Source organism: Talpa europaea (assembly GCF_964194135.1).
Source record: "Talpa europaea genome assembly, chromosome: 1".
In the NCBI taxonomy this organism is placed as follows: Eukaryota; Metazoa; Chordata; class Mammalia; order Eulipotyphla; family Talpidae; genus Talpa; species Talpa europaea.
The window spans coordinates 13,894,690-13,965,925 of NC_140073.1; the positions used below are offsets into that span (position 1 = coordinate 13,894,690).

At 50.3% G+C, this 71,236-nt stretch overlaps 2 protein-coding genes across 2 annotated transcripts in view; one reads left to right on the forward strand and one right to left on the reverse strand.

The window, feature by feature from the left end:
* Nucleotides 1-9,367: 9,367 nt before the first annotated feature.
* Nucleotides 9,368-45,391, forward strand: SYT13 (synaptotagmin 13; the record flags this gene model as incomplete). The annotated part of the gene is made up of 6 exons (XM_084242826.1): nt 9,368-9,550; nt 32,750-32,975; nt 35,848-35,982; nt 37,432-37,733; nt 43,296-43,425; nt 45,087-45,391. The coding sequence occupies 6 exons, from the start codon at nt 9,368-9,370 to the stop codon at nt 45,389-45,391; spliced, it is 1,281 nt and encodes a 426-aa protein (XP_084098952.1).
* A 15,419-nt stretch (nt 45,392-60,810) lies between these two features.
* Nucleotides 60,811-71,236, reverse strand: part of PRDM11 (PR/SET domain 11) — a gene marked incomplete at both ends in the record, with an annotated part of 44,148 nt that continues 33,722 nt past the window's right edge. The window contains 3 exons of the mRNA XM_084253755.1: nt 60,811-62,975; nt 64,045-64,671; nt 68,433-68,620. Coding sequence (XP_084109881.1) covers nt 60,811-62,975; nt 64,045-64,671; nt 68,433-68,620 — 2,980 coding nt within the window. The remainder of the gene's footprint in view (nt 62,976-64,044; nt 64,672-68,432; nt 68,621-71,236) is intronic.

The window sequence follows — 71,236 nt, forward strand, 5'->3', positions numbered from 1 at the left end:
AAAAGGAGGCAGATAAAGTAGGTTAGCTGGTTGGTTATTTAGAACTCTTTCAGTTGCAGGTAAAAGAAAATTATTTTAAACTGGATAAGACAAGGAAAGAAAATATAATGTTTCATATGACCAAGGCTGGGGTCTCTTCAGGACTATCTAGATCTAGGAATTGGCGTTTCTCTTCATCTCTGGGTCCTGCTTTCCTTTTATGGTATCCTCTGCACATAAGATATACATTATTCTTACAGCCATACATCCTGGTAGGAAGGATTTCTTTTTTCCCTTTGGTTCCCATAAAAGTCCCAGAGTTTAATCTTATTGGACCAAGTGTCTCTCTTGGGCCACTAACTGTGCCCAGGGGGTGAGATAAGCTGACTGCCCAGGCCTGTGATTGACCATTCATGAAGTCACTGGGGTCTGCAGTGACATTTTGGAATCTTCCAGTGAAAAGACTAGCTGCTTTGTCCATGATGATGAAACCAGGATCACCAGCAAATAAATTATGCATGTGGCTCCCCATTGACTTTTAATTACTTCATTCTAAAAAATGAGTAAGCTCCCAGAGAGAAAAGAGAAAAAAATTACAACATGGAAGAGAAAGTTTAAGATAAATATATGGTAAAACTGACACTAAAAGAAATGGAGCTAGTTCTACTAATAGCAGTTTTCAAAATTTCTGTAGAATGTTTTGAGATTTTGTGACTAAGAAAACTAAGAATTGAATGAAGGAAAAATAACAGGGAGTTCTTGAAAAGGAAAAAAATGCCAAAATTTAAAATTCAATCAAAAAGTTAAAATATCAAGTCTGCTAGCAGATGGAACAAAAAGGCAGAGAGATGGGAAACATGAGAAAAATAAGAGACATGAAAGATAGATCCAGGAGACACAACTTCTGACTAATAGGAGTTCTGGAGAGATAATTGGACAGTAATAATATTTATTACTAATTTAATAATGATTATTGTTATAAATGAAGAGAACAGAAGCATTCTCTAAGGCTCAAGGTACAAGTATTTGGGTCAAAAGGGCCCACAATGCCCAACACAATGCATGGAAAGAGACCCCATACCCTGTGCCTAAACTTCCCAACACAAAATGTAAATAGCAAAATCTTGGGAGCTTCCAAAGGAAAAAAAAAATGCCGTCAAAGTAATGAAATGCAGAATGGCATCAGAAACACTAGGCACTGGAAAAATTATGGAGGAAAATGTTAGAAATTTTGAGAGAAAGTGATTTTCAAGATAGAATTTTACGTCCAAGTGGTCAATAAGCTTAATAGTCTGAAGGTCAAGAGGGGAGGGAAAGATATTTTCAGACCACCTTTTCTGAGGAAGTTGCTTGAGGATGTGCTCCAGCAAATACAGTCCTTTCTTGGACTAAACAAAGAAAGTGAAAAAATGTGATGCAAAATTTAGGAGAGTGATTAAGGGAAGTCCTAGAATTCCAGCTACAAAAGTGGACCTGGAGAGCACTTAAGGTCCAGTGGGAAAGAAGGAGGTGGAGGATTCCAGGAAGGAGATACCTGGAAAAATAGAGAATTGGGAGAGTTTAAAACATTGAGCAAATTTGCATCACATAAAAGGATGTTTCAATCAATGCCCAGTAAAAGTAAGGCAACAAACCATCGGAGAACTTAAGATTAAGGAACATAAAACTCCTAAGAGGTGTCATGTAGAGATGAAGAGAATAAACTCAGAATCAAACCACCTGGCAATTTGTAATTTTTCTTCATGGTGTTTTATCCATGGTATTACACCTTCTCCTAATTCGAATCACTGCCAAGTCTGTTGATTAATATAAAGTTTTATAATGATATTGATGACAATAAACATCTTGCCATCTATTTAGCACTTAGCAATCTTCGAAGTGCTTTTCATGGGGCCTCCCCAGTAGTGCAGCAGTTGAGCGCTGGGTTGCGAAGCTGCCCGCGGCCTCTGCGGCGCCGGTTCGATCCCCGGCTGCTCCCCAGCCACCTGAGGAGGGTCCCACATGGCGCACAGACCTCTCCTGCCGCCCGCTGCTCCCCTCAGCAGTGTACTTCTGCCTGCTCTGCTCCCTGCTCTGGCTCTGGTAAATTCTCTCACCCTCCCGCACTTCTGACTGTACCCAGTGCTTGTATAAATAAATAAATGAATAAATAAATAAATAAATAAATAAATAAATAAATAAATAAAAATCTTTAAAAAAAAAAGAATTACAAAGTGGTTTTCACTGATTATTCTATTGTTTTCACAGTAATTCCCCAAGCCTGCACTGGGCTCTTTGCTTTGTGACTGTAGGCTGTATTGCCTTTGCTTGCAGACATCCTCAGAGTCACCAATTTGGTTTTGCCTCTGAAATGACTTAACCTGATAATAAATTTCCTTTAAAAAGATCTCCCAATTCCTCTTGCTCTTCCTGGAAATCCATCTTAATTTGACTGACAGGAAAGGGGAACCTCCCTTGCTCCTTGAGCCCTTCAATAACTGGCCAAAAAATAGACTCTAGAAGTTTGGGGGTAGGAGAGAGGTTGAACTTGGAGTTAGAAGTCGGGGAGCTCAGTTCAGCTTGCCACAATGTTGGGGTGACCTGGGCAAAGTCCTTTGCTCCTTCAGACCTTGGTACCCCTGACTATAAATTGAGCAACCAGTCTCTGTTTACAAGTAGAAATTCCACATAAAACTATGGGGGAGGAAATTTTTTTAAATAACAATTAAAAAATGCTTCTCCAGGACTTTATAACCTCTGGTTTTCCTTTCAGCCCTAACATTTCAAAATCATGGTAATAATTTCCAACAGTCCAGTGCTAAACACATGCCAATTACTTCACACCCATCATATAATTCTGTCCATTCACAGATGTCAAAACTCCCAAGATAAAGGCAAGACAAAGTGTTTGCTGCAGGTTCCCCACCTGGTTCCCTGTGGGACCCAGATCTACTCCCGGGAAGACTGGTGCCACCACCCTCCAGCTTGGCCACCACATAGTACTGCTGCCTGGCCATGGGCCCAGGTGTGACACAGACCAGGGAATCCAGCAGCTCCAGCTCACGCTCCTCCCAGTCCTTCAGTTCTGGAGCAGTTTATTTTTTTTTAAAGATTTATTTATTTATGCACACAAGACCTGGGGTATAGGCCAGAGATCTGGGGGGTGAGAGGATTCACTAGAGACAGAGTGGGGAACAGAATAGAAGATTGACCAAAGTACACTGCTGAGGGGGAGCCAGGAGAGGTCTGCCACACCATGTGGGTTGCCCACTGGCGGGCCGGGGATCAAACTCTGTGCTGCAAAGGCTTCAGATTGCTTCACAGTGCAGTGCTTAACCCCTTGCACCACCAGGGAGGCCCCTCTGGAGCAGTTTAAACAGTGCCAGGGATTTCCAGTGCTTACCTTTTGGGTGGCAGTAGGGATGACAGTGGTGGAGAGAACTTGCAAAGGGGCTTTGCATGAGCAGCAAAGCTTCAAGCATGGGTGGAGGTCTACAGGCAGGGCTGTGGGACTGGACCAGAAACCTTCCTGTCCACTCATCCTATTCCCTGAGGTACTATTCTGAGCCAGACATACCTCAGGGGACAACACAGGACCATCTCCCTGCCTTCGTGGGGCCTGGATTCCAAAAGGGAAACATACAACATCAATAAGACAAAAGTACAGGTAAGGAAGAATATATGAACTATCACAGGTGCTAAAATTAAGGCAGGAAAGGAGCACTGGGAGTTGGTCATAAAGAGGCAGAGGCGGCCTCATAGTCAAAGGAGAGCCCTGAAGTGAAGACCTGGGGAAATCTATTTCCCCAATGTCCACTAGGTGGCAGCATCCTCCACTGGTTCCCTCCCCAGCCAGCCAGAAGTCGGTGCCCAAGAAGCTTGCTTCAGTCTGAGGCTGTGGGAAGCCTCGGGTACTCAGCCCACCTAAAATGCTGGTTAAAATGGGGAATCCCTGAAAGGATGCATAAAGAATCCTTGGGTTGTGGATGTTGTTCTGTTTCTTGATCGGAGTGTCAGAGACACCGGTGTGTTCACTACATGAAAATCCACTGAGCTCTACCTGTGAGTGCCCTTTCCACCTGTATGTTACACTTTAATAATACATTTTAAATGACACGCACACCTTAGCATTTTATTTTAATCTAACTCCTAGTTTTCCTACCTCTAGCTAATTGAGATCTGTATCATCTTTATGAAGTTTATTAAATACATGCATGTAGAAAAAAATGTTCTGAGCCACGTCTGACATGTAGAAGGCTCTTCATAAACACACCCACGATGCAGCATCTGATCTCTGGCATCACTTCTCTGCAGTGGAGGGAGAGTTTGGGAATCCTTGCTTAGCAATCTGATGGCAGAATCCTAGAATTTTATGTTTTTATTTCATAAAATTTCAAAAAATTTATATTTTACAGATAACCCACTCATACCTGTTTCAATAAAATTTCTAAAGGCAACTGATCTTTATGGCTCTTTCTACAATACTCACTTTAGTTTTCATAAAACTAACCTCCTTCATACCTCTCTTTCATTCCTTGCCATATTAATTAAAGTATATAATTCAGTAATGAGATCACTGCGACAAGCACAACTCACCTAAGTGAAAACACAGCTCAACAGGCAGGGGTGGAAAGGTGAAGGCAGCTAGACAGGGGCCTGCTGGCTGTGAGGCTTCACCAGGCTGTGGACATCAGGCCACAGGTCTCCAGACCAAGGTGGCGCTGTGGCCCATCAGTGGAGGTTGGATCAGAGATCTACTATTCAACTCTTCTCCAATTTTGGGGTCCCCAAGATTGAGTCTTACATGATTATTAATGGGCTGGTGTACCTGTCGGACATTGCCCCAAGTGCTAGGTAAGATTGCAGATCCTGAGCTAGCTGCCTCTGATACAGGCTTCCTAGAGAGTTCAAGTATCATTGACCTTTGGGCCTACTGGTCAGTTAGCTCGATGTATGACATATTTCAAAACTTAGTGGCTCAAAATAACTCATAATTTGAATTTAGTTCATCAGTCCGTGGGTTGGCACTTGGCTGGGCTCAGCTGGGTGGTTCTTGTAGATTCGCATAAACTTGGTCATGTGTCTGTGAGTAGCTGCCAGTCAGCTGTGTCGCTCTGCTTCTGGGAATTGGGTAGCTGTTGGCTGGGAGATGGAGGTCACCGGACTGCTTCACATGTGGCTGGGCAGGATTCGGGGACAGAGAATGGGAGCAGCCAAGGTCTTTTCAGGCCTAAGCTCTGAGTTGATACAGTGTCATTTCCATCACAGTCTATTAGCCAACTCAAGTCACAATGCTGGTCCAGGTTAAGGAGTGAAGCAATAAACCTCCCATCTCTTTGAAAAATCATATTGCAAAGAGATAAGGACACAGGAAGAGAAATAAATACATCCAATTTTGCAAACAATATACCTCACTCATTTTACAAATAAAGAAACTAAAGCACAAACAGGTTAAGCTGCCTAATCTTTCCAGCATCTCCCAGCTAGTAAGTAATAGGGCTGGAACAACAACTACCTGTGGGGCTTGTGTACCTACTCTTTCCGCCAGGCTAAGCTGCTTTATTAAGAAATTAAAGACTAGGGCCTTCCTGGTGGTACAAAGGGTTAAGACGCAACCTATGAAGCTATTCGCAGCCACTGCAACACCAGTTTGATCCTTGGCCAGGGAGCTACCCACATGGCACAGCAGACCTCTCCTGACTCACCTGCTGCTCCCCTCAGCAGTGTATTTCAGTCAATCTGCCTGTTCTGCTCCCCACTCTGTCTCTGGTGAACCCTCTCACCCCCTACACCTCTGGCCTGTACCCTACCTAGTTCTTGTATGCATAAGTAAATAAATCTTAAAAAAAAAAAATCTGCAGCTAATGGGATCATTTCAGTTGTGAATTAGCAATAGTTAAGCATCTTCTATTTATGCAGCACTATGCTCGAGGTCACCCTCACATCTCTGTGAAATAGAGACAATTGTCCCGATTTTATAGATGAGGGCTCAGAAAAATCATGGTTTCTTTCTAATGGATCCTCTGACAAACCACACTCTCTCTGGGCTTCGGTTGGTTAAGTGAAAGGATTCCACTAAGTGATCTCTAAAATCCTTCCAATGTTAAAATTCAGTTGTTCCCTTTGTTTATATTCCTCCCTCCTGTTCTGTACTATTTGCAGGCACCATAAGTATTTGCTAAATCAGAGGGCCTTCTATATTTGAAATCCTTTTCTCTGGGGTGGGGTGGGGGGAAGCATTTTAATATCTTAGAAATCCAGAGTGGATACTCAGAATATTTAAACATTGAACAAGTCAATCACAATAACAATCACAATAACAATGGTGACATTTCATCAGGAGGCTGGGGAACCTGCAGAGCTCCACTCCTCAGCCTTCTAGAAGCCACCCCAAACCTCCTGCTTTGTGTGCCCTTGGCAGTCTGGTGGCTGCAGAAATTCCCATTTATTTACAGGCTTATCTCTAGACTGTCTCAGCCGATCCACTTGGTTGGCTCTGTCACTGCTGTTCTCAAAAGAGATGATCTTGTTTTTCACAGGAGCCTATGGATGCTTTTTCTTAGAGAGTTGTCATTAAAGGTTACTGCCTAGGCCACCCTGGTGGCGCAAGGGGTTAAGCGCTGTACTATGAAGCAATCCACAGCCTCTGCAGCACAAGTTCTATCCCTGGCTGGCCAGAGAGAAACCCACAGGGCAAAACAGACCTCTCCTGTCTCGCCCTCTGCTCCCCTCACCAGTGTATTTCGTCAATCTGCCTGTTCTATTCCCCACTCTGTCTCTGGTGAATCCTCTCACCCCCCGGATCTCTGGCCTATACCCCAGATCTTATATGCATAAATAAATAAATCTTTTTTTAAAAAACAAGGTTACTGCCTAGATACCACTCAGAAACCAAAGTTGCAAAGGTGGATGTAACAAAGGTGACCCAGAGTCCTTTTTGACTTAACTGGGCTCCAGGTCTCCTGAAGTCTGTCCTAGCTCTGCTATGGGTCCCTGTGTATGAGGGGGTGAACAACAGACTGCTCTTCTTGGGCTGGGGTTCCTCTTCCTGATCAGAATGAAGGTCACCACAGCTGCTGTCATCCCAGTAACCATGGTAACAGTAGACCACATGACAGGTGTCTGAGCCCCATCAGACAATGTCTGATACTAATTGTCCCTCCCCTCACCCCCCCAAACCCCTGCACCCTAATCTTGTTATATGGCATTGAGGGTCTCCCAGGGGAGCAGCTCAGGCATGGGAGATCCAGACTCATCACATTAATTAAACCTCTTATTTCCCCAGAACATTTTGCGTTGCCAGACCCAGGAGCCAAGAAAAATCTCCCAGGGAAGTTTTTATGAGAGAGAATGCTAAGACTGAGATGCTTTGGCTTGGCGTTAGGCAGCAAATGGGGCTCAGTAGGGAAATGTGCCTGGCATTACAGCAGGCACAAAATAAATACCTGTAGAAGAGTCAATTTAGTCAAATGGAGCTTATATAGCAAACAGGATTCCTTCCAAGACACTGGAAGTTCTGCACAAGAGAGTCATGTCGGTCATTGACCCCTTTCAGCAATTATAGTGTCTCATGTATGCACCCCTGGGAGGAGGGTTCTAGAGATATTAGCTTGTAAATGAGTCCTAAGTTCCTGGGAATTACTGGGGCTCAGTGGTTGGGAAGAGGCAGAGCTGGGTAGAGGGGAGTCTGAAGGGATGGTGACCATATCACAAAGGGTTTTGGGTCTAACTTGGTGACCATATCACAAAGGGTTTTGGGTCTAATTCCGGGCTTTATCCCCGGAGAAATCAGGTAGGTTTTATGCATTTGAATAACAGCATCCGCTGTGCTTTCAGAAACATCCTGTTAGAGGCACTGTAGGGAAAGGATTAGAATAGACACGATATTTTAAATAGACACAAGGTTCTCAAAATTCTGAAATAGGCCTTAAGAGAACTGGTAGCTTCTGCTTCCTTCCTTTTAAAACACAGTTGCCTTGCTCTAAGAAGCCCCAGCCACATGGAGGAGAACCACCCAGCAGCTGCCAGCGCCAATTGTTTACAATGTGACATCTTGGATATTCTAACCCAGCTAGTGGCAGTCCTGGGAGAGATCATGTTGAAAACCAGCCAGCTGAGCCCAGTCCCCCCACAAAATCATGAGAAGCAACAGAATAATTATTTTAAACCACTAATCATTGGGAGTTGAGTATGCAGGGGTAGATCTTGAGATAGTGGGGGAACAAGTGGAGGTGACATCTGCAGCTCAGCAGAAAGGTCTACCTGGATGGTTGTGACTTCTGGAATCATCAGCTTCAAGGAAACTTAGAAGTCAAGTCGGGGATGAAATCATCCACAGCCCTCTCACACATGCCCGGCACAACACATGTTTTTGACTCAAATGAAATTCTCCCCACAATGAAAACCACTGAAAATCGCTGTTTTCTGATCTAAGACAATCCTTCACAAGCCGGGAAGTTTAATTTTCCCGAGCTCTGAGCGTACAGCGATTATTCTCCCCTCTGAGTTCAAGTGTGGCTGCCGCCTTGAATAACTTTTTATCCTTCCATGTTCCAAGTCCTTCCTTGGAGTGTGACTTGTGGATTTGGAATCTGCAAAGTCGAGACTGGGTTCCAATAACTGGGGTTTCCCAGCTGCCCCTCACACGTCTATGCCCTCTGAGCCTCGGCTTGCTCATCTGTAAGTGGAGATGAGAACACAGATCAAATCGGTCATAAAGGTGAGCTTTGTTCAGTCAAGGCCAAAGGAGCTCGCACCTAAACAGACCAACTGCAACTGTCTTCACCAGGACATTGTACAGTCTCTACCCCCAAACCCCATGAATTCTCTATACCCCCTACCACCGCCCCAGTGAAGGCCTGGCGAGGCCAGGAGATGGACACCTCCAGCTTTGTGTGCCTGAGCTGCTCCCACAGGAGCCAATGCTGTGACCCCTCCTGGGGCAGAGAGGGTGAGCAAAGCGTTAATTAACAGTCTGGCAAAATCACCCTCTACCCAGAGGGAGCCCCGGGCCTGGGTTCCAGCCCGGCCTGCCCACGGCCACCGTGCGCCCTGGCCAGCTCCTGCCCTTCGTGGGCCAAAAGCCCGCATACTTAGAGCGGGGCAAGTGGCCCGAGACACCCCGAAGGTTCCTCCCACCCGAAAGGCCCGGCTCCCGCTGGGGTGGGGGGTCGGGTCACATGTTCGTGGGGAGGGGTGCCGCTTGACGTGGTGCCGAGGACGCACCGGCAGACTCGGGGCCCGCCTCCCGCCCTGACGTCGTCGGCGCGGCCGCCTCCCTCCCCGCCCCTCCGGCGCGCGAGAGCTGCGGGCGCGCCCCGCACCCCGGGAGCGGACTGGCGGCCGCCGTTGGGCCGGGCGGGAGAAGGCGCGCGGCGGCGGGACCAGCCCCGCGCGGGGAGCGGGCACCATGGTGCTGTCGGTGCCGGTGATCGCGCTGGGCGCCACGCTAGGGACGGCCACCAGCATCCTAGCGCTGTGCGGGGTCACCTGCCTGTGCCGGCACATGCACCCCAAGAAAGGGCTGCTGCAGCGGGATCGGGACCCGGATCCAGAGAAGGCGAGACCCGGCGTGCTCCGGCCAGCCCAACAGGTGCGCGGGGGCGCGCCTCGGCCTCGGGTGCGGAGGGGGGTCTCTCGGGCTGCAGTGGTGGGGAATGGGGTGGGGGGGCGGCCCCTTTTGCAAGAGTCTGGCGGGGAGGGGGACAGAACAAGCAGCGAGCACCGACTCGGGGGTCCCACAGGCCCAGGCTGGGGGAGCGCGGGTGGAGGACAATTGGAGCCAGGCTCGGGAGGGCCGAGAGCAATGGAGACCGCCGCGCTGAGGGAAGAAATGGGCAGGGGTACTTGGCTAGAAGGCGGGCTGGGAGGGGAGTTGGGGCGCTGGGAGGGCAGTGGGAGGGGGCTGGGAGGAGTGAGAGGGAGGCTGCGAGCAGAATCTGCCCTCGGGGGAAATGTGGGAGGGGGCGGTGCTGGTCTGGGGGAGGGGATTGGGAGGGTCGGGGAGATGGTAGGAGGAATCCAACAGAATGAGAAGCTTGCAGAATTGTGGGGCAAAGAGGCATGGGGGCTGTGAGAGGGAAGAGAAGGGGGGGCAATTGCGGGCTGGTGTAGGGAAGGGGGGAAATCCGCCACCAAAAACCAGAAAGGGGGTGGCTGCATTCCTGGCGGGAGCTGGGGGCCTCGTGGGAGGGGGCGGGGGCGGGGCCCTGGAGCAGGGTGGACCAGGGACCTGGACTGGCTGGTGAATATGGACAGGCTTGAGGGACCCTGGCCCCCACCCAGCAGCCCTCAGCTCCAGCCAGCCAGAGGGCCTTGCTATGGCCTCCGGGAAGATGTCTCTGAAGGTGCTTCTGGAGACAGGAGGGCTTTTCTCCCGTGTGCTTTCTGGGCCCAGGAGCCCCTTTGAGCAGGGAATGGGTGGTGATCCCCATTGTTCAGTGGAGCAGAAGACGTCAGGGCTTGAGGTTTGGACAGACTGCCCTACATAGACAGGACTCCAGGAGGCCTTCCCTATGGGGAGGTGCAGATGTCCCTGGAGGAAGAGGGAGGCTTGAGTGATTCAAGGAGCAGACCCTGGAGAAGGGGGAAGACTCCATGGCGCCTCAAAGCCCTGGAGATTTCTTAGAGAGTTCCCAGTTCCAGGAGGGGAATTACAATATGGTGGCTCCACCTTCTTCCAATCAATTATTCAAAGCTCTGAGACCCAGTTGATGGGGACTGTGTTAGTCACTGTCTGGGGAGGGTGGAGAGGAAACGGCTGCTGTCCTTGAGACACTCACAACCAAGACAAGTGACATTGACATGGTCAGAAAGAGGAGTCCTCTGGGCAGTGGCATGTGGGAGGCGGAACTATCTGGAAATGGAAACGTCTGGCAATGGGAATGCCCCAGTGGAACGGGGGTGGGGGAAGGGGCTTGGAGGTACCTCCTCCAGAGGCTGTGACCTGCTGCCACTCTCTGTCTCTCCAGACCTGCCCACTGAAGGAAGAGCCAGTCTATCTTTCATGCTGTTGACCCTCCCTTCTAGCTGTCCCTTCCCCACCCCAGAGAACCACTGGGGAAGGAGTTGGTGTAAAGGATCTCTGGGCTCCCTTCCAACTCTTTATCTTATTGACAACCAGTAGCCCACACACTGGCCCAAATCTGTTAAAGACAAACTGGATCCTGTGTCTCTTGGGCTGAAAATCCTTCACCACTTCTCATTAAACTTGGCACAAGTCATAGCAAACCATTAAGTGGCACCATTCTAAGTGCTTTACTTAATGTGTTTAGCAACTCCATGAAGGCCATCCATGATGACCCCCAACTTGAAGAGGAGGAAGCTAAGACTCAGAGAAGGTGAGTGACCTGCCCAAGGTCACACAGCAAGAAAAGTCTTAGAACCCGATTCTAGCCAAGCTGGCCTGGTTCTGGAGTCCTTGCTATTAGCCACCACACAGCACTCCCTCCCTTCTTGGTTGACAGGCGTGTCCACCACTCCGTCCAAGTTCATGCCAGCTTCCCTCTTCATGAGCAGTCTCAGCCTCTGGAGTTATGATTCTTTTTAAATACACCAACCCCTCGCATTTTTCTGATGTTCACACAGATGGTTCCTGCTCATCCTCTAGATTTCTTTCTTTTTAAAATCTGCCCTTCTCAGGGAGGGTTTTATCTGCTGCCACGTGTAACAAAGCACCCTCTCCCTATTACTCTTCCTTCCAGATCCTTTCATAGCATTTGTTACAATTGGATGGGATCGTTCCTTATTTGCCTACTTTTATAATATTTGCTCCCAGTGCCAGGAACCAAGTAGGTGCCCAGCAAGCATTTTTGACAATAGACACACCCCAATGTCCCCCCCATTAGTGCTTATTGTCTGAGTTATTTCTTCAGGGGCCCTGTTCTTGCCACCCTGTGCTAGCTCAGGAGGGGTGCAATAAGCATTTGTCGATCCATGAGACCCCACCATTCCCCCTTTCCCACACCTGCTTCCCTTGGTGACAAGAATTTGCGCAGCGGGGGCAGAGTCTATGAGCTTGAAGGTGTTGACTGGGGATCCTACAGTGTTGACTTGGCTGCCATTGTGTTCTGGCTGATTCAGTCCCTGACCCAGATAAAGTAAATAGAGAAAAGGCAACACCTGGCATTTCAAAAGGCGGTTGTGGTGGTGCAGGGGGTGGACTGGGTCGGGGGAAGTGGGATGGGGGTGGTGGTGCAGGTGACAATAGGTCACCTGCCTGTGTTGACAAGGAGGGAAGACGCTCTGAAGATGCTCCTTGAAGCGTGAGGGCATGGGGGCCGGGGAAACTGGGTTCTACATTCCTGTGGCCCCTGACAATCAGGCACCTACAGGACACAGAGGGAGAACACAGAGGGAGTGCCACCCTTGTCTCCTGAAGTCACTAGATGTAGTTGCAGGGAAAATTCCTTGCATTTGCAGACCAGGCCCGGGACTCTGATCTCTGGCCCCAAATGGTTGGGCAAAGTTGAAGTTTGTAGTGATTTTGAAAAATGTTTTGAAGTTTCCCCAGGGGTTCATAACTTGAGGTCCACAGGGACTCCCCATCTTCAGGGCATCCCTAGATAGAATCTAAGGAGCTCATGATCTGGAGAGCAAAAACTTATGTCTTTATTTCTGCTAACCTCTAACTAAAACTTAGTACTTCCTGTAAGTAGGCATCTGAACGCTAAGCCGTAGAAGGATCAGCCAGATCTGTGAGGTTGTCCCCAGGGAATGGCCCAGTCTCCTAGCACATACAGCTGTTGCAGACATCTATGCTCATCTCTAATTCTAAATGATGGTGCTTATTAAATCCCCTGCTCGAGCCTCTTAATTAATGAGTGAATAAAGAAACACACACAGGGCTGTTTCACAAACTGATTTTATTAGCGATTCCTTTGTATCCCTGTGTCTCTTATCACTGCTTTTTCAGACATTCTGAGAGAGTGGCCATGGACTTCTCCATAAGGAGATTTGTGGGACCCAAAAGGTCAAGAACATCCACTAAGTGGGAGACAGAAAAGGGTGAGGGCCCTCAGGCTGGAGGGAGCAGGGAGCCTGCCCTCCCCTCTGTTCAGCACCCTGGAACCTGGAACCACTCAGCAGGGGATTGGACTTGAGCTTCAACATTGCACTTTTCTCCCCACTGGCACCTTAAACGCATCATCTCGAAAGCATCTCAAAGGTCCCCAGGGGAACTCTGGTGCTGTCCCTTGGAAGTTAGCATGTGGTCCAGGCTTCGGCCAATTTGCTTGACCTCTTCTTATCCACATCCCTTGCCTCACTGCTCCTTAAACCAAACTATAAAACCCCTATCCTGCTTCCAGCAGAGGCGAGGAGACCAAAGCAGCCTGCAGTGGCACAGTGTCTTGGTCCGTTCAGGCTGCTGGACCGAGACACCGCAGACCAGGTGGCTTATAGACAAAAGCAATTTATTTTCCATAGTTCTGGAGGCCGCGAAGTTCACGATCAAGTCTCCAGCTCTTTCAGTGTCGGGTGAAGGGCCACTTCCTAGGCATTTCTGATGCCATCTCATGTGGTGGAAGGGGCAAGGGAGCTTTCCAGGGGCCTCTTTAATAAGGGCACTAATCCCATCCCTGAGTGTATGACTTATCACCACCCAAAGGACCCCCTGCTAATACCAGCACTTGGGGGGTTAGATTTCAACACCTGAAGACAGGAGTGGGGGGTGGGAGTAAGGGGCTTAGGGGGGAGGGAAGCAAACATTCAGGTTGTAGCAAACACTAGAAGATTGATTCTAGGCTTTTATGAATTAGCATCAATGAGAACTGAATGTGTATCAAACAATACAGTTGCACCCCATGTCATGCTTAGGGCAGTGGTGGGCCTGCAGGTGTGGTGGCAGCCCCTGGAGGTAGCCTGTGCGTGTAAGTTCTTACACCATCCAGATTTGGGGGGGTCCCACATGGTCCCACATGGTCCCACATGGCACAACCACCTAATCACGTTTCTCAGAACGTGGCCCCGTCACTACGCATGCATGGTGATGTATGTGGTGTGGAGACTTTCCCGCCAGGGTGGGGAGTGAGTCTTTCATTCTTCTGTAACCTTGACAGTATCTAGCGGGATACTGGGCGTGTGATGACTCTTCCACATGTATATTTGGAATTACATCATCACAGTGTGACTTAACTAGAGCAAGGGAGGAAAGACAGCGCCGGGGGTGGATGTTAAGGCTCCATTCCCACAAAATTTGAAATCAAGCCCAGTTTTTTTATGGTGTCGTGGGGCAAGTGATGACGGGTGGGCGGGGAGAGCTGCTGGGATTTGGTTGACGCTCTGCCTCTGGATGAGGTGCTGGCTACCATGGTGTGTTCATTTGGTGAAAGAATACTCTTTCCACTCCACATTTATGCTTTGTGTATGTTTCTGTGTGTAGTGATACTTCGGTCTAGCTTTTGTGAAAATCTTGTCATATTGTGACAAAATGTGGGTGCACATTAATTTAGTGTCAAGTGAGTATTTTTAGAACTGGGAGGACTTTGGGGCTACAGTCGAGAGATGTGGCCTTGTTGTACTTCCACATGTCCTACCTCCCTGGCCCTGTGTGCTTCCTGCTGTCCTATGGCCACCTCCTCCTTGGGACAGGGGACCTCGAGACCATCACTGTGACCCCTCAGAACGCCCCTCACCTGTTCTCCTCCTTAGACCTCTCAAGCAGTACCCTGTCAGATCACTACCTGACTTCATGCCAGGAAGAGCCAGGGTGGATCGGAGCCCAGATGCTGCATCTCGTTAGCTGATAAGCTCATTCATTGAAAGTTAACGAGCCTGTGTTAGGCACTGGGAGACAGCGATGAGCAGACAGGTAACAGACAAGGAGCCAGCAGGTGCTGGAAGAGGTGACAGTGCTACCAGAGCGGGGTATTGGGGGGTCATGGAAGCCCTTAGGAAATTTGTCCCTTGAGCTGACCACTCTACTGAGGGCACCCCTGCACTCCACAGATCACTGGGGGCCCCATACATTGCTAACTCCACTCCTGGAACTGATCTGATTCTAGACTGCCATCAGAGAGGCCCTCCACAGAGTCTTTTTTTTTTAAGGTTTAAACTTTCATTAGCTGGAAAATTTGCTATTTTTTTTTTTACATCATTGTTCATTTTATTTATGTATTTATTTTTAAATATTTTGTTTTATATAATTCTTACATCATTTTTCATATTTGTACAATGTATGCATTTTCATTTTGGTTATATTCCCCATATAGTTGCAACCCCCCCTAATTTTGACTCTAGTTCTTCCTCTCCCTGCCCTTCCTAATCCCCCCCCAAGTGTGTCTCTGGCTTATAGTTGCTTGTTGATTTTGATTATTACTTTGCATTGATTAGTGTTTTCCCTGGTCCCTTATTTAGGTTTTCTAGATTCCTGTTATGAGTGAGACCATCCGGTATTTTTCTTTTTCTTTCTGGCTTATTTCGCTGAGCATGATCCCTTCCAGCTCCATCCCTGTTGCTGCAAATTGCATGTGTTTATCTTTTTTGAATGCTGAGTAATATTCCATGGTGTATATGTACCACATCTTCTTGATCCAGTCATCTATTTTTGGGCATTTGGGCTGTTTCCAAAGCTTAGCTGTTGTAAACAGTGCTGCTATAAACATAGGCGTGCAGGTGCCCTTTGAAATTACTGTTTCTGTGTCATTTGGGTAAATACCTAGGAGTGGAATTGCTGGATCATATCCTCCACAGAGTCTTGACCCTTTAAAGGACTCCTTTCTCCTGGCTGGCAAACTCTCCTATTTATTTAAGTAAACAAACATAAAAAGTAGGCCCATTTCCAATAAATAATAGACCAATAAATAATAACAATAGTTACACTGTCATTTATTGAATTATTTATGTGTGCCACTCACTATTCTAAGCACTTTAACCATATTAATTTTATCTTCATGATAACCCTATAAAATATGCATAATTATTATTTCCACTTTACTGATGGGAAGAGTGAAACCCTGGATGCTTTAAGTAATATATTTAGTAGCAGAACTGAGAAGCAAATTTAAGAAGTCTCATTCTTGCATCGCTTTGCTTTAGATGACTGAACTGAAAAGTAGCAGAAAAAAACTAGATAAAATCATATGAGCCACTATGTTCCCCCAGCTATGGCCTAAGAGGTCTGCAAATATACATCTTTGCAGGTCAGCTTCTGAAACCTTCCCCAAAGCTTTATATTGCTCCTGCCCCATACATCCATCACGCTTCAGACACTGGGTGCCTCCAGAGAAATTTCACACAGTAAACATGTTTGGGCTGGTTGCTTAGCAACACAGAAGACAGTATGAATTTTTCATCAGCAAATTAGCATAGATTATTTCAGGGAGATGAGCACACACCCGCTGGAAACAGAGGGCCCTTTGAGACGCTCACAGTGTGGATCCTGAGTCTGGAAACATCAGTCCCTTCCCAGTGGCAGGTCCTGGACCGTCCCGTCTCCCCCTCTTCCTGATTTCTCCCTGGGCAGCATGTGGACCGTCCAGGGGCATGGCTGTCCTCTGCATGGGTCGATGGTTCACTCATACCTTTTGTTAGGTACATCCTTGGACACTTCCAGAGATAGTCACCCAGGTGACCCAAGTGGCTGAGATGCAGGTGAGGAATAAAGAGCCTATCAGACCACAAAGGAAAGAACACCTGAAAGAGAAATCAGGGCAGGGGGTAGTGGGGGTAAGCAGGAAGGGAGAGAGCAGCTGGATGGGCAACAGCAGACCCAGAGGCAAAGAGCAGACAAGAGAGAGCGATTGGCCATCCTGAGTGGGAGACCAGCAGGAGGCAGAGCATCTGTGTATGACCCTCACACGCTGTTTGACCTGTAGTCTCCCAATAACCTGCCCTGTCTCCTGCGCCCTCTAGCTCAGTGTGATTGTGTGCACTACTCCCGAGCCTGTTTGCTCACAAATGCTGGGGAGACCCTGCTTTAAGGATGGAGGAGAATAACTTCACAGAGACGGATTTCAAGATCTAAAAGATGTACTACATACAGAATCAAGACACATGTACCTACAAAGGTTCCCCCTAACCAGTTTGGTAGGAAATAATGTCTTAGTAGGTGTCTAAAGAAAAACAGACAAAAGGGATCAATTTATTCCTCCTTCCTTCCCTCCCTCCCTCCCTCCCTCTCTCTCGCTCTTCCACCCTTGATTATGTTTATTGAGCACATACTATGTACCAGCTACTACACTTGGGGATGAGGAGACTGTATAGCTGTCCCCTCAAATAGCTTGCACAAGGGACTTGTTCCCCAGTCTGCAAGCAACTAATGGCATAATAGGGGAGAGCAGAGTTAATGGAAGAGCACAAACAAATGCAAATGTGTGATGGTGTTGTGAAGGGAAAGTTGCTTATGAGAGTGTGAGGTGGGACTGACCTGGTTAGAGAGCCAAGGAGACCTTCCTACCGACAGCAACAGCCTAGCTGCAACTGCAGTCAGAGTGGAAGTTGGCCAGGGGTGGGATATGAGGAGCTCCTGACAGAGGACTGAGCCGTGCAAAGGTCCTGTGGCAGGAGGAAGCCTACCACTTAAGAGGAACTAAGGAGATGCCATCGTGCCTGAAGAAAAGAGAGCCGGGGGCCTGGTGTATGCTGAGGCTGGGGCAGGGGTGTCCAGGGGCCTGGGCAAGCAGGACAGTGTAGGCCATGCACGGGCTCATTCATTCATTTCTCCATTTGGGAATCAAACCTTCATTAATGCATATGTGGGGGCACTGACATAATAATATATATAAATTATTAGGATAATATAAATGCTATCGGATTTTGAACACATTTATTTTTATCGATATTAAAGTCACATGAAATGAACTATGCTGAAGGGTGCAAATCAGTAACAGGTGGCACACTCACACCCAGTCCAGCTACCCCCTCCATCTAGCTCTAAAACTCATCGCCCCTGAAGACAGCTCTTACCCAAAAAAGCAGACACCCTGTGTTCCACGCTCCTCCCCCAGCCCCTGGCAACAAGCTGTTTTCTCTCTTTATGGATCTGCCTGTTCTGGACATTTCCTATCCTTGGAATTACAAAATGTGTCCTCCAGTGTCTGGCTTCATTCACTGAGCAGCGTGTTCTCAAGTTTCTATCCCTGTGGCCGCCTGTATGAGCACTTTATTTCTCCGTTCCGCCGAGTGGCATCCCATGAGAGGCCCACGCCTCACTTTCTGTATTTCCTTCTTCCCCTAATAGACTTTGGTTGATTCTACCTCTTGGTTTTCATGGCTAGTGCTGCTGTCCAAGTATTTTCTTCACTGCCAGCTTCCAGTCCTTTCTAATGTGTCCCTAGTGAGGAATCGCTGGTCACCCTGTGTTGGGCTTTTTGGGGAACTACCAGGCTGCTTTCCGCAGTGCTGCCCGGCTCCCTTCCCACCAGCAATGTGCTTGGTGCTTCCAGTTCCTCCACATGCTTGCCAGCGGCTGTTCACTGCCATTTTTTTTTCTTTCTTCATTTTTTTTTTGCCATCCTAGTCGGTGTGATGTGGTATTTTGCTGTGGTTATTTTCTATGCTTTTAATTTAAAAAAATTCCAAATACTCCTTTTTAAAACATCCTTTCCTGTCTGGCAAGCTTGAGGCAACCCTCCCTCCCTGGGTGGGAAGCCCACCACACCCGCCACGCGGCACACGGGGAACACGTCGTCGCCCCGAGTCTTCACGGGATCAGGGATATGCCGCAGCCTGGCTCCCTTGTTCTCCCTGCAGATTTGCACCTGCTGCCCCTTCCATTGCATGTCACCACTCTCACCTTCCCCCCAATCTGCTGGATTTCCTGGATCCCAATCTGCTTCCCCCTGGCACCTGCAGGCCTGAAACCCAGGCCCTATTGAGGAGAGATTTACGATCTTCGACTCCGTATCCTTAGGTCCTGGCAGTCCCAGGCCCTGTGAGGCCGGGCAGCACCTGGCTCCCTGCCCAGTCAGGTGCCTGCAGACACACAAGCTGCGCTGCCCAGTCAGGTCCCTGCGCGCACACACAAGCTGCCCTGCCCAGGAGGGCCTGAAATGCTCAGTAAGCGAAGGGGCTTTCCATTGATTTATATTCTAGAAAAGTCCTGGGGGATTTTTACATGGTATTTAAGAGTATTACAGAGATATTTTGAAAATTTGGTTGCGCTTGGGGTGGCCTTATTTCCCATCTAAAATAATGATATACAGGGGATTATGCTAAGTCTGAAGGACAAAGACTAATCCCAGATGGCGTCACCTATATGTGGATTATAGGGAAACCAAGCAAAGGATCAGATAAAATCAAACCAATGACAAACCCTAGAAGTCTTACTGTGGCTACCAGAGAGGGAAAAGAGAGAAGAGAACAAAATGGGGAGGAGGCACCGTGGGCCAGGGTGGAGGACAGTCAGGGTCAGGTGTGACACTGAAGAACGTGGCCTTATACCTCTAAGTTATCTACAACATTGTAAGCCATTGTTGCCTCAATTTGAAAAAAAAATGGGGGCCTCCCAGGTGGCGCAAGGGGTTAAGACACAACCTATGAAGCTGTCCGCAGCCACTACAGCACGAGTTTGATCCCCAGCCAGGGAGCAACCCTCATGGCGCAGCAGACCTCTCCTGACTCGCCCGCTGCTCCCCTCAGCAGTGTATTTCAGTCAGTCTGCCTGTTCTGCTCCCCACTTTGTCTCTGGTGAATCCTCTTACCCCTCACACCTCTGGCCTGTACCCCAGCTCTTGTATGCATTCATAAAAATAAATCTTTAAAAAATAAATAAAATAAAATAAATGGCTTCAATGAAAATAAAATAAAACTCACAGCACACAAGGGACTGCTCTCTGAAATTCACTAGCTAGCACGTTTCTGTGAACAGGTTGGAGTCAGGTACCAAGGGGTACTTGTTTTTTGTTTTTTTTTTTTAAAGATTTATTTATTTATTTATACAAGCCTGGGTACAGTCAGAAGTGCGGGAGAGTGAGAGAATTCACCGAGCCAGAGCGGGGAGCAGAGCAGGCAGAAGGACCGAAGCACACTGCTGAGGGGAGCAGCGGGCGGCAGGAGAGGTCTGCGCGCCATGTGGGACCCTCCTCCAGTGGCCGGGGAGCAGCTGGGGATTGAACCGGCGCTGCAGAGGTTGCGGGCAGCTTCGCAACCAAGCGCTCAACCGCTGCGCCACCAGGGAGGCCCACCAAGGGGTACTTGTATGTGTGATTATGAATAAGGAAAAAGGGGAGGAAGCTCCTACGGAATTTCTAGAAAATCGAGTCCTACTCCTTTGACCAGTGACTCCAGGGTATTTTGACTATTTCATCGATTTCCCCACCTTCCACTCCCAAGCTGGACCTTCTTCATTCACAGAAGAGCTGAGCTGAGCTTGGTGGATCAGGAGAGACGTGGGGAACAGTGTTGAGAGACTGAGTCAGCGACTGGATGGATAGATGAATGGGGAGGCGGGGCTGCGTGGGCCCCCACTCTGCTTGCAGCCAAAATCAACATCACAGGAACAGGAAGGCAGGGGAGGGCACTGCGCTGGCTGAAGAATCTCTGTGCCGCCTCCGGGGAATCAGCAGTGGACCTGACCCGCACCAGCGGGCAGTCCCTGACAGCTCCGCTTTCTCTGGGACCCCTCCCTTGGAGTCTTCCTTTAACTAACAATGGAGACATCAGGTTTTAAAAACCTTTGGCTACAGGATCAATGAGGTGACACCCAAGGAGACGCACTTTACTGGGAAAAGCATAACAACCCCCTCTGTGAGGCTTGCTGCTAAGAACCAAAAGGAGGGGGATGCGGTTTGTCAAGACAGGAGTAAAGACTTTTTCTTTTTGGGGGGGTGTTAACCAAATTGGGTTTTACCATTCACTTACAAAGTTGTGTAATTCTGGGGGTACAGCTTCATACCTCAATATGTGCACATGCTTCATTCACTCCCCACCAGAGTTCTAGAGCCAGCACACAAGCCTGCGGGCCTCCCTTTCCTGCCCTCCCCAACCCTCCCTTCCCTCCGGGAGCTGCCATATTTTCCTCAGAGTCTAAGAGTTGTATTTAGGCAGTTTTCTTTTCTTTTCTTTTTTTTAAAGATTTCTGTATGCATAAGAACTGGGGTATAAGCCAGTGGTGCCGGGGAGTAAGAGGATCCACCAGAGACAGAGCGGGGAACAGAACAGGCAGACTGACTGCAATACACTGCTGAGGGGAGCAGTGGGTGCGGCAGGAGAGGTCTGCTGCGCCATATGTGTTGCTCCCTGGTGAGCTGGGGATCAAACTTGTGCTGCAGTGGCTTGACAGCCCTGTCTTTAACCCCTGCACCACCAGGGAGGCCCCACGTTTTGGCAGTTTTCTAAGGTTATTTATATTTCACGAGTGAGTGAAACCATCCTGTCATTGTCTTTCACTTTCTGACTTATTTCACTTGGTGGTGTCACCCCAAGATCCATTCAAATTATCACAAAAAGCACAATTGCATCTTTTTTGAGACCTGAGTCATATTCCACATCTGAATATATAGACCATGTCTTCTTAATTCAGTTACCCGTCGATGGGCATTTAGGCTGATGCCATGTCTTGGCCTTTCTGAATAGTGCTGCTGTGAACACGAGGTGCCTGTATCTTTCTCTATTGGTGTTTCATATTGTTCAGGTAAAAGCTGAGGAGAGGTGTTGCTGCATCATAGGGTATTTCCATTTTTTATTTTTTTAAGGAATCTTCAGAACTGTTTTCCATAGAGTACCGACATACTAATTTACATTCCTACCAACAATGAATGGCTTTTTTTTTTCTTTTTTTTTTTCTAAAGACTTATTTAGTTATGCATGCAAGGGCTGGGGTACAGGCCAGAGGTGTGGGGGTGAGAGGATTCACCAGAGACAGAATGGGGAGCAGAACAGGTGGATCTACTGGAATACACTGCTGAGGGGAGCAGCGGGTGAGACAGGAGAGGTCTGCTGTGCCACGTGGGTAATGCCCTGGCCAGGGATCGAACTCGTGCTGCCGTGGCTGTGGGTAGCTTCATAGTGCTGTGTCTTAACAACTTGTGCCACCAGGGAGGCCCCCGAAATGGCTTTGCTTTTCAATTAGAATTAACAATAGTGTTTTGGAGAGGACAATGTTGGAAGATGAAAGCGAGGTTAGGGAAAGCAGTTTGAGCAGTGGGAAGAGTTGATGGAGACAGCTGCAAATGTAGAGCTTCAGCGAGCTCCAGGCTTGCTCTGTGTTTCAGATCCCTGCTCTGGTTTCCAAGTGCACTACCGGGCATCTTAAAATGCATTTTCATCCCCAGTACAGTCATTTCACATAGAAGGAAGGGCAAGGCTATCGGCGAGAAATGCAGTGAAGGTGATGGGTGATGTATGAAAAGATGGAATGTCACGGACAATGTCAGCATCATCTGGGGGGCGATTTGGCACCTTCCCTACTAATGCGTCATCTGATGAGCCTGTCTCTGTCAATGCCAGTGGAATGGATTCTTTAAGCCCTTCGCTCGGCAGCCTCCTTACAAAACAGAGACAATGAACCAAAGGGACGGAACACGAGATTAGGTAACCCATTTGTAACCACTGCCTCAAACGCTTGTATTTGATTTTGGATTCCCACAAGAATTAGTTTTCTGCAATAACAATCTCATTTTTTGAGACCACTCAAAAGAGAAAATTGCCTCTAAGAAGGAAAATGTTCCTATTATGACCAAGATGCTGAGATACGATATGAAATAAATGAGACTGAGACCCCAAACTTGATTTTGAATTCAGACTCCACCATGTTCTAGCTAAGTGACCTTGACCATTCTGAATCCCTTTTTTTCTCATGAATAAAACAGAGATAATAATAAGGTCCGCTAAGGTAATAGTAAAGACCAGCTGCACTAACTCTTTTGAAAGTTTCCAAGAGACTCTGCACCTGGCCACTGATCAGTGCGTGTGTTAGCAATCTTTCAATGGCTTTCGGATTGTTCCTCTACACAAGCAATGAGTTGTCTGTATATTCATTAAGCGGGGAAGAAAGAGTGTACTGAAAGTATTCCAGATGTGAAAAATGAAAGGCTTCTTTTTGTATGAAAAGGGGATCATGAAGATCTAATTTCTGGAATTTTCATTCATTCAGTAAATGTTTCTTGATCACCTGCCGGAGCACAGCATTGAATTAGCACCAGGCAAACACCCTTCTGTAGCGTACGGTATAAGGGTAGACATGTTCATCACACAGTTGTACAAGTGAATATAAATTTACAACTGCATTAGGTGTGGTGGGAGAGGCTGTGGGAGAGGGAAGTCAGGGGCCTCCCGGGGAAGTGGTAACTGATTAATGCTCTCATATCTAGCTATTTTGGAGACTCCTTTCAGTAAAAAATTTTTTTTGAGCTTGTATCTCTTATACAGGGACATTTAATTCTTTGTAAAGCATATATATGCTGTGGATGGGCTCAGTCAGCTAGAAGAAGGGGCTGTGGCCATGGGCACCCAGAAAGTAGTATGCCCCCAAGGTCAACAGGCAGGTGGGGCCAGCGTGAAGGCGCAGTGTTGGAGTAAATAACAGATGTCCTAAAAGTCATCACCAAGAGGAAGAGTCGAGTCAGCAACTAGTTAAGTCAGCAGTCGCCTGCCATGTGATACTTCTGGAATTTGTCTTTGTTTTGGGAAATCATGAGTTTCTTGTGAAAGAACATCTTGACTCTGTAACATGTGGAGCCCCCGGGAGGGTCGGCCAGGTGCGTGCTGCGTCACAGGTGGGCTGCTGCTCCCCACCACAGTGTCACTGGGCCTGGAGAGCAGGGGCATGGTCACCCGATGCCACTGGTGGGTCTGCGGCTCCTTGAGCCGCTGCCTGAGATCCAGGCCATGTCCCCAAGCACCAGCTCATCACTGCTAGTAGCACATCAGGCCCCTTGGCCTCCCCAGGCACATGGGAAAAATCCAAGTTCCTATGACGTATCCAGGTGGCGCTTGGGAGGCTGCATTCATTACAATGGAAGATGGAATGGTCACAGGTTAATCCACGATATGAATCATTAAGTTGCCATTAAAATGATTCTTTTAAAAGATGGGTCTTTACATACTAGATGAATGGAGAAGATGAAGCACTTAGGTTTGAGGCTCCTGTTCTAATCTACTCCTTGAATGCTGTGTGACAGTGGACTCGTGACTTAACTCTTCTGAGCCTTAGTGTTGCCAACTGTTAACTGTGTCATTGTCATGGTTTTGTTGGGAGGATTAAATCAGGTAACCCAGGTGGGGAAGTGCCCCGAGCATAGTGCTGGGCTGAAAATCATACTGATGTGCTTCTGGAACGATCCTCCAAATCCTCCTCCCCTCTCCTCCACCTGAACCTGTCCTCATTTTCTAACCCCCATGGCCAGGCCTCAAAAGGTGAGGTCTAGGGTGCTCATAGCGCCCAGCCACTCTTTTTTTGAAAAAAGATTTATTTATGCATACAAGAGCTGGGGTACAGGCCAGAGGTGTGGAGGTTGAGAGGATTCACCAGAGACAGAGTGGGGAGCAGAACAGGAGGATCTACTGAAATACACTGCTGAGGGGGCCTCCCCGGTGGCGCAGCGGTTGAGCGCTGGGTTGCGAAGCTGCCCGCAGCCTCTGCAGCGCCGGTTCGATCCTTGGCTGCTCCCCGGCCACCAGAGGAGGGTCCCACATGGCGCACAGACCTCTCCTGCCGCCCGCTGCTCCCCTCAGCAGTGTACTTCGGTCCTTCTGCCTGCTCTGCTCCCCGCTCTGGCTCTGGTGAATTCTCTTACCCTCCCGCGCTTCTGACTGTTCTGACTGTACCCAGTGCTTGTATAAATAAATGAATAAAATTAAAAAAAAAATAAATAAAAAAAGAAAGAAATACACTGCTGAGGGGAGCAGCGGGCGAGACAGGAGAGGTCTGCTGTACCCTGTGGGTAGCTCCCTGGCTGGGGATCAAACTCGTGCTGCAGTGGCTGCCGACAGCTTCATAGGTTGCATCTTAACCTCTTGTGCCAGCAGGGAGGCCCTCGCCCAGCTATTCTTGGCCCTATTCTTCCATTCCTTCTTGATTTCTTTAACGCTCTGCTCCTTTGTAAACATCTGCCTTAGGAAACTCTCCTTATTGAGTTTGAATGTGTCATTTGCTCCTGCCAAAACCCTTATTTTTTTGAGACTGCAGAGGTAACACTGAAGCTGCTCCCTTCCCTGACAAGTCCTGTGGATTCCTCACTTGCCCTGCACTTGGTCCCACGCCCAAGTACAGGCAGATCTCCGTTGGAGAGCTCTCACTCACTGCTGATTTCCCTTTTCCATCTGACAGTTGCACCCGGACCTGGCTCCTGGCTTCTCACCTGGAGGATCCCACCTTGCACACTGCTGGTCCTCTCACTCCAGCTTACTGCACGTCAGTCGCTCAGGCATGCAGCTGCCAGTCTGATTTACTGATAATACTGTTTTGCTCTTGTCATTCTCCTCACAAACTGTCAATATTTCTCCATGGCTGATAACACAGAATTCAAAATCTTTTGCTGGGGTTGCAAGGTCTTTCCCAGCCTGGCCTCATAGTTGCTTTCCAACTCCGTCCTTCCTCTTCAGCTGGTTCTCCAGACTTAGCATGTCCAAGCACATGGCCCTCTCCACCCGCGCCGCTGCCATTCTCTCCATTTGAGAGACCTTTGCCTCTCCTATCCGTGGTCATGAAAGTTGGGTTGTAGCCCCTCTTCCAGGAAGCCTCCTTTCATCTCAGTGATGAGGAGGAGCTCCTCTAAGGTCTCCCATAGCACACAGGGCAGATATTTGCCCTTTTAAAACTTCCGTCTATACCTAGTTATCTTTGTATGTCTGTGTCAAGAAAATCAAATAGCTTTCATCTTGCACATCAATTTGTGTTAATTGATGGTGGTTTCCTGGAGCCCTGAGCTGATCTGGCTGTGTTGGAGCATAGCAGCAAGAATGCTTTGATTGATTAGTCATGTCTGCCATGGGCACAGGGTAGGAGAATCATCGCAAAAGCTCTTCATATTTCTCATTTATGGAATATCTCATCCCTGCCATTGATGGTAAACATCCTGAGGGCAGGGACTTGTTCATCTTTCATGTGGGTAGTTGACTACCTAGTTAGTGGGTGACAAGTGTGTACTCGTTTCTGTTCGATTGGATAAAAATCTGATGGTTGCTTAATTGGGGGATTTTGGCTCGAAACCAAAATATAGAGAGAATCTAGTAAAGCAGTCACTGTCCTGTTTTGATGCCCCACTTTACAACTTGGCTGTTTTTTAAGCCTCCAGGTTAGAAATTGACGTGCTTTCCAACTGTCTGCACATAAGTGGATGAATGTCTTCGATTAGTGGTTCTCTGTACTTTTTTTCCACGCCGCATCACCTTTGATGGATGATACTCACATGCTCCAAGGGTTCTGTAGAATTCACCTCCTCTCTCTCCAACTAAGAAAAAGCTTGTCAGAATGCAAATAGGTGAAAGAGGTATTGTGATAAGAACAACCTTGAATGTACTCTGATCAATTGAAGTGGATAAAAAAAAAAAGTATCCAATTTCAGTACTTCGGCTATCATTTGTAATCTATATTGACATAATAACAAGATTGAAATTTGTTTCTTTCATCAATGGTTTCATCAGTTATCCAAGCATCCTGGAATCAAAAAGTCCCATAGCCATTCTGGAGAAATATCCTAAGTTCAACGTCAAGGGAAGCAACATATAAACAGATTGTTCAGTCTTTAACAGCAAAATTACTTTCTCACATTAAAAACATAGCCTCCACGAATGAGAGACTGAGGAAAAACTGCCTCAAGAAATCAGATGGGCTCTGCAGGTCTCAGCCACAGAGACTGGCATTAAGCATGTGTGTTCATGTCTTCTGGGAAGTTATTCACAACACAGGGCTGAGACCCTCCTCCTATTTGTGGACTCAGCTGGGCAGAAGGATGTTTAAAAACCTAGAAAACAATACAGTGGGGGAGGGGCACTCACATGGAAATTCTAGAAGTTAAAGTCTGGCAGAGAGACTGCTCTGAGATGAGACCAGTTGCCAACAGCCCTATGATGGCGGCTGGAGGTGAGAGGGTAGGGATAAGGGAGCCTAGTTGTGAAGCCCGGATTACCAATCGGGGGGGTTGCTGTGGCCTTTAAAAAAATAGCCTCGCTTTCACAAGCTACGTTCAGACAGTCCACCAAAGAGGCTGCCCAGACGATCCACAGAGGCAGTTCTCCTGTCCACCTGGGTCCATGCAGTTGGCTCTTTTTACAAACCCGCCCCTTTCAGGGGCAGCTCTCTCTGCCCACTTGTGTCCTGTGCAAGCCTCCTTGAACTTTCCTTGCTTTAAAAAAATATAATAATAAACCTGCCCTTCTGTATATTGGAGAAAAAAAAAAAAAGACCAATATCTAGGTGGGAAAATACCCATTGCTTCCAGTACGAGTGGTGCAGGTTGAAAGTTTGATTTGCTCCTACATTCTCTGTCTCATATGCTGGGGTCTCCATCCTAGAGGGTCTTAGGCTACATGCACCGCCCAAGCCTCCCCACACGAACGGTATGGGAGGGCAGGGAACAGGGGCTGCCACAGCCTCCATTAGAGAAAAGGTTCTCACTGTCAAAGGATGACAGGCAGGGTGGAGGGTGGATGGCTGGGGTGGGAGTGTGAAGCAGGATGCCCTCCGCCCCTGCCTCAGTTGGCGTCTCCTTAGATCTACCCAAGGCCTTGGAAAGGAATGGACCACGACGTCTTTGGCTCCTTGATCTCTCGCCCAGACAGGGAGACACGTGGCTAAGCTGTCAAGCCCGCGGTCTCCGCCGTCACATGCCTGGGTTCAAATCCTAGCTCGGTGTCTGCTGTGTGACTTCAGGCTTAATTCCTTTGCCTCTGTGCCTCATTTTTAAGGCTTCAGTGCTCCTTGATTAAATGAGAATAACATTACAGCTCCCTTTTGAGGCATGAGGTTTAAATGGATCCCTGCGGGTGAAATGCTTACACCTTTTAAATGCTAGGTATGCTTTTCTGCCAAAATTTCAGCTGAGGAATCTGACCCTCAGATTCTCAGTGACGCAGATTCCCCTCCACCCCATTACCATCTGTCCCTGTCTTTTTTTAAAGAGTTATTTATTTATGCATACAAGAACTGGGGTACAAGGCCAGAGGTGTGGGGGGTGAGAGGATTCTCCAGAGACAGAGCCGGGAACAGAACAGGCAGACTGACTGAAACACACTGCTGAGGGGAGCAGTGGGCGAGACAGGAGAGGTCTGCTGCACCATGTGGATGGCTCCCTGGATGGCCAGGGATCCAACTTGTGCTGCAGTGGCCACGGACAACTTCGTAGGTTACCTCTTAACCCCTTGCACCACCAGGGAGGCCCAGGCCCTGTCCCTAACATGATAGGACTTACTGCCCTTTTGTGTCTACTGATTTCTTGCTCTCAACTCCACTGGGAATGCTTACTCTTTGAAGAAAATGATGGGACAGTTTTGTTCCTGTAGCTGATTGGCATCTAGAGGTTTAATAAATGTGGAACGAGAGACTGAATGAGTGACTACAGCAGAGAGGGCTTGCACTGGGGGTGGCTGTGGTTTCTCACTTGTGCTGGCTCGGGAGAGACACTCACCTGATAGGTGCTAATCCACCAACAAACCTTCAAGTCTGTTGCATTAGGTAGCAGCTTGGGGGTCGGGGTTGTGCAAGGTCAGCCACAAATTAACCTTTCTAGATTTTACAAAACCAGGGAGGGAAAGAGACTAGCAGGAGGCGAGTTTCAAGGGAAGAAATTTGAGACGGGATTGGGGGAACAGACTTGTAATAAACAAAAGAGAAAGTGGTGGAAGGGCTAATAAAAGATGGTACGGTGTCTGGGTTGCCATGGAAACACCGCCTGGCGCCTGGACCAGTTGATAAGCAGCTTCTTCAAAGTGAATTTCAACTTTGCTGCTTGAAATCCCTCCTCCTCCTGGGATGTGACCCTGTGAATTCTCCTCACAACAACCAAAAAACACTTCCTAGTCTCAGTGGCTCCCCAGGAGCTGGAGATCCACCAGACAGATACTGTGGGGAACCCAGAGGACTTACCAAGAGATGGGGAGGCTGTGCCTGTGGGCAGCTCCCCACACAGGTGGACATTTCTACATCCTCCCAGCCTGGTTTTCTGGGGCTTTCCCTAAACCCATGCAAGCCGCTGTGACCTTACCCACAACACAACACGATCACCCTGGGGAGCTTCTTAGATAGGCAGATTCCCCAGGCCCCACCTCAGATCTGAGTCGGACCCCTGGGGTGAGGAGCCTGGGGGTCTGAATTCCACATTTCCACAGGATGCACAAAACTGTAGTGGCTTAAAATAACATTGATCATGTCATTGTCACAGTTTCTGAGAATCAGGCCTTGGTCTTGGCTCCATCCACATCTTCTGACTCGGGTGTGCGGGTGCTGTGGTCAAGGAATCCACCAGGGTCACCCCAAGGCCTGAGTGGGGGAGGTCTGCTTCCAAGCTTGCTGGGATGGCTGCTGGCAGAATCTCGTTCCTTCAGGGCTGCCTGCTTCCTGGCCACATGCATCGGGCAGCCTTCAACATCACCCCATGTTTTATGAGGGAGCAGGAGGGGCGCAATCTTTCAGTTAGCTCAACTCAGCAGTGACGTCCCATCCCATCTGCACGTTCTGTGATCATAAGAAGCAAGTCACGGGATCCAGCCCTCACTCAAGGGGAGGGGCTCCCGCAGGTGGCAGAGCCAAATAGCCGGAGGCGAGGGTCCCTGCAGCCACTGTGAGAGCACCTGCCACGCAGCTCTGATGTGAGACCGTGACCTAGGCCAGAGCTTCTTGAAGCATGCATGGGGGAAGGGCCCGGTTTGCTTTGTTCCAGCTTCTACTGATCTTCTTACAATAAGATGTAGGTTCCGATGCGCACACCCCACTTTGCCAGGACTTGCTATGCCATCTCTGTGCGCAGAGCTCTGCACTAGCTTGTCTTATCTAATCCCCAGTCAGATTCTGGAGTCAGGTGCGATCGTGTGCACCCCCAGGTACAGGTGAAGAAACCAGGGACACAAAGAGGTTAGTGATCAGATCACACAGCGTGTCAAGGGCAGGGCTGGACTCCTAACAAGTTGTCCTGGTTTAGAGGCTGAACGCCTGGTCAGGATGTATTTCCAGCCCTGTTCACATGGCAGTAGGGCAGTTAGCAGCGCTGGAGCTGGCAGGTGCCTTGCCCCAGTCCCAGCTGCCCCAAGGGGCTTCCCACGCTTAACTGCAGACCCTGCCCACAGCCCGTGCTCGGCCATCCAAATGCTCTGTGTTCAACCGCTCTGCCCTGTTCTAAAGTTCAGGTGCAAGGGGCAAAACCATCTGTCCCCTCACCCCTTGGGTGTGCATCCTCCAACCCCTGTCATATCCTGGGTGCTATCATTCATTAAGATGGGGACCCCAGAATGAAAACGCACGTGAATAAACAGACTTTGGGTGCAAAACTTAGTCTTGTCGCCAAAGGAGTCGCCTGATGTCCCGGGTAAGTTTAAGCATTTGTTTACCAATCGTTAATTACATAATTAATTTCTGGTTTTCCAACATAAACCCCGTGAGGGTTGGGCAGCATCTGTCTCGCTCACTTCTGTGTCCCTAACACTTAGCACAGGACTTGACCCGATGCAGGGCTCCAGAAATACTCATGGGTTACGTGATGCCTTGGGCCGGCCCCCACTCCTGCCCGGTTGGTCTCAGCCTCTAGGGTTGCAGGCCAGGGAGCGGCCCTGAGGCAGCTTCTGTGCTGCCCTCTGTCAGGCCAGCAGTTCAGGGATCAAAGAGGAGCATAGGGAGGGAGGAGGGAGGGGAATGGGGAGAAGGGGGTGAGAAGTGGGAGGGGGAGGAGGGGAGGAAGGCAGGCTCTCGCAGGGCCTGATGCTGAGCCCCAATGCACTCCTGGACCTCAAGGTGTCGTCTTCTAAAAGGTCCCCGTGCCTGGGGCGGGCGGCGAGGAGGCAAGAACTCTGTTTGGCTCACGGCTCCCAGTGCTCACGTTCCTCCCATGAAGTTTTAACTCCCGACACACGTGGGTCGACCTTGGCTGGACACAGAGTATTCCTGGGGTGCCTCACCTCTCGGCAGCCACTGAGAGGCCCAGGGCTATGGCAAGGGGGGGCGCCAGGGCAAGCCACGAGGCTCTGTGGGGCTGGGGCCGCGTGAGCAGGTCCGAGTCTGGCAGAGCCGGCCACGGCCCCAGGGACGGGTGAGGCAGGGCAAACCCTAGGAGACGGTGGGCACTGGTGTCTGAGGGTGCCTCTCACCCCCCAGCCCAGCGGGGCAGCCCCTAGCTGGTGAGCGCCTGCCCCCTGCACATTCCTGACTCTCCCTGCGTCTGACTCGCAGCCCCTCTCCCCTGCGCTAACGAGACACTCGGAGAGAAAATGCCACTGACTCCTCCATCCACAGGCTCGGGCCCTTCTCTGGGGTCCGCTGTCCCAGCCTCTCCTTCCGCGCAGGCCTTCTCATGCTCCACCTCTAACCCCTTCCCAGCCGCCCTCCTCAGCCCCCAAACCACTCACCTGCTTCTTGGGCCCTGGAGTTTAAGCTGTTTAAGTGGAAATACAGATGCATTTGAAAGATGTGGTGGACCCAGGGTTTTGAAATGCAATAAATAAGATTGTACAAGAGAAAGAGACAGATAATCAGCTGCTGCTTTCACTACTTGAAGAGGCTCATGTAGCAACCACGAGACCCTGCTCTCAGCCTGGTCAAGGGCTATAAATCATTCTCCACTAAAGGCAGGACAAGGATGAACAGCAAGTGAAGATGCCTTTGGCTGCAAGTGGAGAGGTTGGGGGTGGGGGCAGGCTGGGGGTTTACCCCAGGCAGTTTCTCTATGCCAGGGAGGTGACAGTCTTGTGTTATGGGTTCAATGCAGTGCTTCTGTTTGGGGTGCTCTTGGCTGCAAGTCACCAAGACCCCAGTTCAAACTGGCTCAAACAATCAGAAATTTGCTCATCGAACTTGAAATGCAGAAGTAGAACAGCTTGTTTGATTCAGGAGTTTAAGGACACCGCCATCAGACACAGCTTTCTTCTCCCACTCCCCACTCTGCTGTCCCTCCCCACCCGGCCCTCCATGCAGATGCAGGACTGAGCCATGCGCTTCCTGTCCAGCCAGGTCAGACCTGCTTTTTTTGTTTTTTCAAGATTTATTTTATTTATGCATACAAGAGCTGGGATGTAGGCCAGAGGGGTGTGTTGTGTGTGGGGCGGTGTGGTGAGAGGATTCACCAGAGACAGAGTGGGGAGCAGAACAGGCAGATCTACTGAAATGCACTGCTGAGGGGAGCAGCGGGTGAGACTGGAGAGGTCTGCTGCGCCTTGTGGGTCACCTCCCTGGGATTGAACTTGTGCTGCAGTGGCTACTGATAATTGTACAGGACTGAGACTTAACACCTTGTGCCACCAGGGTCAGACCCTCTTCTACTGTGGGATGCTAATCCTTCCATTCTTTTTTCATTGACTTCCCCAGAACAGATGCCAAGTCCTAGGCTGAAACAGTCCCCAAGATAATGCCAAGAACTAGGATCAGACCAAACAGAACCTTCCTCCCTGAGAGCTGGAGATGGGGTGGGGCCCAGAAAACCTGATGACTAGGAGTGAAGGTAGAGAGATGGATAACCCCAACCTGCTGCTCTGGGAATGTATTCTAAGCACTTATCCCAGGCTTCTGTGGTTATTGGGGAGACCTATTGAGTCAGGAGGAATGTGGAGGCTCTGCAGACACCTGAGGCCACACAGAATGAACCTCACTCAGAACCAAGCCCGATTCTTTTTTGAGAAGCTTCAGGGCAATGACCAGGTCGTCGCTTCCCCCTCTGGGGTAGGAGACAAGCAGAAGGCCTCCGTGGACTCATCAGAATGACTTGTCTTACAGTTCAATGTCCAGAAATCCACGGAACCCGTGCAGCCCCGGGCCCTCCTCAAGTTCCCGGACGTCTACGGCCCCCGGCCAGCCGTGACAGCCCCGGAGGTCATCAACTATGCGGACTACACGCTGAGGACCACAGAGGAGCCTGCTGTGCCGGCCAGTCCCCCGGCCCCGAACGACAGCCGCCTCAAGAGGCAGGTCACAGAGGAGCTGTTCATCCTTCCTCAAAATGGTAGGGGTCTCCCAACCCTTGCTCTTCTGGGGCGAGCTCACAGAGGGGCTGGGCGGCAACTGTTGATGTTGGGAGTGACTGGCCCCAGTGTCCCTGGGATTTGACACCGGGCAAGCAGCTGGGCACAGGGCCTCAGAATTACTCCTGTGCCTGCTGACAGGTTGCCCCATCTGCTTCTCTCCAAAACTGCCAGCTTTCCCTGGAAAATGGAGGGCCCCTTGCAAATTGTGGGCGCAGTTAGGGAGAGGGGCCTAGAGAGTCAGGGATAACTCCGTGGGGCTCAGAGATGTGAGTTTAATTCTCTGGGCTTTAATGTACTTTCGGTGTGGCCTTGCTCAGTGGCTCACTTCTCTGGGGCCTCAGTTTCCTCTATCTACAAAAGTGCTTCACTCGGGGCCTGGCACGGAAGTGGTGATTAAAACAGATTATTATTGTTTCTACTGTCTTGTCATCAGCAGCCACAGGCAGAATGCAATCCTTTCAGGCGCAGGGCTGTGCTGGGCCCCAGGCAGGTATGAGACGCAGAGGCATAGTCCCTAATCCAAGTAGCATGAAGTCTTTTCAAAGAGAGCAGAAAAAATCCGGCCTGGAGAAGGGACAGCTGTGGCTGTGGGCTTTGTTTTGTGTGGCTGGAGAGGGAGCTGGTGGAAGTAGAAGCCACATAACCAGCTCTGACTTTGATCCTCACCCCTAAGCATCTGCTGGCCCAGGTCCAGCTGTACCCCTTGCTGGCCGGTAAACAAGTGCCACCCGCACCGCCCCCCCCCCCAAACCACAGTGATTAGCTTGGCTTTTCTTCAAGAACAAATTCTTGCTGTGCCTGTGGCATCAAAGGATCCTGGTTGGCTTTTGGCCTCCAGGTTTGCCAGCCCACACTTTAAAAATAGACCCATTGAAGGTCTGAATGGGTAAGGTTAGCGGGTGGGGAGCAATTTGCATGGGGACTGTAGGAGGCGGTCACTGTAATCATAATCACGGAAGGGCTCTTTTCTTGGGAACCTCGGATTTCTCAAAGCTCACAGGAAGCCAGGTTTGGACACTGCGAAGGAGAGTCGGAGGCAAATCAGAGTCTGGAGCTTTAAGAGTTCAGGACGTTAGTTCCTTTTCTCCTATTCATGGCTCCCATTCCTTCCCCTGCCCTGAAAGGCAGCTCTGCTGAAGTCTATCAAGAGTGACTGATACCCTGAGCAATGACTGGGGGGGGCGGGAACAGAGAGCCATCAGACACTGTCCCCACCTTGAGCCAGCATGGTCCCCGCCCACCAGGGAGGATGGAGCTTGGCCCTGTAGAGCTCAAAGTCTCATTTCTTGAAGCTGAATCTGCTCCTTCCTTTGGTTTGTTTTGAGTTGGCTTTGGTTTTGAAGGCTGAGCCCTCTGGGCCCAGCAAGCCCCTGTTCACCCTGACTGCGCCCTGGGCTGCCGCGGGGTCCTAGGTGCCCGTCTTCGCTACGCACAGCACATCACTCCCGTCCTGGCCCATCTGAGCCTTGCGTGGATGCACCGGGGAGAGTCTGTACTACTTGCTAGAGTCCCGTAATGAACCATTTGGAAAATTAAATAGTCCTTTCTATTTCTGCCCTCTAAATTAGGTCTAAAAATCAAAATGTTAAAAGTTCCAATTTGTTTAAACTGGAGTCTGCTGCAGCTGCTGGAGCCTTTAATTCTTGTATTATGTTTGACTAATGAGATTCTTCCAGGATGAATAATTTGGTTCATCTTTCAGGATGTTAGCTTCTTGTTCTAGTGAAGAGCAGGGTGAGCAGTATTTGTGATTGTAGGGCTTTCTGGTTCAAGATAAGACTGGGCGTTTTCTTCAGGAAGTATTTACCAACCAGGCACTGAAGTCAGATCCACTCCCCCCCCCCACCCCCATCTGTCCAGCATCTCCTCCTGACTCATGCTCTGACGTTGGTCTCTAGCCATGAACTCCTGGGGAGCAAGGAGTGACTCAGTGGGAGAGGGGGAGCTGGAGAATGGTTGGGGCTGATTTGCCTCAAATGGGGTGGCCAGGATCACACAGCTGTGACAGTTCCCTTTACTGAAAGCTCAGGCTCCGGGCTAAGTACTGCCTCACTTTAGTTCACTATTGCTTGTAGTAATTCTAGGAAGGATGAACCATTATCATTCCTATTTTAAAGATGAGGCGACTGAAATTCAAAGAAGTCAAGTCACTTACCCAAGGTCAAGTGCTGTAACATAGCCCCTCATATCTGGCCCCCACACCCATCTCTTGACCCTGGGCCCTGATGGTCCCTTTGTTGGGGGGAAAGGATGTCCTGAGAAAACTCCATACAGGCTGTGTGGACTCCTCACCCCCACTCCACTGGGAACTACAAATCCCATGATCACCAAAGGGAAGGTTGCGAGGACCTGAGGGCGGAGTTAAGCAACTAAACTCACGGTTTGGGTATTTAACTGGCCATGTGGCGGGGGTCACACACTTGGCCACGGGGCATGCTAGGTTTTTCACCAGCTTGGCGGGTCATTGGGATTCCAGGTCAGCGGAACGGGTAGGACACATTTATGAACTCATGTCCCTCTTTTTTCTCCCCGAGTTATTCATTTCCCACTTCCCCTTCCCTTGTAAATACACCTTTTGTCAACCTTTTGTGTGTGTCTGCAGTTTAGCATTCATAAGTCCTCTTTAAGCATGTGGGTGAGGACCCACAGTCAGGCAACCCCATCTTATATCAGGGTTTGCCCTGTAACAGCTTGAGCTGTAATGCTTTAGCCCACAGGCACTGCCCTGCTGCTGCCACCAGGATTCTGCCCCAGGTAGAATGGCTTTGCATCTTTGGCATGGGTGGGAAGGTGTGACCTGGAAAACGGGTTGCTGGTTTGAGTGGTTGTGACAACCTGTTCTCCTAACAGGTGTGGTGGAGGACGTCTGTGTCATGGAGACCTGGAACCCAGAGAAGGCTGCCAGCTGGAAGCAGGCCCCCAAACTCCACTACTGCTTAGACTATGACCAGCAGAAGGCTGAGCTGTTTGTGACTCGCCTGGAAGGTGCCGATCTTATTTCACTTTCATGGACTTCTGAGTGTGTGTCTCCCCTGGTAGAACTGTGCAAGTGGCCAGGAGCACCTACATCTGGGGGGAGCACTGAGAGCCAGATTAGCATTAAGTAACAAACAGACCAGCAGTGTGTGCAGCTCAGACACACGGGGTTCCTTTTCTTTCTCGTATAATAGTCCAAAGGGAAGCAATTCTTTCCTCCCAATGGTGATTTGGGGACCAGGTCCCTTCTGTACTCTGTGGCTCCAGAATTATCTCTGGCCTACTTGTCATCTGTACATAGCAGGCAGAAGGAGGGGGATAGGGGGATGGCACACCTGTTCCTTACAAGGTGACCAGCATAGGGCATCATTGACTACAACTCAGTCACATGATCACCAACTACAAAGGAGCCTGGAAAATGTGGTCTGTTGAATACCCAGGCCAGAGAGGCAGTGGGTTTTTGGTGAATAGCTGGCTGTCTCTGCCACAGGGACCTTTGGCATTGGACAAAGCTTTGCACTGGACATAGAGGCTGTTCTGAATGATCAAAAATGTCATCCAAGAACCAGCTGTCTCTGCAGAGTCAAGGCATCTCCGTTTTCAATTCACTTTGTCCTTAGCAAACAAAGCTCAGATTTTGCAAGGGAATGAGTGTTAACAATGGGCTACTTGTGGTGCCGGAAACTAAGCAGGGTAAAATCTGACTTTTGTATTCAAGTTTAACTTTTAGAAGGAGTTTTTCCCTCTATGTTTTCTTTTGAGTTTTTTTAACCTTTTCATAGACTTGATTATATTTGGTCTTCATAATAGTCCCATTCTACAGATCAGAAACTGAGGTCTGGCAATATCAGGCGACATAGCAGCTCACTGGGGCCGGAGCCAGGACTGAGCCACCCTTGAGATCTCAGGGGCACATGTGTTCTGTCAGGACCCACGGCCTTCGGTCTTCACCTTCCCTCCCTGGGACGTAAGATCTACCACAGTCTCAAATGATCATTGAGGAGCTCATCATAAAAGCACCATGAGTGCAAATTTCTGGATAAATCCACACAGTGACGCATTAAAAATGTCAAGCCCAGAATGTAAAACAACATTTACGAGATTGCAGCCAAGTGGTTCACATCACACGCGGTTGTGTGGTAAATATTTAAAACATGGAACAAACAAATGATGGTATCAGCTGGAACACAAACCATCAGCAGTTTGTGGGTCCTGGCGCTCTGGGGAAATCTGAGTCACGAGCCCAAGTCTTGGCCCTGTTCTCTAAGACCAGCAGGCACTGCTGCCACAGGCCCCTTTCTGACCCTCTTACCGAAATGCGTCCCTGAGATGCCCATTAGTCACGGGTCTTTCAGACACGAGGGCTGTGACGGTTGTGTGCTCACATTTGGACAACGTTCTCCCCTCCCCTCCTCCTCGAGAAACCCCATAACTATGTTGCTCTGTTCTTGGCTGCAGCGGTGACCAGCGACCACGACGGGGGGTGTGACTGCTATGTCCAAGGCAGCGTGGCCAACAGGATGGGCTCTGTGGAGGCCCAGACGGCCCTGAAGAAGAGGCAGCTGCGCACTACCTGGGAGGAAGGCCTGGTGCTCCCGCTGGCGGAGGAGGAGCTTCCCACAGCGACCCTGACCCTGACCCTGAGGACCTGCGACCGATTCTCCCGCCACAGCGTGGCCGGGGAGCTCCGCGTGGGCCTGGACGGGGCCTCTGTGCCTCTGGGGACTGCCCAGTGGGGCGAGTTAAAGACTTCAGTTAAGGTAGGGAGCCCTCTCTCCGGGAAGGGAAAGACCTGTCAGAGGGACATGGGTGGCAAGACTGGGCTGGTGCTCGGGGACCTTCCCAGTGTGAGTACGTGTGTGTGTAAGGAAGGTCGGAGTCATGATTAGGGTGGAGGACTGCAGCAGACCTCTAGCCCTGGATTTGGGGTTCCTGATATTTAATTTACCTTGCATGCAAAGAGACCCCCGCCCCACCCACACACACACCATCAAGGAAAACGTCATGTTCTGAATGTATTGGCTCTGGTGCTGACATGTCATCACCATTTGATTCCATTTATACTCCTGGGGCTGTGTCAGCACTTCACAGTGTGCCTTTCCCAATAGACACAGTGTTACAGGGCAGGGAGCGGGGCACCCCAGAACCCCCAAACCTGCCCCCTCTAAATAGGTTCTGCTATGACATTATGACAAAACGTAATTTGGTGCAGAAGACTTAATGAAAGGAATTTTAATACCATTAGTGTGCAACAAAGAAAAGGGGAAGAATAAAGTTTCCAAGCCAAGCTCACAAAGTTACCTATCCCCTTGTGGGTAAATGCCCAGCCAAACAGGGTAGACCCAAAGCAGGGCCACTGAGGCCTGAAAGCCTGTCACAAGTGTGAGGCACTTTCTGGTGGGAGCCCATAGAAAAGGGTCAGAAACAGACAGACAAATGTGGAAGGAAATGAGCAAAATTAAAATAAAGATCAACACAGCCATTGTTAACCTCCCCCACGGGCCTCTCACTCAGTCCAGGACCAAAAAGCAGGTGCAGTTCCTTCACATGTCTCCTTCTGGCCTCCTCCTTCAGCCTCCTCTCCAGCTTCTCTCCTCCCTGCTCAGCTCCACCCTCCAAGGGTGGGGTTAGGGAACCTGGAACCTCCCCCTTCACTGGGGACCACCCTGTTACAACAGCAGGAGGGGAGACACATTCATGCCTTACCTGCTCCCCTTTTACTATGATCTCCTCCTTGACTTACTTTTCTCTCTCCCAGGCTGGGAAAACTGATAAAAATTGACAGCCACTCTCAGCTGGAACTAGGCTATTCCAAAGCACACTGTCTAATTAGTGTATGATGTGGGGTGTCACAGGAGAGACTGCGGGGGCAGGTCCTGGGAACAAGAACCAACACTGCTGTGATCTGTTCAGGTGGTGAAACAGTTTCTCTGAAAATGGCGGCCCCTCTACCCAGGGCTTTGGAATCTGGGACCACCTGAAAAAAGGCTACAATCCAGCCCCTTTAGACAGAAGTTGCAGGTGCCTCTATCCCTCCCCCTAGAACAAACATTATTTATTCCACAAATGTCTTCCCCAGTTTCCACCATGCCCAGGCACCGGGCCAGGAGCCAGGGACTTAGCAATAACATTTTTTAAATCAAATATTATTGATTTACCATTTGCTTACAAAACCTAATGTCAAGTCATAGACCCAGCAGGGGTAATTAAGACAAAGCCCTGCCCTCATTCATGTTACTGGTCATCACGCTCCTAGCTGTCACCATTGCACATGTGACTCTCACAGCCACATGGGCCTCTGGCATGATTCCCATAAACGTGCCCACTGCAAAGGGTGTGCTGGAGTTCAAGGTTGGAGGCAACCCTCTCTGTGATATGGCAGGGGTGCCCAGCTGGGGGCACCCCTCACCACAGCTGGACAGTGCTGGCTGACTTGAACTAGGTGGGGGTGGCCTTAAGCTGCTGCAGCCCAAAAGTCTTTCTTCTTTGGGCCAGAAGGGGTTAACCGAGGTGCCAGCAGTGTGTCCTGGTTCTCCCCGAGAGACACTCAGCCAAAAGTGGCATGTGCGTCACCAGGACTATAGAGTGACCCATTCCAAGGGCAGCTGCAGTGATTCATTGAGAACCTGAGAGAAGGATGGTGGGGGAAGGGACAGGAAAAACGAGGGAGGATTGGAGAAAGGAGAGTTGTTTCTATGGACAGGCACTTTAGCAGCAGAGCCTGGGGGCAGATGCAGCTCATGACCCCTGGTCGGGGTGCAGGGCCCCTCACGCTCTACAGGAAGATGAAGAACCCTTCCCTGGCTGGGGATTCAGACCCTTCTCGACTGGTCTCAGGGAAGGCAGGGCTCAAACCTGATCACCCTGTGGCTATCCCCATGCCAACTGGGGGCCTCTAATAAGTGCCCTTGAGTCAGGAGACGGGTATCCATCCCAGCTCTCTGCACCCTCTGGGTGCCTGGACTAGAACCCGGGTTTCAGTTCCTTCGCTGTGAAATCAGAGTCTGGAACAGACCGAATTAGGAACACTACAGAGCCATAGGGTTCGCACCGGGCTTTGCTCGCAGATGGACCTCTCCCATCAAGGCTACTGTGCTTACCGGCTCTGTGGCCGCAAGCAGTGACATACCTTGTCAGCTTCATCAGGGTCTCCTGCTTAAAAGGGGCCAAGATCAGTAGCCCCCTGGCTCCTGGCAAGATCAAGTGGCATCTCACTCTTCTTTCTCATAAATATTCACTGTGTGTCAACTATGCCAGGTGCTGGGGATGGCGTCCTGGCGCTTAAGGTCTTGTGGGATGGATGATACAATTGCACCTGGCATGTAAAAATTTGTAACGACACTAGCCGCTCTTAGACTGCCACAGAGTGATGTTTAGATGGTGACACTATGTGGTTTCAAAGCACCTGTTGCCTAGTGACACCTAGCCTAGGAGGGGAGAGGCTCTACTTGGGAGGTGGGCGTGAGTGCACCTGTGACACTGGCATGATGTTGAAATCACCTAGTGCCGCATTTCTCAGAAGGTGCTCTGTGCTTGAGACACGAGGCGGTCTTTGTGTCACGGTCAAACTTGCTGGCGGCTACACATCATTTCCTCATGTGGGTGGTTGGCTGGGGGAGGGGGTGTATGCTGAAGGCAACTTTCCCGGGTGTCAGGTATGTTGCTGAGAGAGACTAGCCGGCTCCTCTACCCATCTCGCTCCCAGTGGCCAGCACGGCTCCGAGTCACCCAGTGTCCCCACATAACACTCGCAGAAAATGTGCTTGGTGGCCTTATGACTCCTGGTGTATGTTACAGCCACAGCTTCCTAGTTGCAGTGTGCCTCGAGCACTGTTCCAAGCCATTAAATACAAGCTCACTGAATTTTCACTTTGGGTGGAGACAATATTATTCTCAATTGAAGATGAAGCAATGGGAAAGTTAAAAGTTTGCCAGTGTCATAGCAGGTACACGGGATTGGCACTCAGAACCAAGTAGTGTGGTTCTAGAGTCCATACTGTCAGCGAACCAGGGCAATAATGGTTGGTAAGAGTGTCATAATGATAAGACAGATGGGGCCCTGCCCCTCCTACCTTGTCTTCTGCTCCTCTGCTGCATTGTCCTTTTCTGCTCCTCTTTCTGTGATGAGGGCCTCAGAACCACAGCCTCCAGGCTCATGTGCGCCCCCTCGGGTATGCCCACACCATTCTCCAGTCCCCACCATCACATGTGTGCCGCCACCCATGCTCCCAATAGCCTCCTTCTTTGAAGGCCGCAGGTGACAGCCCCGAAGCCCATGGCAGAAATACCCAAGTTCTTCACTTGTGCAAAAATCCCCCCTCATGTTTTTTCGGCGCACAATACCCCCGTGTTTCCCTTGGCGAATGTTAGCACTGCAGCCACGACCCATAAAAGTAAACCAAATGCACCCAAAGCCAGTACAACAAATACAACAGAATTCAACCAAATGCAAACCAGCGCCCACTTAGGGACAAAATTAACTGGTTAGCACCAATCAGGCCCGCTGTGCGCAGGCACTGCTCACTGGAGGGGGACCCCTTTCTCATGGGGCTGGTGTCACGTGCTCACAGCCACCAGGCCTCCTGCCTTCTCCAGCTGTGGTCTCAGCCACAACTCTGCAGCACCCCCAGAATGAACTCACTCTGAGATTGGATATACTCTATAATCTTTTGGGGTGTCACCCAATCCCAGGGGTGCTACTGGTGTCACTCCAACACTCGGCTTTCATAGCCTCCACTGTGACACACAGATGCCTGCACTCAGGCCAGCCCTTAGCATATGCGCAGGGGCAGGGCACCTGTGGGTACAAGCCCCACATGGGGCCTCTCCGGTTCCCTCTTCGGTCCCCTCCACACACCACATTCCCCACTTGACCCCGAAGGACGTGTTCCTCAGCACCTCACCCTTATTCCATAGTGAACAAGGCAGCACCCACAGGTGCTTTCATGGGGCTCACCTGCCTTTTTAACATCCTTCACTGCTTAACAACCACTCAAGCTTCCCAACCTTGGCACCGCCTTTTGCCTTGTGTAAATTGGCTTTTTTGATACATCTCTGCCTGGCTGCAGAGAACCTCACACAGGCTGCTTTAGGCCACCCCTTGATTTTCATCTCCTGGGGTGTGCAAACGATACCCTGCACTCCCCGAGTCCCATAGTCCTAACAGCAACCTCCCAGCATACCCCACCCTCTGGTGGGTTGCTAGCCCATTGGTTTTCTCCTTGCATCAGCACTGGGTGAGTGTGGAATGATGAATCAAGTATGCTACCTCAGGGGTCATGGGCTGGTCTTCGCAGGCCGTCTCCTCCACACCAGGTCTTGTCCCGCAGCTCCGGCACCGGCACCGTGTCTACCGCCTGTGCTGCAGCATCTGTAGGTCTTCCCGCAGCTCCTGCACTTTGGCCACCACCGGCGCTGCCACAGCGCCTCCAGCGGGGTCCTCAACTCCATTTGCAGAGCTGTGAGGAACACTCAACCCCCAGCCCAGCCTCGGAGCAGGCATCATGTCCATCCAGGGCCTTCCCCACTGTGCATCCTCTCCACCTGCACTGGGAATCTGGAGGCGCCCCAGAGAGGAGGCAGGCCCCCCAGCACTACATACTGAGGGCCGTCCCTCTGTCCCTCCTGTGGTCTTCAGAGGGCTGTATACTAGTCGGTGTTGGATCCTATGACCAATGCCAAGTGTAGCGGCAGGCCTGCAGGGCAGGGGCAGGCCCAGGCTCAGCGAATCTTGGCGCTCTCTCTCCTGTTCTCCTGGTCTCTTCCTCTCGTAGCTGTGGCTCCACCATCCTTCAGCCACACCATCCTCTGCCAAATTCCGCCCTCTCTGAAGCCGCCCTTAAGTGCTCAGTCTCTCGGCACAAGTTGCCCACTTACGCATGCCCACACCATACTCCAGGTGCCCACCATCAGGCATGCGCACCCCGGGCCCACACTCCCATTCAAGGCCTCAGGTGTTAGCCACAGAGGCCAATGGTGCAAAAGCCTGAGCAATCTTCATTTACCCTACAGGAGGTCCTGGCCCTTTATCCCTGCTCTGTCCTCAATGGCATCTCTTTCATCTGTTTGATATGTTGAGTTGAAAAAGAAGATATTTGGAAAATCACACTTTGTGGCAAGCAAACTTATTAAAGCACATGCCATTTTGAATTCCTGTGTGCCGCTTCCTTTCTGCAAAGGTGGAGCAGCCAGCCTGGATGGGTAACGACTTCTGGGATGCCCACTGCACACAAGTCCAGTATGATCCCAACCTCAGCTTTAGTTGATGGGTCAGCAGCCACCCCTACATGAAGCTCCTCTCCTGCACCCCTCTTGTGTTTCAGGAGCTGTCTGCAGGAACTGGAGAGGTCCTTCTATCCATCAGCTACCTCCCAGCTGCCAACCGCCTCCTGGTCGTGCTGATTAAGGCCAAGAACCTCCACTCTAACCAATCCAAGGAACTCCTGGGGAAGGGTGAGTGAGGCGTGAAGGAGAAAGCCAGGGCCCCCCTGGTCTCTGGGAACATGTGCAGAGACAGATGGTACCAGCAGGCAGTGGGGACAGGTGAGCAGAGAGGTTAAACATGAGCACATTGAGTCACCTCAGCTGTATCCTGTACCCCAAACTCACAAACCAATTTTGAAAGACTCCCCTTTTAAATTTATGTCTCTTTCCTCCTGATCAATCCCACTCAACAGGGTCCAGCTACCTGGGGCTACCTGTGAGCTCCCTGGGGCTCCCTACCTTACAAATCAATCAGAGAAGAATAAGCTCTCATGTTGGTCAGAGTGTGGGGCCTCTGGGCTGTGGAGTAAATTGACCCTCTCCCAACCCCATCACCCAGACCTGGCAGATATTGGGTAGCACAGGCTCTCCTCCTGGCTCAGCTCCCCACCACTGTGCTCCCCATACCCACCCTGGAGCTTCTCTTTCTGAAACCTTTGCCAGCCTGCCACCCCCACACCAGCGAGAGAAGGTGATGCCAGAAGGTGTGTGGGTGCATAGGCTGAGGCGGCCTTAAGCTTAGGGCATCTGTGCCCCATATACCCGAATAAACATCCCTTCACCATTCTCAAAACCTTGGTTTTTCCTTTTGGATACCCCGACATGGGTTTAAGCCTGGAGGGGCCAAGCAGAATCTCTTGTGAGAGTAGTGTGAGACCTGGACCTGGAGCCAGTGCTCGTAGCAAGAGCTAAATCAATGAATATTTATAGCAGGATACAAATAACAGAATTGCCACTGAGTTCGGAATCTGTGAACAAAACATCATGGGCAAATAAAGTCAGAAGAATCTGTCTGGCTGACAGCGGGGTCAGAACGCAGCCTTTTTTCTCATTTCCTCCCCACCACGATGTGTGACCTTCTGCTCTTTTTTTAATAACCCCTCTCAGGACTATAGACTTGTCTATCTCCACTGAAATAACAAACTAACCACCTGGGGGAGATAATTATAGCAATAAATACAGAGTAACAATTATTTGCACTTCAGGAACCTAGACGAACACAAAGCATTACCAGGGCCCTGAGCCTCCTGAGGCCGCCTGCAGTCTGGTCTGGAGACCCGTGGAGACGGGTTGCCAGTGCCTGCCCCTCCACTTGGGGTCAGCCCTCCAGTAAACGTACAAAAGAGCAGAGAAGAATCCAGGCGGCCGCAGGAGACCTGCTATCTTAATAATAGATCAACAGTGCTTGGAAGGGGAACACAGGACATGAGAACAGGGCTAGACTTGTGGTTAGAGTTAAAACAAGCTGCAGGACATCTGAGCCTGTAACCTGGGCCTGGTTTACTCTGGGACTTGGAGACACTTAGAAGGGCTTATGGGACAAGGTGACTGATGCAATCACATCACCCAGCAATGGGCCACCAAGGGAGCCACCTCACATACTATGTTACTGTCTGTTTTCCACGCCTGAGCTTAAGTTCTATGAGGCAGGGGTTCTGGCTGTACCACCAGTGTCTGCCAAAGGGTAGGCATTTAATAGTAGTATGAAGGCATGATCCCGTGGGGGTGGAGAGGGAGCCTCAGGGCACATCTTGAGCCAGAGACCCTCTCTCCAGCCCCAAGAGGGAGCACCTTCCCAGGCTCCACCACATCTCAGCTTTCTCTTAGCTCTTCTCTCTGCCCCTCCCCAGATGTCTCTGTCAAGGTGACCTTAAAGCACCAGGCCCGGAAGCTGAAGAAAAAGCAGACCAAACGGGCCAAGCACAAGATCAACCCGGTGTGGAATGAGATGATCATGTTTGAGCTGCCCGACGACCTGCTGCAGGCCTCCAGTGTGGAGCTGGAAGTGCTGGGCCAGGACGAGGAGGGGCAGAGCTGTGTGCTGGGCTGCTGCAGCCTGGGCCTGCACGCTTCTGGCTCTGAGCGCAGCCACTGGGAGGAGATGCTCAAGAACCCGCGCCGGCAGATCGCCATGTGGCACCAGCTGCACCTGTAACCAGAGCCTGGGCCGCCTTCCTTCTTGGGCACAGTCCCACCCGTCAGCCCAGCTGTCTTCTGCGATCTCCTTTTTGTGCCCCATCCTCATTCTGACACCCAGAAGACAGACATGTTTGCAAAGGCCAGGTCCTTATTGCTCTCTCATCACACTCCTGTTCCTGAAAACTGAGCAAGGCGGTGTGTGGAAATTACACCCGGGTCATGCTGAGCAATGCGTTTCACTCCTCTGCATTGCTCAAGCTTAGCAAATCCAGCCCAGGTGCAGATTTTGCAGGTAGGGTCAGGTGGGATCCAGAGAAAGCTTCATTTGGAGGAATAGTGGATGCAAAGAAGAGAGAGGATGTGTGTGTGTGTGTTTAAATAAGCATTGCAAAAAGGGTAAAAGAAAGAAAAGAATCCTGGACCAACCCATAGAATTCGAGATTGTCAGGTGGGATGAAATCTTAGCCAGCATCAAGGCATACTCCTGACCCGAGGCCGGGACCCAGTAGCTCTCAAACCTTATTGTGTGAAGGATCATCAGCAGATTCCTGGGCCCACCTGTAGACATTCCAGATCCGTATCCCTGGCCAAGACCCAGGAGCCTGCATTTTTAACAAGCACTGGATGGTTATCCTGCTGGGATTGGAGCCCTGCATATGGAGAAGTTCCTGTTACAATGTTCCAGAGGGTTTTCACAGTCCTTGTCAGGGCCCCAGCACTTTGGAGGCAGCCAGCTCCCAGACTGGACACTTCAAACATTCAATGTGGAATTTGGGAGTCTCTGTTTTTTAATTATTGCAATTAAGTAATTAATATTTTCATCTGTGCTTTCAGATTCTGTTCTTGGACTGAATTTTGTGCTTTTTTTATTAAGTAACTTTACTGTTTTATCTCAAAATCAGTTTAGGTCCTATTTGGGGAGAACTTCCCTGACCTTACAGGAGGGATCCTCTATTAGTGGACTAGATTCTGAGCCCCAGTTGTCACATCCACCAGCATCGCCAAAGCGACCCTCTGAGACAGCCCCATCCCTTCTGGGCTTTCCAGCCACTTCCCGAGGAAGTCAATTTGGGGCACATGTTAATTAGTTTATTATACCCGGTTATGTGAAAGTGGAAAGAAAGATGACTTTAAATAGGAAATGAAGTCTTTTGCAAAGATACCTCTCTCCCTCAGTTTTTGAGACTTGCCACTTTAAATGAGTCAATAGACATCAGCTAGATTTCAGATTCCTACCTTATTATTCCAAATAGATGTCCACAGCATTGATTAAACCTGAAAGATGAGTTTTGCTCAGTGGATGTGGTCTCTGCCTGTGAACCAGGATTCTGGGATCTCTGTTTGGCCACCTGCAAAATAGTCCAGATGACACAGCGGCTCTCTGGGAATGGTAAGGTAGATGAAATTGTGCCCCAAAGCTGGAGACACCCCAGCCTAAAAACAAATGGAGTCTACCAACAAATCATCTTTAAGCTTTAAGTTGGTACCTGGCAATGCCTAGAAAGTTCCAGAATCATCCCAAGAATTTCCAGAACCATGGATCTGCATTGGGATACTTCCATACCGACATCCAAATTCTGAGTCTTCAGCTGTCACACCAAGCCCCTGATCTAAAAGCGAATTCTAGACAAGAGGGCCTCCTTTCCTTGAGCAAGTCAAGCTGTTCTTGGTCTCTCCCAGAGACTCTGAGGAACATTATCGCCTCTTATCACAATTTTCCCTTTCTGTACAGAAGCACAGAAGCATTAGAAGTAACTTCAACCCATCCTATGATAGAAAAGAAAAAAAAGCCTCTAGTTCCTCTTCAATGGGAAAGTCTTTTAGATAATTAGAAATCTTGATAATTAAGATTGACTACCTCCTGCCAAATATTTTGGTTAGTGATTTCCTATAACATGTTTTTGAAACCCTCCTCACCACTCTGTTCCCCCTTTTTGGGCTGGTATGGCTAAAAGAAAACAAAAGATCCCCATGGAAGCTGATCAGTATTCTCAGCTACTGCCATCGAGAAAAATCGATTCTGCACTTAAAACCAGGAAACATGGGTTCCACATTCTTAGAAGCCCAGGCCTGCCTTATAGTCACACCAAAGGGTATTTGAGGATGGCTGGGCAGGACCCTTGATCCCAGAAATGTCAACCCTCTCCATGGCCCCTCCATCATGACATGTTCATTTATTTGGATCTCAAAGGTTATATTTTCCAGAATCCAAAGTACGGGTTGCCCGAGGTAAGAGTCACATTCCACCACTGAAAGCCGTAGTTTTCAGCCACCATGTGACTTAGTAGTGATGGACAGAGATGAGGCAGGTGAGCAGGTTAGCACTGTTGTGCTCACTGGTATATTCCAAGCACCTCGGAATGAAGCTGGCACAGGCCTTCCACAAATGTCGAGTGAACCAAGGAATGAAGGATGGATGGGGAAGTAGGCAGAAAAAGCTGAAAATGGCATGAAAATCAGAGTCCTGGCAGAGTTCTCAATGGCAAAGGCATCAGATTCTCAGCAGTTGGCCTAGAAATTCACATTATTATCACTCACCTAATGACAATTCATAGCTCTCTGTGTAAATGTAATTAAGAATAGACAAGAACATAATCACTGTGCTTTTCTACCAAATCTCCATCTTGGTGAATTTTACATTACCCAGAGATATCAGACTGCCAAATTGAAAGACTTCAGTAATCTTTGCATCAGCTTACCTTGAACCAGATACATTTGCAATTTACTACCAAATGAGAGTAATTGAGTCTGTGTGAATGCGTCTGATCCTTTTTTTGAAAGGAACACCTTGTATTTTTCCAGGGAGCATTTTCTAAGAAGAACATGAAGCAGAGGTGAAAATAAAATGAGAAGCCATCTCGGCCAAGGCTGTTGCCCACAGTGTGACCTGGTTCTTTCCCAGATACAGCAGTGGGACTAGAGAGTTGGGGGTCCACCCTCATTATTCCGTGACTCCACTTCCTACATCAGATCAATATCTATTTGTTCAGTGCCTATTGACTGTCCTTTTCAATTTAAAATACTACTCTTGGTGTAGGTCGACTGAGTGGTCATCCTAAATGACACCCTGTGGGGAGCATAAGATGGGAAAGCAGTTTTGGGGGGCGATTCCTTTGGGGTGTAAAGGAGTTCTGGGTGGCAGTGGCTGCAGCCCAAGCCAAATTGAGGTGAGGACCACCCAAAGAGACATTTAGTCCTTGTGAATTGTTTTCTGCCACCTGCGTTTCCTGTTGTCGATGCTAAGTGTGTGTGTTTGTTTTACAAATCATGAACCGAAGCACAAAAAGACGCATGAGACATTGTAGTCATGTCTGGTGTCACACTTTGGAGCAAAAACCATCCAGTGGTAAATAAATCATTTCCAACAGGGTCAATTGTCTGGGGTTTTCTTTTTTCCTTCTCTATATCCTTGTTATATAAGATGCTGAAAAGATCATTTGCTCACTGCTTCACGATCTATTTAATAAAACTGGATATGTTCGAGTACAGTTGACGTCTTCTCATCCCTTCCCTCAGGAAGCCTTCTTGATAAAGGGATAAAGCATTTCTTTATCCCTCCACCATCTTTATATGTAAATTCTAAGCACTACAAAGTATTTTTTGCATGTTTTTAACTTTATTTGAAATGCATCTCACTGCAGTTATATGCCTCTTAGTGACAGTTATATGCCTCTTAGTTTCAATGACAGCTCTCGTATAAGAGTGTTCCGCTTGGCATGGAGTGGGCTAGGCCATGTAGGCTTGTGTAGTTACCTGTGTTCACATAATAATGTAACCACCCAATGAGCATTTCTCAGCACACATCCCTGTCATTAACCTACACATGACTTTCATCTTGTTCCACAATAAAATTTTGAGCTTTGCCCACACAGATATAGGAGCTATAGTTCATTTTTCTTTTTGTTACTGTATAATATTCCATTGTGTGGGTTTGCCACAGTCCCCTCTTCCTAAAGAGGTACACTTAGATTTCTTTCTTTTGTTACAGGAAATGCTGCTGTGAACACTCCTATACATGTCTCCTTGGGAATGTGTGTGCGTGTTTCTCTAAGAGGCCTATCCAAAAGTGGGTTGAATTGCTGGGTCACACAATGCTCTGTGTGTGCATGTGTGTTCAGGCAGTATGTGCCCTGGGCAAGTCACTTGCCTCTGGGTCTTCGTTTCCACTCCTGTAAAATGAATTGAGACCAAGTGATCCTGAGGCCATTTTAAGCTTCAACATTGTGTGGCTCTGTGAGCTAGCCTGCAGCAGCACACTCCTCACACATCTATGGTCTCCAGGCTGGCGCGTGGAGCCCCACCCCCGAGTCTCCTGCCAGCCACCCTCCTCTAGACAACAAGCACTGTCACCTGGAGCTCTGAATCAGCCTCTTCTCATTTGCTTAATTTCTAATGGAGCGGTGGTAGTTTTCCACCTAACTTTCTATTTTCTTAGACGCAATGGAAAGCGCCACCATCTCGGGAGCTCGAAGCTCTAGCATCTGTTCTGTCTCCCTCCAGGGCAAGGCGCCTGGCAAGGGTAGCGCCACAGGACGTGTCTGCGGATGCTGGGCGGGGAGGTGGGTTGGCGTTTGCTCGTTCAGCGCTGAGCTGCCCCCAGTGAGCCAGCACAGATGGTCCTTGGCGGGACCACGGCAGCTTCCCCAAACCAGAAATGGAAGTGGCACCTACCTGGTGGGAGGAAGCCAGTCTTGGGGCTGGAAGCCAGGTGTTGCCATGGAAACGGATCCAATTTTTGGCCACGGTGTGCGGGGCCTGTGGCGGCTTGTCTTCGCTGGGTGGAGTCTCATGTCCACACAGCCCAGGCTGGGCCTGGCTGCCATCCCAGGCCCGCAACTTCTTGGTGCTTCAGGGCAGCCTGGTGGCAGGTGGGATTGGCGGCAGAAGTCCTGCTTCAGAAGCCCCGGGATTTGAGCCAGGGACAAGCAAGGAGAAACCTGTTTCTCCGGCCCAAATCAAACACATGAACAGAACCTCTAGGTGGCCCCACCCCTCGAGGGCCAGGTCAGATGGCTATTGAAGCACAAGGCACCTGGAGGACCTCTCTCTCGGATGAGAAGGAAAAGGAGATTCCTATTCAAGCAGAAGGTTTCACCAGCCGCCAAGGTAGAGGCTCTGGATTAAAAGTCACAGACACGAGTGTCCCTGGTGGCTCAAGGGGTTAAGATGCAACCTAAGACGCTGTCCTCAGCCACTGCAGCATGAGTTCAATCCCTGGTCAGGGAGCTACCCACATGGCACAGCAGACCTCTCCTGACTTGCCTACTGCTCCCCTTAGAAGTGTGTTTCAGTACATCTGCCTGTTCTGCTCCCCACTCTGTCTCTGGTGGGTCCTCTCACCCCCTACATCTCTGCCTGCACCCCAGCTCTTTTATGCATAAATAAATCTTAAAAAAAAAAAGTCACAGACAACCCGTCACACAAGGTAGCCCCAGAAACCTAAGTAAAAGAGCTGGGAAGCACCAACAGTTCCTCGCACTGCTTCATCCTGACCCAAAGGTAACAAGCATAATGGCAGGGGCCTCCCTGGTGGTGCAGAGGTTAAAGACAACGCTGTCAAGCTACCACCAGCCACTGCAGCAGGAGTTCAATTCCCGGCCCTAGGGAGCAACCCACATGGCGCAGCAGACCTCTCCTGACTTGCCTGCTGCTCCCCTCAGCAGTGTATTTCAGTCAGTCTGCCTGCTCTGTTCCCCACTCTGTCTCTGGTGAATCCTCTCTCCCCCTGCATCTCTGGCCTGCACCCCAGTTCTTGTATGCATAAATAAATAAATCTTTAAAAAAAAAACAAAAAAGAATGACGGTAATGTGAGCCAGGAGTCAGTAAACCAGCAGTCTATGCTAAGCTCCAGAGACACAGCACTGCTGAGTGAGCTGTTGAGGGCACCGGGTATTGGGGGGGTCCTGAGCTAGAAACAGGCATGGGGAGCTGGAGGAACAGAGAGGAGACCTGGGCAGTTGGAGCAGGGTGGAGAGGCATGAGCTGACGAGGGGAGTGGATCGCGGGGCTGGGTCCTGGCGGGGCTGTGGATTGAACTCCAAGGACAGTGGCAGCCCTGGGGGTGGGTAGGGAGCATTTTGCAGAAAGGATGCCATGGCAGGGTCTGTTTTTAAAGATAGCTCTAGAGACCATCACATAGCAGCCCTTCGTGTCTTTATCAGCCTGCCCTCCCCTGAGTCTTCTCCCTGAACTCAACTTGTCCTTGAACCTTGGAGCAGGATGCTGGGGGGTGGGCAAGGAGTATGCTGTGGAGGAGGGAAGAGAGAGGACTGGACCTCTCCTTCTTGCCACATCCTCGACTCCTGCTTTGGGCAGACAGAGGTCACGGCTAAGTGGAGATGGTGGCACTTTATTGTCCTTGCTTCCTAGTGGTGAAATAATCAGCACAATCCAGATACGGCTGCAAATCCAAATGGCCAGCGGTAGGGCAGAGTGGACCCTGGCCGCCTGAGCTCGTTAGATGTTGACAGTGAGTGACAGCCCCTGGCTCCTTCCTCGACTGCTCCCTCTCCTCTGGGAAGAGAAGCAAATTGGAACATTCCATGGGGATTGTAGAGCACCTTTCAAAACAGGGAGCTCCTAAAGAAAGTTTGTTCAATAAATGGTGCTGGGAAAACTGGGTCGCTACATGCAAAAGCATGAAGCTTGACCACTACCTCACACCATACACAAAAACCAACTCAAAATGGATTAAAGAACTAGACATAAAATCTGAAACCATAAAATACATAGAAGGGAATATCGGCGAAACACTACGGGATTTGCACCTCAAAGACATCTTTACAGACACATCACCCAAAGCAGTGATAGTGAAGGCAAAGATAAACAGCTGGGACTACATCAAATTAAAGAGCTTCTGCACAGCAAAAGAGACAATAACAAAAACAAAGAGAAACCCCAGCAACTGGGAGAACATTTTTGCACCCAACACTAATGATAAAGGACTGATCACAAAAATCTGCAAAGAGCTGATGAGACTCAGCAACAACAAAGAAAATAATCCAGTCAAAAAATGGGCAGAAGAGCTAAAAAGAAACTTCTCTGAAGAGGAAATGCAAATGGCCAACAGGCATATGAAAAAATGTTCAACATCACTTGTCATCAGGGAAATGCAAATCAAAACTACCATGAGATACCATCTTACACCAGTGAGAATGGCACATATTAAAAAAACTAGCAACAACAAATGTTGGTGAGGTTGTGGAGAAAAAGGAACTCTTCTGCACTGTTGGTGGGAGTGCAAACTGGTCCAACCACTGTGGAAAGCTGTGTGGAGATTTCTGGACCTACTAAACATAGAGCTTCCATATGATCCAGCAATTCCACTCCTAGGTATTTACCCAAAGGACACAGAAACATCAATTCCAAAGAACACCTGCACCCCTATGTTTATAGCAGCACTGTTTACAATAGCTAAGCTTTGGAAACAACCCAAATGCCCAAAAATAGATGACTGGATCAAGAAGATGTGGTACATATATACCATGGAATATTACTCAGCCTTCAAAAAAGATAAACTCATGCAATTTGCAGCAACATGGATGGCGCTGGAAGGGATCATGCTCAGCGAAATAAGCCAAAAAGAAAAAGAAAAATACCGGATGGTCTCACTCATAGCAGGAATCTAGAAAACTTAAATAAGGGACCAGGAAAATGAATATAAGAAAGTGAAAATCAAAATCAACAAAAAACTATGAACCAGAGACACTTTTTGGGGGGTGGGGGGCGGAAGCGGGAGGGGAGGGAAACTAAAAAACTAAAAAAAAAAAAAAAAAAAAAAACAAAACAAAACAGGGAGCTCCTGGGCCTCCCTGGTAGCCCAAGGGGTTAAGACACAGCACTATGAAGCTGCCCGCAGCCACCGCAGCATGCTGGCCAGGGAGCGGACCCACGTGGTGCAGCAGACCTCTCCTGTCTTGCCCACTGCTCCCTTCAGCAGTGTATTTCAGTGGCTCTGCCTTTTCTGCTCCCCACTCTGTCTCTGGTGGATCCTCTCACCCCATGCATCTCTGGCCTGTACCCCAGCTCTTGTATGCATAAATAAATCAATCTTTTTAAAAAAAAATAGAAAAAAAACAACAACAAAACAGGGACCAACTAAGGGCTCCTTAGTGACCAAATAAGGGGTCTCCAGGAGATAGGCTGGAGGAAGGGGCTAGGCACCAAGGCAGAAAAGGGAAGAAGGAAGATCCCCCAAAAGAATCTGGATGGGGGAACAGGAGCTGAGTGAGAAGGGCTTAGCATCTTGGAAGGAAAAAGTGAAAACATTTATCTGTATCTTTATGGCATTTATGTCCATCTTCTTACAAAAACAACTTGCACACCACATCTCCATCACCCATCCCCAGACCCACACCCTTAACAGATCATTGGGGAAAGACCCTCCCCTGGGACGGGGGCTGCAAGTGGAGAAACAAGGGTGGGCAACTGGTTAGCTGCAATAACTGTTTCCTGAGATTCCTGCAGGATAAAAGACGCAGGGGCCAGCATATTTGTTTTAAGTAGCTTCGATTGCACCTCCTCTTGGGCAGGTGGGGAGGTGTCACCTGCTGGAAGTGGACTCGAATGGGGGGGGGGGTGGGAATTGAGGGCAGTGGGAAGGAGCTTTGAAGCCCTTTCTTCTAGATCCTTCCAAGCAGGCAGACCCCAGAGCCACAGCACAGGTCTGGAATACAGGGGAGGAGGCAGAGATTCAACCTGGGTGAGTAAATTTAAATGCTTTTATTAACAATCTTCTTACATTACAAGGATAATATGATAAAAGGAAAGTCTCTGCGTACATACTAGGATAGACCAACATAGCTCTATTTGTATCCAGTGTTCTAGGCCCCATCACACAGGAACTATAAAGCGTAGTCTGCAAAATAATAACATCAAGAGGTTTTTTTTTTCTTAACAAAGAAAGTATTAACATATTAATATGCATGTGATAATAGACTCCTAGGTCTGCCCCCCCACCCCACTTTATTTTTCCTTTGTGATTGAATGAAACTTCAGCAGCGTGGTGGTGGTGGAGAGGAGAGAGACGGGCTGGAAAAGACCAAACTAGAGAGACAAAGTGGAGACGGAGGGGTGCCCGAGGGCAGCCTGGTCCTTGTCTTTTTTGTGAGCAGTATTGCCGCCAGCCAGCTGTCTCCTCTGGACGAGGGCCTGCCCCCGTGCCCCTTGAAGCGCGCTCTCTCTGAGGTACAGTGCATGTGGGATTGCTACCAGGGGAATGCCCATCCCCTGCCCTGGGTCTGCCCCGTAGCAGCGGGAGGAAGGCTTGGGCCAGGCCTGGCCTTGCTTGAGCCAGGCACTGAAGGGTGTTTGGAGACCCAGTTGGCAGCCAGCTGCGGCTCAAGTAGACCCAGGCGGATGTAGAGGGTTGAGGAGTGGGCATTGGCGGAGCAGACCCAGCCCGGACTAGGTATGGGCCGGGTCTGCCGGAGACTGAGGTACATTGGTAGGATGGAGGGGAAGAGAAGGACAGGGCGCTGGAGGAGGCGGGGGATGGGAGGTAAGTGCCTTTGGAGGGTCACAAGGCAGAGGCTGCCCCCGAGAGCAGAGGACGCCTCTGCCGCCTGTCTCCCATCATCCGCAGCCCCACCTCTCTCCTCCTCCATTCCCGGGGGAAAGAAACAACAGAGAAACCTGCAAGTGAAACGGACTTCTGATTCCGTCAGGGCTGCACAAGCCCTCCGTCATGCTGCCAGCTGCACCAGTGCCCCCTCAGCCCCAGGGCATCCCTGCCGGCCGGGGGCTCGGAGTGGAAGCAGAGATGGCCGAGGAGGGCGCCCTTCCCAGTGGAAACAGATGAGCTTGGGGCATCCGGCTCAGCCTCTGCCTCAAGTCACAGAATCAGAACAGTGTATGTGAACTAAACCTGCCTGCTGCAGCGGCGCTGGGTGAGGGGCGCCAGGCCTCGGGGCAGGAGAGGGGAGAGCATTGTCCTGAGTACAGCCAGCAGCAGCAGCTGTGCAAAGTGGGCCGGGCCACAGCCCTGCTTCTGAACTTGAGTTGCCACTGAATTTATGAGTGTGCGGATATGTCTCTCCGCCCTTTCCTGTTAGCTGATGCCCCCTGCCCCGTCCAGGAAAAAAAAAAAATCTCTGGATGGCGGCAGCGTTGCCCCCCTTTACTTCTCTGGGGCGCCGCAGACAGGGTGGCACGGGAGGGAGGCGGGAGGCCAGGAGGCTGGCGGCAGAGGCTTGGCCTCTAGGGGGCAGCAGAAACACTTAAGAAGGGAGGGCAGCCTCTTGGCTGCCAGTTTGTACCCTCCATATTGCCACCCACACCACTCATCCTGGAGGGGGGTATTTGAGGGAATTGTGCAGTGGTCCCTCCACCAGGGGCCGGAGACCACGTCCTACTGCCACGCAGCAGTGACCACCCAAGCGACGCTTGCAGGAGGGAGCATTTCAGCTGGAACTCAGGGGATGAGTGTCTCCTTCCAGCCTCAGGCCAAGCCTGGGGTAAAGGAGAGAAAGTGCACAGAGAGGGCCGGGCCCAGTTCCTCTGCTCGCCAACAGCGGGGTAGGAGGCCCCATTCCCAGCAGACCCTGCTGGCTCGGCTCCCACACCTCCCCCTGCCAAGGCTCTGCCTCCTCCTTCTTCACACATCACTGCGACAGACTTTCCCGTTGCTCTCCCAGCTCTCTATAGACTCTATTTTATATCTATTTAAAACATAGAAATGTATAAATATATAGGATATTATTTATAGATATATAGACGTGATTTAATCTCATACTCTGTGTGTATACGTACTGTATATGCCCATATATACAATATATGCTGTAGCATCTGTATTATACACTGCACACACCCTTGCTCCGCGCACTCTCCTAGGGAGACCGGATTGCATAGGTATTTCCAGGGTGCTACTACTTGAAGGGATGGGGGTCGGGGGGAGCCAGATGGAAGAGGAGGGCCGTACCATTTTCCTCCCGAAAGGGCACTTTTTCTCCCTCTGGCTCACACACAAAAATCACCTTAAAGGCTCCTTAAAATATCAGGGCTCCATCTACTCGGCTAAAGCACCCTGTCAACAGAGGGCAAGAGAAGGGTCTCCCTCCAGCAGGAGGACCCTGTGCGTCTTTTGACATCCTCTCCCCTCCTCGAGAGGCGAGGAGGAACTCAACCTAGAACCCCTCATCCGGCACTGCTTCCCCAGGGGGCCCTGTGCCTGGACTGGGGCGACCCCAAGCTGCCTGCCTTCCAGGAGGCCCTACTTAGGCTGTCCCGGCTGGCCGGGCCCGAGGCCTGCTGCTTGAAGGCGCAGGGGGAGACCACGGCCGCCTTCTGCCCAAACGGGGTGTCGGGCCAAGATAAAGCACAAGTTCTACCTAGAAATCAACCCCGACCACCAGACCAAACTGGAGCTAGACACAGAATAGCTATTCCTAGAGACGTGGGGGAGACAAAGGAAGGGGAGGAATCTAGAAGCGACGTTCCATTTCAACCCTCAAGCCCCCTCCTGGACCCCCTCAGGCTCTAGGGGAGCAGCTAGAACAAGGCCGGGCCCACAGCCGGGCTGGGCCAAGTCTCTCGTCTACTTCAGTCTCCCACCCTCATTGGGGCATTCTACGTGCTTGTCCTCGTCTGCCCCTTCTCGCCGTCACTTCCAGACAAATGGAAACATTTCAACATCACCTAAGTAAGTACAAGGTCCTTCCTCCAAACTAAAGGGGTGACATGAGCGAGTCAAGGTGAGCAGGTTCGGCAAGACAGCTCAGCCTAGAAACACAGAGCGGGGGCCTGGGCCAGGCACACACCGCCTGAGCTTCAGGGGGCCTGGGTTCCGAAGTTCTCATTCCGAAAAAGTGAGGGTCTATCCAGACTATGGGATGTTGCAGGCAGTTGTAAAAAAAAAAAAAAAAAAAAAAAAAACCGAAAAAGAAAAAAAAAGCTGGTGTTGTTTTGGCTGCCTGGACTCCCATTCAGCCGGGCAGGCACAACTCAGGGATTCTGACCTGGCAAGAGTTGTAGGTGTGGCCGGGTGTCCTCGGGTTTCACAGATACAATGGTCTTTTTCCTCTGTGGAGGAAAATCAGATCATTTCCACCCCAATCTGGCTCCCAGGGTCTGCCACGCATCAGCTTGGTAAAGCTGGCCACTGGCCCAATGCCACGTCCCACGTCCTCCAGGTGCTGAAGACAGTCGCTATTATCACACATCTCAACCCCAGAGACACAGGCGTCTCCCGCTAAACCAGTGGCTGGCCTCCTAAGTCAGGGGCAGAGTCACGGAGCTGTCTTGTCTGAGCGACCGTCGCTGTGATGCCAGGACCACCTGGCCATGGTTCTTCCCACCCGTCAAAGGGAGGTGAGGCTGGCTGGGCACGTGGTTCCCTGGGCTAGACCCTGAGGGTGCCATCGACCCCTGAGTCCTCAAGGAGACCAAGTGGGAGATGCTGCTCGCAGAATTCCCATGGCTGAAGCCCTGAATCTCCTGGGAGCGCCCAGATTGAGAAGTCCCTGTGTAACTTGCAGTGGTGTGTCACCCAAATTGTCCCCTCCTTACTCCCTGTCCCAAGCCGAGTGGCCAACACAGTGTCCTACATGGCCAGACCCGGCTGCACTCAGCAGAAGCCATGAGCACCCAGTTTTAAAGATGTCTTGCCAAACTCAAGGCCCTCGGCCCCAGTGTGAGGCCTGTTGTCACAGGCTGCCTGCAGCAGCTCAGGCTAGCCCTAGCCCAGACCCCCACCGACTCCTAGCTTTCTCAGGAGAGAGGGTAGACAAGGGCATTGGCCCAAAGGATCTTTCTTTCCTTCCAGATAAAGACTTGAGCTACGTTGGCCATGGCCTTCTGAGAGGACACCAGGCACGGCCCTGACTGGGTCTTAGGCAGACACTAAAGATTCTCCCTTCCTGGTTTTCAAATGAGTGGACTAGGGGACTACTCCCAGCAGAGGGTCCCAATGAAATGGGTGGGGAGAAGCAGAGGGAAAAAGAAGGCATAAGGCAACTGTTGGCTAGAAGAAAGGGTCCCAGTTGACTATTTCTGCCTCCCCGAGGCCCACCTTGTCAGTCATCTCTGCCCTCGACCCATCTTAGTTTGCAACGACCAAAGAAAGCTCCCGCAGACAAGGCAGTGCACGCATGCAGGGGAGACAAAGCCCGGGGGTTGTGGGGGAAGGCGGAGCCCTGTGATCTGCAACAGCATCCCACCACCCACTGGACCCCAGCTCCACGCTGGCCCCATGGGTGTGGGTGACCAGGAGCTATAGCTTCAGAGAGGCTGGGCAGCTCAGAGTCTCAGGAAGGGCGCTGGGCCTTCCTTTGCTACTTCCTGCAAATGCTCTTCTTGCACAGAGGAGGGGGAGGGGGTATGTGCAACTGGGCATGGGGAGGGGCGGGTGTCACCAGGCAGGGGTGCATTGATTTGTTGAAGAAGGCAGCATATGAGGCCTGGCAGTGGGAGTCGGAGAAAACCAGTTTGTTTTTTTTTTTGTTTGTTTTTGATTTTTGTTTTTGAACATGCTACATCACTGTCGAAAACAAAGTTTCAAAAATAATATATAATATATATATAATATATTTATATAATGAAAAGCTATTGACTAGCAGCAATGATTCTAAAATTCTCTTAGCACCAAGACCATGGGGGGAAGGGGCCTGTGGGGGGTGAAGGTAACTGGCAGGATGAGGAAGGGGGAGTGGCGTGTTCAGTGTTGATGACATTCCACTACGGTTTTCAGTGGTGGCACAAGGGCTTGGAGACGAGAGACACCAAGGAGGAAGAAGGCCACCACCATTTTATACCCTCTGAGCCAAGCAGGTTGGGGACACGGGGGCCTTGCCTGTGGCCAGATCACACAGTCCTTTGCCCACCTACCAACTGAGAGGGGTGGCCCCCAGAAGAACTGACCACGGACCATGCAGAACTCCCTCCCTCCCCCCAATAGGACCAACCTCCATGACATAGGATCTCTGCATATCAAATATGCATAAATCAGAGGTGGACACATGAACAGAAGTTTTTAACAGCTCACGCACATTTTTTTTTAAAACTCCCTTGCGAGGTATACTGGTAGTTAAATGAACGAAAGAGCATTGATCAGACTCGTCTAGCTTAAACCACTGCTTGCCCCAGGGAGTAGGCAAGTGGCTATTTCTAAAGCTTATATCATGGTATTGTGTGTGTGTGTGCACATGTGTGTGCGTGCGTGTGTGTGTGTGTGTGTGTAGGCTGATGCCTTGAGAGTCCTGTCTTATCTCTTGTTTATTCCTTTTCTTTAGGACATCTCTACCCTGTTCAAAAACGGAAGCGTTCACAGGTATAGATCCATTCCCAGTTCCCCACAGCCTTCCCGCCAGGCTGTAGGGCTTATCAGCCTCGCTGCAGAAGGACGGCCTCTGCAGACTCTGCTGGAGTCTGCATCACCCGGGGCCCGGCTTGCATTGACACCTCCTGCCACTGAACTATAGCAGGCATTTCTTGATTATTAAAGGAAAAAAAAAATACCCCCAACACATTCTATGATTATAAAGACAGAGTATAAATAATTCATGTAAATTGAATATATACTTTCCATTGTTAGCCAAAAATCACTACCCTCTTGGGGTCCTGACTTCTCGGCTTTTCATACCCCCAACAGCCCTGGATCTGAATGGAATTATATTATTTTATCCCACACCATGTAAAAACAGGAATGCAAAAAATCACCCCCTCTCCCCTCCCCAGGATTTCAAGCTCGGTTGTAAGGCAATCTTGCCTTCAGTATAACAGGTTAATATCTTTAGGACCCGGCGGGGCTGAAGAGAGGGAATCGGTGGCCTGGGGATGGGAGAGGCGATGGAGGTGGAGAGGTGGGTGTCACAGTTTGACCAACACTTGTTTCTGAGTGAAGGCCCCCTCATCAGGAGATGAAGAAACAGCCTTCAAGCTGAAGTCAGGTGGGAGAGGACAAAAAAGAGACACGACCTACCCCATCGAAAGCAGAGATCGGACTCGAAATCAGAGACCGGACTCAGAGCACCGACACGCACATAACAGCAGGGAGGCCTGGAAACCCCCTCACAGAACCAAACGAGAAACGAAAGGTAAGATCATAAACCCACCCCACAGCCCCCCAAAGGAAAACATGAACCAAAAGAGCTACCTAAAGGTGATGACAGAGACCCGTCATTTTAGCTTATGCTGTTGGTTGACTGTTAGGTGGGAACACGTGTGGCCCAGCACATGCTTCTGTGAGTGGAAATGAGTTGCCACATATGGCGCAGCTGCCAAATTTTGTAGACAAGAGTCAGTTTCCGACATTATTCCTTTCCGAAAGCTCCCAGTAGCTTCTGGTGGACGTGTCACCTTGGCTTTTAAAAATTTTTCAGTGTGGGTTTATATATATATATATATATATAATATAATATATATTTATATAATATATCAAAGCTTATGAGTATAGATTAAAAAAATATTCAACAGCTTAGTGAACTCTGAACGCCGGCTCCCTAGATGTCTGGGTAAAACTCTGACCCATGGTCCACGGTCTGCAGCACCGGCTTTTGCTCCAGCGCCGACATCCTGCTGAGGACCTCGGCGGACAGCGTGTAGCTGTTGCCAGACTTCTCCTCAAACCAGCTGTCCAGAGCTCGCTTGGCATCGAAGCTGGCGATCGGTGGTCCGTTGACAGCGATGGTCAGCAGGTCGCTGAGCTGCTCCAGGGTCAGCCGGGAGCGGTGGTTCTTTCGAACTCGCTGCAGGGCGTTGCGACCTTTCTCGCAGCAAGCGGTGGACGTGGGGAGGACTTTAAGGACCTGGATGATCTTGTTCAAGAGCGGAAACCTCTGTTTGTACTTGCAAATATGGCCGATCAGGTCTTTGAAGCCATTTTTGGTATAGTAATCAGCCTTGAGTTCCCGCCACTCCATCAACAGACTCCCCCTGGGATCCAGCCCTTCCCGGCAGATGTCCCGGGAAAAGGTGGGGATGGCCTCCAGGTGGTCAAAGATCTGAACCATATCCTCTTTGCCGTAGCTCATGAGCTCCTCGCTGTTTCTGGGCCAGGAGGCCAGGTCGAACACCTGGCAGGCCTTCACAAAGATCCGGCTGCGGGAATCGAACCTCTGAGCCAGGATCACTTGGGTCTTCTGGCATATCTTCTCCCTGATGGACTGGAACTTGGCTTCGGCCACCCTGAGGTTCTTCATGGCGATGCCATTGAAGCTCTCTCGGAAATTCTCCTCGAATTCCTGCAGGTACTCCCCCGGGGAATCGGCCAGCCGGCTGATCTCCTGAATGGCTTCCTCGATCTTGTCATCCACCTGGGACACCAGGAGGTACTCGCCCTGGAAGACATAGGCCAGGCGAGAGAGCACGGCGATCACGTCCAGGAGGAAGTAAATGAGCTTGATGGACTGGTAGTCCATGAGGAACTGCAGCAGGGCCAGGGCGATGGCCGAGGCGTCCGCCCGCTGGGTCTGGCTGCTGACGTCCTTGAGGTGGGCCACCACCTCCAGGTAGTCCTTGATGAGGGCGTTAAGGACGTTCTGTTCGCCGATGATCCACCTCACGGCCCGGATGTCCCCCAGGAACTCTGTCTCCTCGCAGAGGGTGGACGCCGTGGATCGCAGTTCGCACATGAGGCGTGGCGAGTAGCGGTAGAAGCTCAGCAGCTGCTTCAGGTTGTTCTCCAGCTCCTCCAGGCACGGGAGCTCCTTCCCGCTGATGGCGTCCAGGATCTCCAGGTGGGGCCGGTGCACCATGAAAGGCAGGCACAGCAGCCAGGGCAGCGTCTTGCGGATGGTCATGAACATGCTGGCCCGCAGGCTGGCTGTGACGTTGGCCCCGTCTATGCCCAGGCCCACGGTCGGCTTTTCATCCTGCAGTCGGATGCCCAAGGCGGAAAAGGCGCGGTCCAGGGCCTGCAGATAGCTCTCGGTGCTGGAGAAGCCCAGTTCCTGCAGGGACAGGAACTCTGTGGCTGGGGGGCCGTCGCTGCTGGTGTACTGGACATAGACGGCCACCGTGTCGGCCAGCAGGTCGTCGCTCTGCCCGTCGAGGATGATGCTGAGGCAAGGCGACTGGCGGATGCGCTCCACCAGGTCCTCCCGCAGCGCCCGGGCGATGTGGTGGATGAGGATCTGGCAGTCCCCCTCGTTCATGTACTGGTCCACCACCTTGAGCTCGCACTTCCTCAGAAGCTCAGCCAGGGGCCGGAAGTCCAGGTAGGGCCTGCCCTCCAGGGCCAGGTGGTAGGCGGTGTTGAAGAGCAGGGTCATGTTGCGGCACATCTCCTCCGTCTTCTCAGGGTGCATGCGGAGCTTGTACAGCTGCAGGCACTTCTTGTGCAGGTTACTCTGGCTGTGCAGCTTGATGGTGTGGATCTTGAACTGCTTGGAGCCGATGATGAAGGCCGAGGTGCGGGAGGACTGCACGGTGTACTGGCGGCACACGTGGCACCACATCTCGTTCAGGGTCGGGGAGTACCGCAGGAACCAGAACTTCTTCAGCCACTCCTGCTTAAAGCGCCGGATCCGGCGGCCGGTGGCAGACGACATCTTGGAGGGCTCGTCGGTGGCTGTCATCATGTCGTTGGAGACAGATTCATCCGCCGAGTCCACCTCCTGGTCATCGTCCTCCATGATGGCAGGGCCGGAGACCATGCTCTCGGAGGCTGGAAGACAAATGGGAAAGACACATGTACGCCTGGTGGAGAAATCACAGGATTCTCCAAACTGAGCGGTTAACGCTGCCCCAAGAGCAGGTGCCACACTACGTGAAACAGAAGCCGATTCCTGTGACAGCCTAGAATTTCTTTAGCACCACTCTGGTCATCCACTCATGCTTCTCCTCCTGGTGGACTACCCAGGGTGGCCGCCATGCTCCAGGCTGCCTGTCTTCATCCTGCACTAGTTAGTGGGGGCTGGAGGAATTTAAATTTTCAACCCAACAGCACAACTAGGAGAGCATGTCTGGTGGAGGACCAAAGCGCACTGAACATTCCCAAATCGCACAGCGAGGACATGGGGCTTGTGCGTCCCGCCACCAGTGTAGGACAGACACCTCAGGGAGGGAGGTGTGCTGTCCTCAGATGCGGGCAAGTGACTTCAGGATCAAAATGCAGTTTAGTTAAGATGCATGCTTTAAATAACAGACACGTCATTCTGAGCTAAGGGAAGTGGTTAAAATAGCAAGTGCTATGTAAATAACTCGGCTGCAGATGTGGACTGAAAAGCCTTCCTACTTGTCAACCAACTCTAAAAGATGCTGGTAGCCAACAGACAAGGTCAAAGGGAGGCAGCTCAACACCCTGGACCCCCATCCTTCTAAAACAGGCAGGGGAAGAGAGGACCATGTGTGCGGCAGAGACAGCAATCTGGGAAGAGAAGAACAAGGCTGTGTGCCTACAGCAAGTTTCGGAAGACCGGGAGAGCTAGCCCCTGCAGACACCCTGTTTGGTATGGGGAGAGAGAAAGACTGATTTTAGACGTTGGGCTTTGGGGTAAGACACCGCCAGGACCACCAGAGAAAGGCAACGGTCAAGAAGACAGCACACACCCCTCCTGCAGCGGAACTTCCTTTATTGACAAGGATACAAGGAGCAGATGTGAGCATCCCGGCCCAGCCGCAGAGGGCCTGTCCCAGGACGCTGCTCAGCTCCCTGAAGGTGTGGGGCAGGCCACCCTCCATGCTGCCCGCTGCGTCTCTTCCCTCCGACCACAATCTCATCCACACCAACTTACCTGCGGGGTCTGAGAACTCTGGGAGCTCCAGTACCTGTGCTGGCAATACAGGGGGCTCAGGCAACTTCCCAGACTTAAGCATGTCTAGTTCTGCCTGCAGTTCTCGGACCTTCTTCTTTAGGCGAATACAGTTAGGGCAAAAGGAGGTGGTGGGAAGCTCGTGAGGGTCCGATGCAAGGGAGGCCTCGGCGGGACTGTCGGCCTTGAAGGATGAAGGCTCCTCTTCCTCATCCTCCAGCGGGCCTGGCTCCTTGGAAGCCCCTTGGGGGATCTTCCAGTCCCCTTCCCCCTGGGTCCGGCTGACATTCTGCACGCCGTGAGACACGGCCATGGCGCACCGGCCGTAGGCGTCGTCCTGATACTTGGGGACTTTCCTGATGACCAGGGAGGTGCTGAGTGCCAGCTGGTGGGCTTCTACCTTGGCCGATTCCAACGAGGCCTCCAGCACATCCTTGAAAATGAGGTCTATTTTCTTCTTCTTTGCCTGGGGGTGCACGTCCCCCTCATCAAAGCCACGCTTGTAGGGACTTTTGCCCTGTCTCAACACGGGGAGCTGAATGGGACCCCTCAGGTCTTCTGGGTTATCCAGAGCCTGCTCACACTTCTCCCTCTGCAACCTCTTCTCTCCTAGGAAGGAAAACCAGGGTGTGAGGAAGTGGGGAAACGCCCCAAAGTGGAGACACCAACAGAAAACACAGCAGTCCTCCTGCTAGGAAGTCGCTCAACACATCCCTCTGGGTCTGGCCGTGGATCGCTCTGTCACGGGGGTCTAGAGTCATAGAACTGGGCAGAGAGGGAAGAACTCTTTTTTAAAGAGACCATTTCAATGGAGCCTTATGGAAATAAACTCTATGTTTAGAGGTTGAGAGAGGCTATAGGGAAGGGTGGTTGCAAGTTCTTTGAAAGGGACATGCCATCCTTTGACCCGAGAAGAAGGCGCCCCACCCATCAAACAGAGCGAAGCGAGTGTGGACTCCCCACCCCCGGCTTCCCCTGCGGGCCGAGCAGTGAGAAGATGGCTGCTTCGACTTGGTAAAAGGTACACGGGAGACACGGACTCTCTGGAGAAGCCCATCCGAACGAAGTCCATCCCACAGCGACTGTCCTTGCTCCCGGTTTTTTGGAGACTGGGAGCGTGTGCGGATGCATGACCTGAATCTCACTGACAACCAAGGCCAGAACAGGGAAGATGGGTACCTACAGTGCTGGCGACGCCAAGATGGCGACCCCCAACAAGCTACACAGCAGACACCACGCAGACCCAAAGCAATGTCCACACAGAGCTGCTTCCTTACCTGGCCATTCAGAGGACTTAAATTTTTTTTTCTATCATAAGTGACTTCAGAGGCCTTGGTGAGATCCCCCACAATAAATCATTTTGCCTGAGTCTTAAAAACCATCGACACAGTCTGATAAACTGCTACAGAAGTGTGGATGTTGTCTTGGGGGTACAGAAGCTAAGAGGGACCCTCAGAAGTTCATGATAGCAGGCTGTGGAGCTCAAAAGTCTCAAAGAATCTTCTGAGCTCAGGGGTGGGGGCCAGGGAGATGTGACTGTGTACAATGACTTGACCTGGATGTATGTTGTGATCGGACTTCTGAAGGCTGCGTTTGTGAGCAGCCTCTGGGTGAAGGCCAAGTTATGTCCATGTGTGATCCAGATGTTGCACACTGTGACTAAGCCTGGCTTCGCACAGCTGGCACAGGGTGCTGGCCCTGGCCTGTGGATCACTCCAGGCTTCCTACAGGTAACAGTGCAAAGGGCAGATGCCCTATACAAGATGCCCCTCTTCTGTCCTCAGATGAATGTTTAAGCAACAACCTATCTTCCGGGCTCATGGGACTCAGGTGACTCCCTGCAGCCTGTGTATTTGTAGTAGGTGGGGGCAGAGATGGTGGAGATGCAGAGAACTTTTAACAAAAATGCAACATGTTCTTTGACAGATCATATCGGCTGTTCAGAATTTCTCAAAATCAAGAGCCGCCCTTTCATTTTCTCAAAGACCGAAGAAGCAGCTCACAGTGAAGGAAGTTGGAAAGTCAAGGTCACATGTCGCCAGGGATTCCTCATGCCTCTCTGCTTAGACAAGGTCACTCAAATTTCCTAGGACCAGCATGAGACCTCTTTGGATTCAAGGTTTCCACAAAAATCTACAGGCCCCAAAAGAACTCAGTATCATGATGAAATTGGTTCCAAAGCCTTCATAAAATATGGGGGAAATACCACAAAGTACATCAATGACTCAAAGTAGAACAAATAACGTAAAGGATCTGAATGCATGCATTAGATGTGTCCTGTTCCTAAAAGGTAACCACAAAGGAATCATTTATATCCTCTTCAGGAAGCAGTCCTGAGCTTCAACTGAGGCCCCTACCTAATTAGGGACTAATAATTCATGCTTCGTCATCAGGGCTCCAGACTCCAACTACAAAGAAACCTCCTTCCATGTAAAACCAAAAGTGACTGAGCAAAGGGGTCTCCCTTCCAAAGCAGAGCTGGCACACCAATCCAAGACACCACTAACCTTGTAGCGCCTGCCAAAGCTACAGGCTACAGAGATACACCTCTGAAGGCCACTGAGCTCCAGGACTGCCCCCAAGGGCTTTGGGATCAAGTCCGCCCACCATTCTGGCTTCACCCATGGTAGCTGTCAGTTTCCTTCCTGTTTCCTGCTGCTCAGCCTGGCCAGGAGCAGACTTTCCTTCCTCCTGCATCTTCACACCTCTTGGCGTCAATCCTTTCAAGTCTGTCTGCCACGCCTCCTTGGAACCATTCCCGAAAGCTCACTCCCTCTCTGAGCATTCCCCTTAGGTCTCGGGGCTCTCTAAGGGTGATGCAGCTCGTGGTGCTTTGGAGAAGACTGGGGGGGGGGAAGGGACTTTCTGTCCAGAAGAATTCACACACGTGTCCTCACACACGACTTCTCTTGCTTTGCTTTTCTTCTGGTGCTATGATTCTTTGGGTGGCTTCTGGGCTGTCTTCATTCATTTCTTCTTTTATCCATTCAACACAGATATATTGAATACCTACTATGTGTCAGATACTTTTACATGAAGCACCTCCAGAAGTCAAGTGGAAATCATTGAAAGCTTATCAGGGACAACACGTGAAACCAGCATGTGGCCAACCCCCCAAATCTGGAGAGACAAGAGATGAGCATGTCTATTAGGTCTCCTCCCACTTCTCAGCCCATCACCAGACACCTTTTACCAAGTCAGGCAGCAGTGGTGCACTCCGTGTCCACGATTTGCTTTGTTCTGTTTTGTTTTTAAACATAGTTTAATTTCATCGGGTCACTCCCAGCCTCTCTTCATCTTCTCCACTCATATTCCAAATGTAGACTTATTTCCAACAAATAGGTTGGTGGGTCTGGGTATAGCTTTGGCTGCTGGGACCTAATGAACTCTGGGTCTTTCCATATACGGTTTTAATGCAAGGAAGTTCCCACTGAAAGAAGAGTCTGGACTAACCAGTTTGCCCTGGTGAGGCTGAGGATGGAGTTATGAGGCAAAAGACTAGGGGCTGGGAGTAATCTGAATCACTTTCAAATGGCTGAGCCTGCATGCACAGCCACCCCCCAGGTCACCTTCTCGCCTCCCCCCAACCTTCTCCTAACAGAAATGATTCTTTCACATCATATCATTAGGACTAGCAAGAATGATACCGGCACGAAGCAGAGAAGAGACCAGTATTGTCTGGGGGCTGTAACCATTGTAGCTTAGAGAGAGCTTAGACCCTGGGGCCAGACAGATGTACGTTCAAATCTAGCTCTGTCCTTCCCAGCCATGTGAGCTGGCAAACTCACTGTGTTTATCTGATGCTCAGTTTCCACGTGTGTCAGATGGGGACAGTAATCCACATGGGATCACCAGTATTAACGTTACAACCAGGGCCCACAACGGCCATGGCAGTCTTTGTCCTGCGCTTGCTCTGTGAATTACTCATCTATTTTCACCTCACTTAAGGGGTAGGTGCTACTGTTGTGACAACTACTTGGGCACCAAGGGACACCTGCTTAGCACATAGAAGTACTGAAATGTCATCCATGATTGCTGCTTTCTTGGGGGCAGAGAGAAAGAGGACTGATGCTGAAGCTTATGTGCTGAGCCTTGGGAGCTTGCCTCTCTCCCCAGCACTCTGAATGGCCTGGAATGAGGGTTTCGGAAACCACTTCATGGGGAGGGCAACCCCCTGAGGTGGTCATAACCCAGCCCAGGCCTGCAGTTCAGACCTAGACTGTGTGGCCTCTGGTGTCCCTCTGGGGCTCCCTGTTGCTGGTGTGCTCTAATTCCCATGGGTTTTCTTAGGAAGCTCCTAGAAAGGCATGTCTGCCCTCCCAAGGGGCTGGGTGGTGGGCATGGCCCTCCCTGGGAGTGTGGGCACTCACCTCTGGCCAGGTTGCGGTGGATGGTTTCCTGGGACATGCTGTGCAGGCGCTTCATATAGTCCTCGCTGTACCAGACCCGCAGCCGCTCCCCAGGCCGGATGTCCCGGCATGCCCGGAAGTAGATGCGCTCGCTGTGCTGGAACGCCAGCAGGTTCTGTTCCCTTTCTTCCCGGGAGATGACCACGTACCTAGGGGGCGAGGGGGAAACGTGAGATGCACAGGCCACTCCTTAGTGCCAGACAGGGTGCTGGGCACATGCGGGTGGTGAGAAGCGCACCAGGCCAACGTCTACAAAGCAGTTCCCCGTCAAGGAAAGGGTCCAGCCCCTTGTCCTCAGTCACTGTGTTGTGTGACCTTGAGCAAGTCTCTGAAGCTCTAAGAATCTCTGTTTTCTGAGACTAGAAATGACATCTTCCCTGCCTGCCTTCCAGGACAGGGTAGGTATCAAATTCAACACCAGCTATAAAGTTGATTAAAAAACTGAAAGATCATCTCATCTACCCTCCCGTAACTTTTAACCACAGGGGTCCCCAGAAACCGCAGGTCTCTGATGGTGGTAAGGGTGGGGGTCTTTGAATCAATTTAAGGAGCTATGAGGTCTATGCCTTCCCCACTAGAACGCATGGCTCCTAAGCGGGCATGCCAAACATTCAGCAGTGCTCAGGTAACCTTTAAAGACCTGCAAACCTCAGAATCTATAACGCTTACCATCCTCCCTGAACCACTTTCAACAACTAGCCCACTACCCACTCACCTCCAAAACATGAGATGATGCACCATCTGCAGAAAAGTGGAGGTGCACAGGTAGGTCAAAGGGCAAGAGGAAATGATTTGGAGCTCGAGGGGTCTGTGCTAATAAGCTTCATGAAGATTCACAGTCAAAAAGAAATTCTTTCCCCTGTATTATGATTTGTCTCAAACGTCAGGAAAGAAAACAAAATCTGTCCAACTGGTATAGCCCAAAGAATTGCACTTGGAGCAGCCCAGGGAAACAATCACTCACAGCAAAAGCCCACACAGATAATGAAGTGAAAAACATTCCACACCCTGGGCCTCCCCGGTGGCGCAGCGGTTGAGCACTGGGTTGCGAAGCTGCCCGCAGCCTCTGCAGCGCCGGTTTGATCCCCAGCTGCTCCCCGGCCACCGGAGGAGGGTCCCACATGGCGCGCAGACCTCTCCTGCCGCCCGCTGCTCCCCTCAGCAGTGTACTTCGGTCCTTCTGCCTGCTCTGCTCCCTGCTCTGGCTCTGGTGAATTCTCTCACCCTCCCGCGCTTCTGACTGTACCCAGTGCATGTATAAATAAATAAATAAATAAATCTTTAAAAAAATATATTCCACACCCTAATAGGAAACACAACATAGCACATTGTCTCACTGGCACAGATTTTTTTTGGGGGGGGGGGCGCGGGGGGTGGGAAACGACAATATCCACATTGATAAAGGTGGTGAGATAAGGGCCTCCCACACTAATGGTGGCCAAAACCCTGGCGACCCTTTGGGAACAAATTGGCAATAAGGACTCAAAAGACACTTTGTATGCCCATGTGCACAGCCAAACGACACACAATCCTCAAAAGGTGGAAGCAACCGAGTGCCCACCGAGGGATGGACGGATACACAGAAGTGTGAGCACAACACACACAAACAGAACACCACTGAGCCTTAGAAAGGAGCAGAATTCTGACACACCATGGCATGAACGAACCTTGAAGACACACGCTGGGGCAATAAGCCAGTCACGTGACAAACACAGGAGGACTCCCCTTGCAAGAGGCACGCACAGTCAGATTCACAGAGGTGAGGATGGAGGGGGGTGGGGGTCCTGTTTCAGTTGGGGAAGATGACAGTGTTCGGGGGTGGATGGTGGTGGTGGTTCACTAGTGTCAATGCAGTTAATCAAGTGCCTTTAACTTAAGATGGTTAAAATGGTAACTTTTATGCTAAGTGTATTTTACCACAATTTTTAAGAAATTTTTAAAAAACCAACAGTGAGCTGTAGACCAACTACGTAAAGTTGGCTGTATCATTGGCAAACTTGTGCAAGAGCAAAAACATCTAAATGTCTAATGCTGGAGACATGATTTAATAAACCATGGAATGATAGCCACCTATGGCGAAATGTTTTCAAGGCATCTTTCATGACATGGAGAAATGGTCGTGACACAAGGCAGCGAGAGAACAATGGGACCGAGAGCTATTTAAGTGCGGCTCCCATGATTCTTTAAGAACAAGCCTCCATCAATGACTTGCAGGAAATACACCACCGTTTTAACAGTGATTATCCTTTATAGGTGGATTTACTCTGTAATTGCAAAGTAAATTAAGCAATTATTGTTACCTCCACTTCCACCCCTTAAAAAAAGGCTTTCCAATGCCAATCCGGGCCTGGGCTGGCGTGTGGCAGACAAGGTGGCCAGCAGCATGGCAAACCCACACAGTCACACCCCAGGAGAGCAGCCCCCGCATATATCCTGGCCCTTCTAGTCTAGATAGTCCCCTGAGGACTCGGCTCTATTCAGCTGCAAAGGAGGTTGTCATTTTACAAGGGGGGCCGGGGCCAAGCCATTGTGGCAATAGGATGTAGCAGAGATTCCTGGGTGAGGAAGAATAAGGACTGGAGAGCAGTCACTATCTTGGCCGCTTGGCCCCTTTGAGAGAAGCAAGTCATGAGCTCCGCCGTGGGGGTGTGGGTTCGCAATATTTATGGCTCTTACAGCCCCAGAACTTGCTTCTTGCCTCAATCATCTGTGGTCAACATCCCACACGAGTGTCCATCTCCTTGGGTTGTAAAGACAATTCTGTG